The sequence below is a fragment of the Chanodichthys erythropterus genome, chromosome 16 (genome assembly GCF_024489055.1).
Source record: "Chanodichthys erythropterus isolate Z2021 chromosome 16, ASM2448905v1, whole genome shotgun sequence".
Classification (NCBI taxonomy): Eukaryota; Metazoa; Chordata; class Actinopteri; order Cypriniformes; family Xenocyprididae; genus Chanodichthys; species Chanodichthys erythropterus.
Window position 1 is genome coordinate 29486235 of NC_090236.1, and position 72089 is coordinate 29558323.

The 72089-nt window shown below is 36.9% G+C and overlaps 1 protein-coding gene across 3 annotated transcripts; it reads right to left on the reverse strand.

Moving 5' to 3' along the window:
* Positions 1-9611: 9611 nt before the first annotated feature.
* On the reverse strand, positions 9612-46542 carry cdh6 (cadherin 6). 3 transcript variants are annotated; one of them, XM_067362373.1, is made up of 12 exons: positions 46451-46542; positions 31836-32172; positions 28920-29214; positions 27630-27749; positions 25635-25808; positions 24767-24954; positions 24349-24596; positions 22132-22268; positions 21754-21884; positions 19740-19857; positions 18503-18754; positions 9612-11854 (listed from the first exon to the last, which is right to left on the reverse strand). In XM_067362373.1, exons 2-12 carry the CDS (start codon positions 32046-32048, stop codon positions 11349-11351), a joined length of 2382 nt encoding a protein of 793 aa, XP_067218474.1. In that variant the 5' UTR covers positions 32049-32172; positions 46451-46542; the 3' UTR covers positions 9612-11348. The 3 variants fall into 3 exon arrangements, with proteins under 3 accessions (XP_067218474.1, XP_067218475.1, XP_067218476.1); XM_067362374.1 differs by lacking the exon at positions 46451-46542 and adding an exon at positions 32618-32717; XM_067362375.1 differs by lacking the exons at positions 19740-19857; positions 21754-21884; positions 22132-22268; ... (5 more) ...; positions 31836-32172; positions 46451-46542 and adding an exon at positions 19104-19722.
* Positions 46543-72089: the final 25547 nt, after the last annotated feature.

Here is a 72089-nt window from a genome sequence, read left to right on the forward strand (position 1 = left end):
TAATGGTAACCTCAAAAAATCGACATAACATAAACTCTTTTAAATGTCAAATATAACTGAACTTCAAACTTTAAAAGGTATTTCCATTTACTAAAAAACACATTAAACAGCACTTAAGTTCAACATTTACTGTCCCAATCTTTCCCTACGCAAAGCATGCTGGGAACTAGAAATCCACTGCCCAGGTTCAATCAATGCAACATAAATGATTCATGTAGTCCCAACACAAATGGTTTAGGTTGACCTAACATTTTGCAAATTTAATTTCATTTAACATAATACAATTGAGTGCGAATGCCAATTAAGTAAAAAACTAAAGATTTGTGTTGGTTCAGCTTATTTTATTTAAATAAACTGAACAAGCAGCTAGAATCATTTTTTTGAGTGTATAGGAATATACTGTGAGTTAACAGCGCTCAAAGTCGACACTCAGAGGCTGTGTTCTAAATCACACCCTATACCCTCATTCACTATTCCCTACATTAGTTCACTAATATAGTCCACTTGACAGAATGAGTGAAAAGAAGTGAGTGAATTCAGACACTGATGAACACCTGATAAGCAGAATCACTGATGGACAGAGAAACAAGACCAGAAAAATAAGACGAGCAGAAACACAAGAACTACAACTGACTTCAGCCACACTGAGTGTCAAACCAGTTTACAAACCTGTTTAACATTATTTCTTTCATACATGTACAGAAGTTGTTGTTGAGAATTAACAGATATGGACGTTGATGTTTTATTGCAAATAAAAATGTATTGTTGTCACCATCATAGTGACCACTGTCTGCTTTAGTTGGGCTCTTGACTCTTTTACATTAGCTTTCTCTGGCTGCTGTAACTGAGTGCTTATAAAACACATTTGTTTTGGCAAGAAAAAGCCAACATAAAGTTGATCAGGTGTTTGGCAGTTGTGATGATCCTGTAATCATCTTATTTAATTCACTGATCTCTTTCTGTGTCTAGTCTTCGATTAAATGGATATTTTATCTTAATTGATTGTTCTATATCTGTGATTCAACAGTGTAAGAACCAGCAAAGTTTCAGTTATTTAGGAAAATATATAAGTCTTATAATACACAAAATATTTTGAGCTCCTGCATAACTTGGACAGCAGAAACGTCAAAAATCGGAATATGAATCTCAACAATGGTGACATCCAAAAGGTTAATGTTGCAATGCATACTGGAAGCCAGCGTAGTACAAAACTCCCAGCATGCACTGCAGCATGAATAAATTATGCAGCTTTATTGCCACCATTGTTGAGATTGATGTGCTGATTTTTGATATCTGTGTGTGTCTAAATATTACTGCAGCTGTTTTTTGTACATGGTTTTTAAAAATAACCTCTTTTTAGCTGATTGTTGGAACTCTCGCACAATGGCTATAATGAATTTTTTTAGTCTGTTATTAATGTGACAATGGATAAAACACAGTATGAATTCAGTTAATCGAGAGACTATGTGATGGTTAGGTCTTCACCAATACATAAAAATCAGCACTCCAACATTTTTTTTTTTCTCCACATATGTTTCTGCCATAAAAAACGTGGCTTGCGAAAATAGTTTAACCAGCGAGATAAAAAAAAAAAACAACAACAACGAAATACTGATATATAAAAAATCATGGGTAAAGAGCTCAACTAAAGCAAACGATGATCTCCTCAATGGTAACATCAAACCAAACATTTTAAACTAAACTTCTGTTAATTCTCAATGAGATCTTCTGTAGAAATAAAGTTAAACTGGTCAGTAATAAGTGTAATAATGTGTAACGGCTGGAAGACAGTTGTATTTTCTGCTCATATTTATTCCGTTCTTGTTCCTCTTTTCAGTGGTTCTGCTTGTTAACAGCAGGTGTTCATCATTAGTGCTCAATCATCACTTAAATATTAACTTAATTATCTCACTGCAACACAGCTTCAATGTTACTTTTACTCTGTAGTGTGGACACTTGATAATGTTCCCGTGGGGTTGAAAGGGTTAAAGGTGTAAGATAAAAAGAGCCACAAAATGTATTTTAACAGTTACAAACTCTAAGTTAAAAAACAGTTATATACTGGCAACACTGGTGCTACTATTGCCAGTAGTTTACTGTAAAATTGAATTTAGTGTGTCACCATTGTGCTGAAGAGTAGAGCCTGTGCTTAGTTTCAGGAGAAGATCAAAAGACATTAATGATATACTGCATGTTGTTTTATTTAACAGAATGTTGATTGTGTAGTTGTGAAAGTAGTGAAAATATTTTAATTTAAAATGTTTTTATTGAACTCTAAAGAAATATTTTAATCATAATGATATGCTCATATTATTAGCATACAATAAAAATTAGTTTGTAAATTTAAATGGCAGTCTGACAATTTGAGGCAGTTGGTTTCTGCAAATGTAACATGAGTTTTAATTTAGTGCGTAGTATCTTTACAGTAACATACTGTAGATTACAGTAAATAACTACAATTAATAGTAAATTACTGGCCAGTATTTTACTGTAAAAAAGCCAGGCAAGATCTAACAGTGTAGTATGGATGACTTTTATGGTGCCTTAAATGCAAATAAAATGTATAAAATCTTTTAAGATTATATATATATATATATATATATATATATATATATATATATATATATATATATATATATATATATATATATATATTATATACATTTTATATATATATATTGTTGTAATATCAAGAAAATGTAATTATCCTGCCTCCTTGTTTACATTTTGGATGTCTGTTGCTACACATTTGGCCAATGTATTAAATATTAGGCATTGCTTACAATATTATTGTTATTTAGTTTTGTTTGTTTCTAAGAAATGTATTATACTGTATGGACAGAGATGTACAGTTATTGTTGGATATGTGTGTGTACCTATCCATGAGAAGGCGGAACAAAACTGGACTGCCAGCACACAGAAGTATGTGCAGTTCTATGTGTGTGCTCAAGGACCTTATAAGGACATCAGCCATCTTGGTTAAGTTTACTGGAGTTCAAGGACATGAAAAGGCAGTCAGCTTGCACCTAGGAGGCCTTAAGACGAATCTGGGAAACTCTGGGAAAGTTACAACCCCGCTAGAAATTTTACGTTCCAAGAACATTCTCAGAACGTCCCCACTAATGTTCCGAGTATGTCACAGACGGTCACGATGTGGAGTTCTTTTAAGGTTTGGGGGACGTTATTTGGCAGACCTTCACAGAACATTCAAGATGTTTAGAGATCCATATTTTATTTGGAAATGTTCTCAGAACTTCCCTGCTGCCCTTGACAAAAAAATTGAATTGAAAATTAGACCTAAATTAACTAACAAAAGTGTCTGTTCAAACAAAAACAAAATTTTCTTAAATGTCTCTTCTGAATTATTATAAAACCTTTTCTTTAAAAAGCAAATCTCTTGCAGTAAGTCATTAGCTGCAGCACATGCATAAACTAATGTAACTGCTGTATCACTACATCAGTAACTACAGTCTTTAAATAAAGCAACATGCAGTAGAACATCAATGTTTTTGGATCATCACTGACTGAAGCACAGGTTCTACTCTCCAGCACAATGGTAACCTCACAAAACTCAGATAACAGAAACAGAACATTAAACACTAACAGATCTCTCTAGATCTCTGCATCTTCACTTATTAAAACCATTATGACTTTATTTCTTTCATACAAATCATCTTAATGAGGTGTTGATGTTTTATCAAAATTTATAAACGTCACCGTTATGGAGGTAAGCGCTTCCTTTAGTTGGACCCCTGACCTGTGACGTTTTGACTTTACTTTTTTTTTACTTACACATTTGTTGTTTAAAAAAAAAAAAAAAAAATTGGTGAGGAAAAAAAAAGTCTGATCAAATTGAATTAGTTGCACAATGTTAATGACTTTGTCACCAAATGGTCTTATTCAGTGATCTCTGAATGTTCTATTTCTTTCATGTTTGAAATAGACGCATACAATCCTATGGAAGCCCGTTTCCGCCACTAAAAAAAAAAAAAAAAAAGCCACTAAAAAAAAAAAGATTAATTGCGACTTTTTATCTCAGAATTGCGAGTTATAAAGTCAGAATTCTGAGATATAAAGTCGCAATTGCGTGATATAAAGTCAGAATTCTGAGATATAAAGTCGCAATTGCGAGTTATAAAGTCAGAATTCTGAGATATAAAGTCGCAATTGCGAGTTATAAAGTCAGAATTCTGAGATATAAAGTCGCAATTGCGAGTTATAAAGTCAGAATTCTGAGATATAAAGTCGCAATTGAGAGTTATAAAGTCAGAATTCTGAGATATAAAGTCGCAATTGCGAGTTATAAAGTCAGAATTCTGAGATATAAAGTCGCAATTGCGTGACAAAAAGTCAGAATTCTGAGATATAAAGTCGCAATTGCGAGTTATAAAGTCAGAATTCTGAGATATAAAGTCGCAATTGCGAGTTATAAAGTCAGAATTCTGAGATATAAAGTCGCAATTGAGAGTTATAAAGTCAGAATTCTGAGATATAAAGTCGCAATTGCGAGTTATAAAGTCAGAATTCTGAGATATAAAGTCGCAATTGCGAGTTATAAAGTCAGAATTCTGAGATATAAAGTCGCAATTGAGAGTTATAAAGTCAGAATTCTGAGATATAAAGTCGCAATTGCGAGTTATAAAGTCAGAATTCTGAGATATAAAGTCGCAATTGCGAGTTATAAAGTCAGAATTCTGAGATATAAAGTCGCAATTGAGAGTTATAAAGTCAGAATTCTGAGATATAAAGTCGCAATTGCGAGTTATAAAGTCAGAATTCTGAGATATAAAGTCGCAATTGCGAGTTATAAAGTCAGAATTCTGAGATATAAAGTCGCAATTGAGAGTTATAAAGTCAGAATTCTGAGATATAAAGTCGCAATTGAGAGTTATAAAGTCAGAATTCTGAGATATAAAGTCGCAATTGCGAGTTATAAAGTCAGAATTCTGAGATATAAAGTCGCAATTGCGTGACAAAAAGTCAGAATTCTGAGATATAAAGTCGCAATTGCGTGATAAAAAGTCAGAATTCTGAGATATAAAGTCGCAATTGCGAGTTATAAAGTCAGAATTCTGAGATATAAAGTCGCAATTGCGTGATATAAAGTCAGAATTCTGAGATATAAAGTCGCAATTGCGTGATAAAAAGTCAGAATTCTGACTTTTTTTCATAATTAACTGATGGTCAGTATCTCTGTCTATAACAGTGCATCAACGATAGCCGTGCTGCCGTGAAGTCTGAAGCTGTTGGATGTATTAAAATGTGCCACTTCATCTTTGTCTGATTTATTGCGCCTCCGCCACAGCTGATTCTTCTTCTTCTTATGATTATTATGATATTGTTATTATCGTGCAAAATTCATTAGTGTATCCATTCTGTTAAAAACAACTTTTATTGTCCAAATACCTCGACTGTAATTTGCAGAATTGCATGATTCTACCCTTGAATTGCAAAGTTAATGAAACATGATAGGTATTGGTTGTTTTAGTATTAAGCCCACTAGATGGCAGTAAAAGCTGTTTTTTCTCCTTGAAACGCTGTGTACAAGGTTACCGTGGAAACATTATATATGCATATATTCCTGCATAATGCATATGTCCGGAGACTAATCTTTATGTGTCTCCTCCAGTAAAATCAATATTTCTTTATTGGTAAATCGGCGCTAAAAATAATCATTTATGATGTCCTCTATTTTATGTATAAAAATAACAAAGCAGCAATCCTGATGGTCTATTTAATGTATAATAATAATAACAAAGCAGTAATCCTGATGGTCTATTTAATGTATAATAATAATAACAAAGCAGTAATCCTGATGGTCTATTTAATGTATAATAATAACAAAGCAGTAATCCTGATGGTCAGTCGCAATGAAAGGAAACGCAAGCAAAGTAAGAACTGTGAGAAATAACGTTTAACAGTAGTGAGAAAAAGTCAGAAATTCTGACTTTATATCACGCAATTGCGACTTTATATCTCAGAATTCTGACTTTATAACTCGCAATTGCGACTTTATATCTCAGAATTCTGACTTTATAACTCACAATTGCGACTTTATATCTCAGAATTCTGACTTTATAACTCGCAATTGCGACTTTATATCTCAGAATTCTGACTTTATAACTCGCAATTGCGACTTTATATCTCAGAATTCTGACTTTTTATCACGCAATTGCGACTTTATATCTCAGAATTCTGACTTTTTATCACGCAATTGCGACTTTTTATCTCAGAATTCTGACTTTATAACTCGCAATTGCGACTTTATATCTCAGAATTCTGACTTTATAACTCGCAATTGCGACTTTATATCTCAGAATTATGACTTTTTATCACGCAATTGCGACTTTATATCTCAGAATTCTGACTTTATAACTCGCAATTCTGAGATAAAAAGTCGCAATTAATCTTTTTTTTTTTTTTTTTTTTAGTGGCGGAAACGGGCTTCCATGTTCTGCTTTAATATTTTTTTTTTTTTTACATTGTGCAGACATCAAAATTCTGCATATGAACCTCAACAATGGTGACAAATTTTTCAGATAAACAGATCAACTCTGAGCATCACAAAACAAGCTACTAAAATCACAAAAAAGATTTTTGTCACCATTGTTGAGGTTCATATGCTGATTCTGAAAGACACCATTCAAAACTTTGTCAGCATAATAAAAAAGAAAAATAAAAAAAACCTAACCATTAGTTAATGCAAAACTAACATTTAACACAGAGTTCAGTCTCTGGAGAGAATGATTGAATCACCATCACTAAACGACCAAATTCATCTAGTCAGAATTTCTCTAGCAGTTTTTGTTATAACGATCATGCTTTGTAAACACAGCCAAAGCAAACCTAATGTTAAAACATCAAGAATCAAGAGCCTTCAAACTTTATTATATTCTATAAACCCACGTAGAAGGCGATGTTCTTGTGACCTTGTACAACGTTGCCTAAAAGTTCTCTAAAGGTGACGAAAATTCTGAACTGTTACAGAACATGTGGGACATTCCTAAAATGTCCTCTTTTGGTAGTGAAAGTGCTGCAATTTAAGGTTCCTTATATGACTTTAGGGGGACGTTCCAATTTGGTTAATTTTATGGTCACATAGGAATGTTACAAAGAGGATATTTGGGACATTAACTGAACATTCCCACATGGTCCTCTGTTGGTCATTTAATACCGTTCCCGATATGAGTTAATTTATGGTCGTGCGAGAACGTTACAAAGAGGAAGTTATCATCAAGTTATCAGAACGTCCTATAGTAATAGTCCCCTAAACATTCCCAGAACGTCCTGAATGTTCCCTGATGTTCCACCAAATAACGTTCCCCAAAACTTAAAAGAACTCCACGTCGTGACTGTCACTGAATGTTCTGGGAATGTTACTAGACAACGTCCTTAACACCAGTGGACGTTCTGAGAATGTTCTGGGAACGTAAAATTTCTAGCAGGGTAACCTGTCACCTAGTAACGTTCCCAGAACGTTCAGAGATGGTCACGATGTGGAGTTCTTTTAAGGGTTGGGGAACGTTATTTGGTGGGCCTTCAGGGAACATTCAGGACGTTCTGGGAATGTTGATGGGACCATTACAATTGGACGTTCTGTTAACTTCCCAAATATCCTCTTTGTAATGTTCTCGCGCAACCATAAAATAACCAAAATAGAACGTCCCCCTAAACTCAAATCGGGAACGTTATTAAATGACCAACAGAGGACCATGTGGGAACGTTCTGTTAATGTCCAAAATATCCTCTTTGTAACATACTTTTTTGACCATAAAATAACCAAATTGGAACCTCTCCCTAAAGTCATATAAGGAACCTTAAACTGCAGCACTTTCATTACCAAAAGAGGACGTTTTAGGAACGACGCCTAGAAGCCCAGAGCTGAGGACAAGAAATCCCAAGCTGAAGATGGGAAGCCCAGAGCTGACTACACCTTTGACTCAAAGCGTGATTATTTTATTTTATACTTTAATGATGAAGTTTTATTTGCCTTTACATTTTTGTTTATTATAAAAAGAAAAGTAACCAATTAAAATAAATTTACTTGATTACAAAAGCTGCCTACCTTGGCTTGATTTATAGTGTTTCAAGACTTTGATCAAGAACATACCACAGAGGAGTCTTCTGTCAGTAATTTAAAATGTTTATAATTTAGGCCAGACTCGACTTACTTCACCTAACCTGAAATTAATAAATAATAAGGATTACGATCAAAATACACACCGTAAAACTCTCTCTCTCTCTCTCTCTCTCTCTCTCTCTCTCTCTCTCTATATATATATATATATATATATATATATAATTATTATTAAATTATTTTATATATTTTTTATTTTATTTTAAAAAACAGCATATGGGAGGGACATTGAAATGTGAATCATTTTAATTTGGGGCTGAACTATTCCTTTAAACTAGGAATCATTTATATAGTTTTCAGACTTATCTGTGCTTCTGCTTTTTCAGTATAATAGCTAGAATTCTAGTTCTGCTAGAATACAATTTTTCCATTCTTTCCAAGACATGTACTGACCCTTCTAAATGAGGTTAGCACACCTGAATCCTGGAGTGATGCTTAAGCCCTTAATGGCCCTGTATAGACACACAGAGAGACCAGATGAGACTAGTGTCTACATACATATTTGCAGAGAGCGCTGGAAGGCAGAGTGATTGAGTTAACATCGGCATTGTTTGAAATGTCACCATCTGCCTCACAACTGCTGAGCCCCAATCAATTTAAAATGAATACTGTTTCCTCTCCCTCCAAATCCAGTAGCAAGCTTTGAGATCTTCATTATAGATTGGCCTAATGAGCTGACGATCTGGGACAGACACTAGAAATTTTCTGATAACGATCATGACATTTGGCCTCTAAGAATAATTTTAAAGCCATGCCCATATATTAAGCATCAAAGATATACAATAAAATACATCCTATCGTATAATATATCTAAATATATATATAGTAAAAATAAATACAAATATACATATTTATTTACACACACCCATTTTATTAATAATAATAATAATAATAACAATATATATATATATATATATATATATATATAAAATAAAAAATACATTTATTTTAGGTTCTATGATTAATAATAACAATATATATATATATATATATATATATATATATATATATATATAAAATAAAAAATACATTTATTTTAGGTTCTATGATTAATAATAACAATATATATATATATATATATATATATATATATATATATATATATATATATATATATATATATAAAATAAAAAATACATTTATTTTAGGTTCTATGATTAATAATAACAATATATATATATATATATATATATATATATATATATATATATATATATATATAAAATAAAAAATACATTTATTTTAGGTTCTATGATTAATAATAACAATATATATATATATATATATATATATATATATAAAAAATAAAAAATACATTTATTTTAGGTTCTATGATTGAACTTAGCTCACAAAATTGGAAGCAGCTCAACAGTAATTTGCAAAATAAATAAATATATACAAATTGCTTGTGATAAGTCAAAAGCTTAACGCAATGCATTTGTAAGTGTTTTCTGGGTGTGCAAAGAATTGCAAAGGTTTTCTGTAAAAGAGAACATTTATTTTAATGAAAGTCTGATTCCATTTGCACGTCATCAAATGAACTGCAACCAGCTCACATTTACAGTTGAACACGTTCAAAACACAGAAACAATAATATTGAATGTACATATTTCAAGAATATTTAGTCATCATTGTGGTATATAAATATTTGGTACAAAATTTCACAAGATATAAAGCAAAGTAGTACATGGACATAATCTACTCTCCCAAGCCACTGGTACAAAGCACTGTTCATTAAACCAAGTTTTTACAGCATGAGTAACCATCTTTTTTTCTTTTTACAGCATATCATTGACAAAGAATGGAAATTCTGCTTCTAAAACACAAATATTTACCTGCTCGAACACTGTTCAGAGCTGACTCACCCCCTCCTAACCGTAGAGGTGAAGGCAATCTCAGGCTCATTTTGTGGTTTGAAGAGAGGGCGCAATCATCACGGAGTGATTTACTTTGAGATTTGACTCACACCTCAATACAACACTGTTGTGGTTAACATTCAGCTTAGGAATAAATCAGCTTTTATTACTTCCCTGGTTATTCGACGCCCGCTATTAAAAGCAGAAGGTTGTCAGAGGAAAACTGAGAATTCAGTGACAATTTTGCTTTTGACCCCTTGATACCATAGACCGTAATTCTATGTAGGCCTATAGATATTAATGTTTCATTCTCTTTTGCCTGGTTTGACTCTTTTCATCTGTAGGTCTCATCTGGATAAATCGTGAGAAAGGAAAAAAAAAAAAACATCCTACAGTGTTTAAAGGTAATAGTATGGAATGTCAAGTTTGCAGCATGTCATTAAGGGACCGTGTTGAAGTGTGTCTCTCACAAGAAGAAAGTCATATTAAGCAGTTCTGAGTTCAACCAAACGTTTGTCAGACTACTAAAGGAAGCAAAACACATTTAGGTCCAATGACATAGCAGATAATTGTAAGCTTCTGGCATTTTTTTTTTTTTTTTTCACGTGGATGATGAAAACCAGTGCCAACCATGAAACATCTTCTGACCTATTTTCTAGATGGGTTTCACACAATCAGTCTTGATTCCAGTTACAGGACAACACGTCTTTTCTTGAGTGCGTAAGTAGATTAGTAAAATTATGCAAATTGTTAATAGTAAGGGTTTGAAAAATCCTCCCAGTTATTAGACAACTCCTATGATGTTGAACTGTTTGATTCTGAGCTGCCCGCTACACATTGAGGTCTGATGGTGAATTCACAGGCTTGATTTTGGCGGTGGTTTCATTACTTTCATAAAGTACTCTGCTTTCGCCTTTTAGTCAATGACCTGCTCAAGTTCACTTAAAGTGTTTCACAGGCTCACAGTCAACTGATAAACTGTTCTTTGCAGCAGTATTTAAACAGCGCTTCCACATCAGATGCTTGGCTTTTCAAAAAAACATTTTCAGTGAAGGTTACAGATATGACAAACTGTAGACATCTCCAGAACAATCTGGGATTATGCAGAAAGATGTCACCACAGATGATCTTTCTGAGGAGAAGTCCGCAGACAGATACGTCCTCCTCAGAGCGTGAAGTTCGTCTCCTCTTTTGAGAAAACAGCCAATCACGACAGAGAAACCGGCTGCCTGATTGTAGGACAAAGAGAAGGATAAAAGGGCACTTTGTAAAAGAAATTAGGCTGCCTCATTCTGCCACTCCAGTGTTCAGGTAGAGGCAGATCAGCAAATGAGTCTTGTTCTGCAGTCTGTCCATTAGGAGTCCCAGTCGCTGTCGTCCCCGCCGTACATGTCTGCTAACTTCCTGAAGCGTGGCCCCCACTCGCTGAGGTAGTTATAGTCCTGCTCCCCCTCCGAGGACACAGACCCCAGTGAGCTGAGCGACTCGGCCACCGATCCGTTACCTTCATATGCGTAGGTGGCCAGCGAGTCATAAGGAGGAGCCGTGGGGTTGCCATCATTTTCCTGCACACGCTGGTTGATAAATTCCCGCACGTCTGCGTTCTCTCTGGACGGCACAATGGTCCTGCGGAGTGGCGGAGGGGGGTAGAGCGACTCGGAAGGCAGGATGTCCCGACGCAGTTTGCTGTCCTCCATCGCTTCTGGATGGCGAAGCGCTCCGATGTCAAAGGCTTGCGTGTCCTCCTCGCCGCCACCCTCATCATTGTAGCTGACGACATTGTCCCTCACGTCCTCTTTGGAGATGATCAGTGGCTCTTTTTTCTTCTGACGTTTCAGGGCAGCAAACAGCACTACGATCACTACAGAACAAGAGAAGGAAAATTTGAAATATTAGTGATGCACCAGAATGAAAAAGCTTGACAACTATTATGAATACTGGTATATGTATCAAAGGTTTGGGGTCAGTAAGATTTTTTTTAAAGAAATTTTGCTGGTCATATAATTAGAATATCATCAAAAAGTTGATTTATTTCACTAATTCCATTCAAAAAGTGAAACTTGTACATTATATTCATTCATTACACACGAACTGATATATTTCAAATGTTTATTTCTTTTCATTTTGAAGATTATAACTGACAACTAAGGAAAATCCCAAAATTCAGTATCTCAGAAATTAGAATATTAATTAAGACCAATACAAAGAAAGGATTTTTAGAAATCTTGGCCAACTGAAAAGTATGAACACGAAAAGTATGAGTATGTACAGCACTCAATACTTAGTTGGAGCTCCTTTTGCCTGAATTACTGCAGCAATGCGGCGTGGCATGGAGTCGATCAGTCTGTGGCACTGATCAGGTGTTATGAGAGCCCAGGTTGCTCTGATAGTGGCCTTCAGCTCTACTGCATTGTTGGGTCTGGCATATCGCGTCTTCCTCTTCACATTACCCCATAGATTTTCTATGGGTTTAAGGTCAGGCGAGTTTGCTGGCCAATTAAGAACAGGGCTACCATGGTCATTAAACCAGGTACTGGTAGCTTTGGCACTGTGTGCAGGTGCCAAGTCCTGTTGGAAAATGAAATCTGCATCTCCATAAAGTTGGTCAGCAGCAGGAAGCATGAAGTGGTCTAAAACTTCCTGGTATACGGCTGCGTTGACCTTGGACCTCAGAAAACACAGTGGACCAACACCAGCAGATGACATGGCACTCCAAACCATCACTGACTGTGGAAACTTTACACTGGACCTCAAGCAACGTGGATTGTGTGCCTCTCCTCTCTTCCTCCAGACTCTGGGACCCTGATTTCCAAAGGAAATGCAAAATTTACTTTCATCAGAGAAAATAACTTTGGACCATTCAGCAGCAGTCCAGTCCTTTTTGTCTTTAGCCCAGGCGAGACGCTTCTGACGCTGTCTGTTGTTCAAGAGTGGCTTGACACAAGGAATGCGACAGCTGAAACCCATGTCTTGCATACGTCTGTGCGTAGTGGTTCTTGAAGCACTGACTCCAGCTGCAGTCCACTCTTTGTGAATCTCCCCCACATTTTTGAATGGGTTTTGTTTCAAAATCCTCTCCAGGGTGCGGTTATCCCTTTTGCTTGTACACTTTTTTTCTACCACATCTTTTCCTTCCCTTCGCCTCTCTATTAATTTGCTTGGACACAGAGCTCTGTGAACAGCCAGCCTCTTTTGCAATGACCTTTTGTGTCTTGCCCTCCTTGTGCAAGGTGTCAATGGTCGTCTTTTGGACAACTGTCAAGTCAGCAGTCTTCCCCATGACTGTGTAGCCTACAGAACTAGACTGAGAGACCATTTAAATGTTAATTAGTTAATTAGCTGATTAGAGTGTGGGACCAGGTGATATTCAATATTGAACCTTTTCACAATATTCTAATTTTCTGAGATACTGAATTTGGGATTTTTCTTAGTTGTCAGTTATAATCATCAAAATTAAAAGAAATAAACATTTGAAATATATCAGTCTGTGTGTAATGAATGAATATAATATACAAGTTTCACTTTTTGAATGGAATTAGTGAAATAAATCAACTTTTTGATGATATTCTAATTATATGACCAGCACCTGTATACTTTTATTTAGCAAGGATACACTAAAATGATCAAAAGTGACTTTTACTTTGTTACAAAAAATCTATTTAAAAAAAAATGCTGTTCTTTCGAGCTTCATATTAATCAAAGAATCTTGTAAAAATGTTTCATGGTTTCCACAAAAATATTAAGCAGCATAATTGTTTTCAATGTTCGTAATAATAAGAAATGTTCCATGAGCAACAATTCAGCATATTAGAATGATTTCTGAAGAATCATGTGACACTGAAGACTGGAGTAATGGCTGCTGAAAATTCAGCTTTGCAGTTCAGTTTCCTGTGGTTGTTCAGTTCACTGACTGTTCTTGTCAATACTCAATATTATGTTTGCTGTTCTGTGTATTTTTTGTCCAGTATTCTGAGAAGTGTTATTTTGAGTTTGTTTTCAAAAAACATTCATTGCTTGCGATTAAATCCAGACTTTTTTTTCATTAAGTATGCAGCCAGCGCTGACCAGCAAAATGGATTCAGCAGCAGTGAAAATTCTCCTCCTCTTGCAGGGCAAACAGTTCTTCGAGAGACACACACAAGATTTATACCATCCAAAACCTTCCTGGATTTTTCCACCTTCATCCATCTTGTCCACTATGACAATGACAGTCTGTGTGTGTCTCAATGTGGAGACAAGAGCGCACCTGGCCAGAGACGGACTTCAAGGGACGTTCAAGTAGTATGTAGACTGGGTTCTGCTATATAATGGGTTCTCCTCCATCTGTGAGAGTGGGGAGCAGTTTATTGCACCATCCTCAGCCATCGTCCTAATGGACGCTAAGCCCAAGCACACCACAGACAATGAGCCAGAGCCTGCCGCAATATGAGAGACAGAGCCAACACCTGAATCACACCATGTCTGACCAGGTGTGTGAGCCAGCAACATTTTCCGTCATTGAGGGAACACTAGTGGAATACGAGGTGATTAAATGGAGCCTATTCCCTTCAGCTAAGGTGGATGTAAATGCACTAAACTCTGAGCTTTTGATTGATTTGGAAAATGACTTCATCCTGCCTGTTTCCATACCCTGTACAGAGTCTCTTTCGTCACTCAGCACAGAGTTGTTGATGGCTCTGTTCTTGCGCTGCCTCCCACTCCCACCTCCTCTGCCTATTCCGAGTTGGCCAAGAGAGCCATTCCTAAAATGTCTGCGTCAACCAAGAGGGTCTTTCCTGAGATCTGTCCTGTATTGACCAAGGAGTCCTGAGAAGTTTGTCTGTTCCAAGTTGGCCACAGAGGCCATTCCTAAGAAGTCTATCCTTGGTATGATATTCTAATTATATGACCAGCACCTGTATACTTTTATTTAGCAAGGATACACTAAAATGATCAAAAGTGACTTTTACTTTGTTACAAAAAATCTATTTAAAAAAAAATGCTGTTCTTTCGAGCTTCATATTAATCAAAGAATCTTGTAAAAATGTTTCATGGTTTCCACAAAAATATTAAGCAGCATAATTGTTTTCAATGTTCGTAATAATAAGAAATGTTCCATGAGCAACAATTCAGCATATTAGAATGATTTCTGAAGAATCATGTGACACTGAAGACTGGAGTAATGGCTGCTGAAAATTCAGCTTTGCAGTTCAGTTTCCTGTGGTTGTTCAGTTCACTGACTGTTCTTGTCAATACTCAATATTATGTTTGCTGTTCTGTGTATTTTTTGTCCAGTATTCTGAGAAGTGTTATTTTGAGTTTGTTTTCAAAAAACATTCATTGCTTGCGATTAAATCCAGACTTTTTTTTCATTAAGTATGCAGCCAGCGCTGACCAGCAAAATGGATTCAGCAGCAGTGAAAATTCTCCTCCTCTTGCAGGGCAAACAGTTCTTCGAGAGACACACACAAGATTTATACCATCCAAAACCTTCCTGGATTTTTCCACCTTCATCCATCTTGTCCACTATGACAATGACAGTCTGTGTGTGTCTCAATGTGGAGACAAGAGCGCACCTGGCCAGAGACGGACTTCAAGGGACGTTCAAGTAGTATGTAGACTGGGTTCTGCTATATAATGGGTTCTCCTCCATCTGTGAGAGTGGGGAGCAGTTTATTGCACCATCCTCAGCCATCGTCCTAATGGACGCTAAGCCCAAGCACACCACAGACAATGAGCCAGAGCCTGCCGCAATATGAAAGACAGAGCCAACACCTGAATCACACCATGTCTGACCAGGTGTGTGAGCCAGCAACATTTTCCGTCATTGAGGGAACACTAGTGGAATACGAGGTGATTAAATGGAGCCTATTCCCTTCAGCTAAGGTGGATGTAAATGCACTAAACTCTGAGCTTTTGATTGATTTGGAAAATGACTTCATCCTGCCTGTTTCCATACCCTGTACAGAGTCTCTTTCGTCACTCAGCACAGAGTTGTTGATGGCTCTGTTCTTGCGCTGCCTCCCACTCCCACCTCCTCTGCCTATTCCGAGTTGGCCAAGAGAGCCATTCCTAAAATGTCTGCCTGTTCTGCGTCAACCAAGAGGGTCTTTCCTGAGATCTGTCCTGTATTGACCAAGGAGTCCTGAGAAGTTTGTCTGTTCCAAGTTGGCCACAGAGGCCATTCCTAAGAAGTCTATCTGTTCTGTATGGGCCAGGAAAGCCATTTTGTGAACTACTGCCTGTACTGCCCAGTTCTTTAGCCCTGTGAGCACCTTCATCTCCTGCTCAGTGCTTTGTTAATTCGCCTCAAGCTAATATGTTTGCTTGTTCTTCCATGCCAATCACTCCACCTGGGACCGTCGTCCATAAGGCTCCACCAGGCTTCCACGTCCTTCCAGCTCCGACTTGGTCAGTCATAGCTCTGCCTGTGCCATGCACTTGCGGGTCTCAGTCTGTGACTTGTCCCTCCACCCCTTTGGCTTTGTTGGGCTCTGCCTTCCCTCCAGCTTTACCTTAGTACTTAGTCCTGGCTCTGCCTTAGCACTCCAGCACCCTGGCTTTACCTCGTCTCCGCAGCTCCTCCTTGGTCTCCAGGACCCTCTGTGTGACCCGGTCTCGATGGCTCTTTGGCTTCGCCTGGGTCTCCACCTCCATCAGCTTTGTCTCGGTTGGTAGTTCACCTGATTCTGTCTGTCAAGACTACACCATGGCTCCTCCCTCACTCAACTTCGCCATGGGCTTTCGTCCTGGGGTTTCTGCTGGGGATTTGACCCTGGCTCCTCTCACCATTATCTCTGCACTGGGTCCTACCGCCTTAAGTTTGTCCCATGTGCCTGCCCTGCAAACACCTCCCGCACTCCTCTGTTTGACTTTGCTTATGGATGTTAATAAGGTACGAGGACGCAACTTCTTGATGGTGGATATGTTATGGGTATTCTGGGTTTAATGTCTGTTTTGAGTAGGTTTTGCACTTGTTTTAATTCAGTTTTCTATGGTTGAGTTTGGTTTCCTAGGTTTTTCATTGATTGATTATGATCTGCACCTGTTCTCTATTTCAATGATTAGTTTGACTTGTATTATTTAAACCCTTGAGATTTTTTTTGTTTATTGTCCGTTCTTATCAATATTATGTTGGTTGTTATATTCTATGTGTTTTTGTAGCATTATTTTGAGTTTGCTTAGCCTACATTAAACAATAAACATTCACTGCTTGTGATTAAATCCAGCCTTTTATTTCATTGTGTTTGCAACCAGCGCTGACAACTTTTTAAAGATTTATATTAGAAAACAGTTATTTTAAAATGTAATAATATTTCACAATACTACTGTTTTTACTGTATTTTGATCAAATAAATGATGCCTTGGTGAGTGTAAGGTATATACGATTACTCCAACTTCCTTTTGGTATGGCTTTAAAATAAGATATGCTGTCTTCAAAAAATTTTCAAAATATTTTTAAAACAAATTGAAATTATGATCTAGTAGAAATGTGGTCATATATTAAAATTAGGCTTATTATATATTGTGCCCTGTTCACAAAACTCTAATTGGTGCTAATTTGTGCAAGCTTACATCTGAAAGCAGATGGTAAACGAAATGTCATTGAAAAATCTGTGTACATTGTGTAAATTTTCTATTGATCTTAGCAGCAGATATTCATCAAATGTAGAAGAGCTTTATAAACAGCCATACATCCAGATGTGCGGTGTAGTAATATATGCATTGGTATTTTGAAGCAGTGATTCAGATGGTGTGTGGAAACAAACCACACTATCAGAGGGTGCAATTCATTTTTAGAAAATACCCCCTTAGTATAATTTAGTTGCTTTTATCAGTGATCTTTCACTGAAATGGAGTAGGAAGAGTTTCATACATGATGCATTACCCTGTGGGTGACACCCACTGTAGGTGTCAGGTTAAGCTCTACTGCACGCATTTCACAGGTGAGAACTATGATGTCAACAGATAGCAACTCAAATAAGCAAGCTTTTCTATAGCAATTCAAATGGAAAAAAAAATCACAGTAAAATGATCAATTACACATGCATATTAGTTATAACAAGACAAGTGTTTCAATTAAAATTAACTCAAATATGATATTCCATTTTTGTTGAATTAAATCAAGACGGGATTCATTTGAGTGTAATTGAAATGTAGCATTTGTTACTCAGTTTCCTGATTAAATAACCAACAAGTTTTATCAGTTCAGCCATCTGAGCATGTCAGAAATTGTTTTTCTTTATTTTCTTTTTTCCCCTAATTGCAAATTATTTTACATGCAGATCATGCGTACACACTTCAGACCACTGGAATTGTAATTAATCAAATGGCAGCGCAGACAAAAGCGCTAACTGACAGGAAGACAGGTGGGAAAATGAACTGAAAAGTCTCACTAACAAAGGGCTTGAAAGATGAACAGTCAGATTCACAGCAGACAGACAGATGGAGGAAGTAGGCATCAGACAGATGGATGTAGAAGAAGTGATCTGATTGTTAAAGTCAAAAGAGAGAAGCGAAGGCTACTTACAGAGCAGGATGAGGATGCAGAGCAGAATGGCCACCAGCGCCCCTGTACTAAGCCCCGCAGAGCTGACCAGAGCCTCAGCGTTGCACATCTCCATGTTGCCGTCTCGGTCGCACGTGCACACCCGAATTGTGAGTGTGCCCGTGCTGCTCTGCATGGGAATGGCTCCATCTTTGATCACCACAGCCACTAGATGGGTGCTCTTGTGCATTCGGCCAAATCCGGAGCGTCGTGTAAAGATTCCAGCTGTGTTATCTGTGGATAGTTGAGTGCTTAGTTTATTAACCCTTAAACACATACCTCTGGTCTGTATCGACTCAGGACGTCATTCACTACCCTTCCCCTCCTTCTTTTTTTTTAAAGTGGTTTTTTTTCCTTAATTTTTTTTTTAAGTTAGACATCAGTCTTCTTAGTGTTCATCAATCAATTAATTATAAACAATGCAACAAGAAAAAAAAAAAAAAATGATAAAAGAATGTCTGTTTTCTGATTTTGTAAAAAGTGTACAGGGTCGCTAGCGACCCTAGGTATGCAATAGTGTAAGTATATTTTTTTTCTGCGCATCAATAATTGAATCTCTAAAGACTCTATAAGTGCGATTCACCTTTATTCCTCAAGGTGGCAATGTCTGATACACAGTGATGACGTGATGTTTCACTCATAATTACCGCAGACATAAAACAAAAGAATACACAAGTATAATCAGCAAAACTTAAAATGGATCAACGACTTATTTCAGAGTAAGTACTGTACGCAAACAAAGATTAGCGTCATTGTCACTTGATTGTGGATCTGGTGAGGAAACGTTCAGCGATCAAAATATTGATTTTGAAGACATTGAAAATGATAATTTTGAGAATATGGTTGAAATCGCAAATATGACAATGACAGTAATTGTTTTTAAAATATCCAGAGAGTTTTTATACTATTGCAGCTGTTAGAGATCCATCCGTGTTAGTTGTAGATCAGACTTGCTAAAGACACGAATATGTATTAATAATTGACAAAACATTCACGCATTTAAGGGTTAAGGAATGAAGCAACTGTCCTTTCTGCAGACCACAATAGGCCTAGACTGACCTAAAGTTATGGCTACTGCAGAACGAGCTGGCTCAGTTTAAACAGCTAGATGTGAAGAGGCCATGTGTCCTAAAGATTTCTCCTGATTGATTGGTCTGTGTTGTCATGAGGAGAGACAGTAAGCTAGTTAGAGGGCCAGACAATGTGAGAGGGCACCCACCTCCATTATCTCGGAGTGAGAAGTTTGCTCGCACTAAGCTCTCTGGTGCTAAAGAGAACAAGAAGCGATGTCCACCGACCGGGTCATCTGGATCCACTGCGCTTATTGTCTGGATTTTCTGTGGTAAAGAAGCAAATGATGACAATCACATATTTACCAAAATGCATAGGACACGTAATTACAAATGCATGGCACTTGGCTCGTTTTTGATAATGTCTCCATCATAAATGTCTTACTTAAATTTCAAATCAAAATCATATTAGTTTCTATCATCACTGTTATCAATTTAACTAATTTGGTTTAAGACGATGTTGCCATTTTTTTAACTTCTAATATAAAAAAAAATGGCATTTTCTAAAGATGCATTCGTGGTTTTTCTTTATCCTTCATTTCAGTTGTTCTTTGCTCACACTCAAATAATAATATGCATAGAGCAAACAAAAAAGCTATTTTTTCTATCGTTTTTCAAATGCATGAAACAAAAATGAATGAATACAAATAGTAAACTACATGATTAGTTTAGTTACATGATGATATATGTTTATTTTAAATGAAGCAAAAGAAATTGCAGTGATATGAACTACACATGAAAATGAAACGTGCATTTTAGTAATATTGTTTTAATTAGTGATATATAAAACAATATTAAAACAATTTGATCCTGTTTTTTTTTTTTTGTAGTCTGCCTTTTGTTCACCATCTTGTTAGGCCTCCTGTTAATTATCTTGAAATTATTCAATTGTATGAAGTTATAATTAGTAACAATTAAATGCATGAGCTTGACTGGCACATATTCTTGTAAGTCTGCTATACCCTATTACTTAAAGCATATTGATTCATTTGAATGTTTTTTAAGTAACAGAGCTGGAAAGGTACTGCATAACAGGAATGACCTATTCACAATGTCATCTTTCAGACTTTACAAGCATTTACATGTAAACACTATAAGCATGTTTAGAGCGAGGAAAGATGTTGGCTCAGTGATAGAGGCTCATGGTTATCTTTAGTTGTCACCAAGGGCAATTTTAGTTTAAATGCATCTCTCAAGGGTGCACTGGCAACATGCTGTGACAAAAATGTAATCGTCCATTGTGTGCTTCATGATTTTTTTCTTTACCAGGCTTACGCACTGGCCAGATTTCTTGCTTGCGTGTTGCTGGCTGGCTTCCCTTTCCTCTGGGCTTTACTTCAGTCTGTTAGAATATAACTGCTGAACAGAACCAAAATACCAGCCTTATCTCACACTGCCGTCACTGAAATACAGCTAATAAACACAATAATTAATAATTGTTTAGTTTCTTCATGCAAGTAACAGAATTGCCACACAAGTCTTTTACCTAAATACAACAAAATTTTTATAACATTTTATAGATGTAGCTGGTAGCATATGAACTTTTTGTAAAATAATAGCTGCTTTAAATTGTTTTGAGTATAAACCTCACTAAATTGTGTTGTATTAATGCTTAAAATGGGGGGGGGGGGTCACAAGATGTCTACTATTTTATGTAATTTTGTAAAATACTGATACTATAGCATGTATGTTCTTAATACAAAGCCTTGGATTTTTTTGTAGCCAATAAATACACCGTGGCAAACACCAGGTTGAACAATTCTGCCAGCCGCTGAGGTGGGCGGGTCAGTGAGGTGGGTGATGACGGACAACGAGGGATACAAGATGAGTCAGGAAATGGAGGAGAGGTGGACAGTTATTATGAAGTGCCTGTGATATGTGACAGCCCCTGTCATCCACCATGACACATAATCTCATCAAGCCTGACAGAAAAAGACTCTGCCGTCTAATCCATGAAGGAGAAATACTCATCACTGATCTCTATCTCGCTCTGGAGGTGTGAGTTCTGTAGAGGTCACACACTGTTTAACAAACGCCCCTGCTTTAAATCGACACATCCATCCGCCGGCCGAACACGAGAAGTGGACTTATTCCCCCTTATCTTACATCGAAATTGACAATGTGGCAGATAAAATTGGAAACGTATACTAAAATGCTCTTTACCTGACCGACTTTGGCATTTTCACAGACGAAGGTCTCGTAGAAGGATGCCAGCGTGGGGGGGTTATCGTTGACATCCAGTACGCGGATGTACACAGGCACTCGGCTGGTCTGCTCGGGGTTGTCTAAGTGTCCTTAAAAAGATGTGGCAGATGATGGTTGACTACTTGAGATGATAGAAGCTCACATTATTGGAGTCACAGGAGGAAACTGGATTTCTAATTTAAAAAAGTAAACTAATATATTTAGTCAATATAAGCTGTCATGGTAAATGAAAACGCAGAAATCTTATTGGAGAAATTTAATGCGGGATGACTTGAGCTTAGCAACCTAAATTCATTCCAAATGAACTGCGGCTGTGAGCCGTGTGGAGTTACTTACTAAACTCGGTTGCGATCACTGATATGTTGTGCCAAGCGAATTCCTCTCGGTCCAGAGGCTTCTGCAGGAATATAGATCCATTCCCAGCATAGACACCAAAAACTCGGTCCACATCTGTGTGTCGATCAATGGAATACCTGCAATTCAAACCATTCAGCTCAACTGTCAACAGTTCCAATGTGTTTGCAACAGTGTTCTTGTGTAGAATAATATTAAACTGTGATGTGACCTGTGACAAACCCATTTGGCTCAATTATGCTCAGAGAAAATGGAGTGTGAAAATCATTAAAAATTCAGTCTGTTTTGTCAGTGTTGTCATAATCATTGTTTTGAATTGAATAATAATCAGATCCCCACTCTTCCTATCCCTTTAATTCTCATATGTAGCAATGGAAAGCCTAATTCATTCCAGTGAATCAGTAAATTAAATGATTCCATCAAAGTGATGAAATCGCTGATTTGAGTCAAAGTAAATTAATCAAAATTAGTTCACTTTAAAATGAAAATTACCCCAAGCTTTACTCACCCTGAAGCCATCCTAGGTGTATATGACTTTCTTCTTTCTGATGAACACAACCGAGTTATATTAATAAATATCCTTCCTGACGCATCTGAGCTTTATAATGGCAGCGAAAGGGACCAATGAGTTTGAAGCTCAAGAAAGTGCATCCGTCCATCATAAACGTACTAAACACAGGGTTAATGAAGGCCTTCTGAAGCGAAGCGATGCATTTGTGTAAGAAAAATATGAATATTTAACAAATAATAAAGTGAAATATCTAGCTTCCGCCAGACTGCCTTCTGTATTCATCTTACGAAGAAAGTGTAACGCCTCTCACAGTTCACAACGCTTACACTATGTCAGTTACACTTTTTTTGTAAGTTGAATAAGGCAGTCCGGTAGAAGCTAGACATTTTACTTTAATAACTTGTTAAATATGAAGATTTTTCTTACACAAATGCATCACTTTGCTTCAGAAGGCTTTTATTAACCCCCCGGAGCCATGTGGAGTACATTTATAATGGATGGATGCACTTTCTTGAGCTTTAAACTCGTTGGTCCCTTTCACTGCCATTATAAAGCTTGGATGCGTCAGAATATTTATTAATATAACTCTGATTGTTCATCCAAAAGAAGAAAGTCACATACACCTAGGATGGCTTGAGGGTGAGTAAATCTTGGGGTAATTTTCATTTTAAATTGAACTAATCCTTTAATCTACATGAAAAGGTTTGTAAACACTGCAGTTTATTTAAAAAAAAACCCTCACTGTTTTTGTGCCAGAAAAAAGAAATGATATCATCAGATAGTTACTGTATATACTTCAAAAAATAAGAAGCTTTTACTGTAGTGAGGCCTTTTTGTAAGTCGGTTGTAAAGTAAACTACATTTTCAAAAGGGTGCATTGACTAGTTTGACAACTTTAAATTCTAATTAGCCCGTTACTTGGCAAAACAGCTTCCTCAACACTGGTTTGCAAAACTGGCAACTGATCCTTTAGAGCAGGAGACACTTGAGGACGCTTGATGCACACCACAGCTATAACTGCATGAAATCCCAGTGCCCTTAGCCCACACGTGCCCAGTTCCCATTTATTCTTCTTTCACCAGAAGATCACAATATTGCTCTTTCAAATGCAATCAATCAGTGGGATTGTTCAATTTCCTAATTAGCCTCCTGATGTTCAGAGCGACAGTGTTGCCCGTGCTTCTGATGTCCCTGATAATTACCAGCCCTGAAGTCCTGTTCTCTGCTGCAGAGGGCTTTTTAATTGCGCTTCCATTCTGCGTTCTTATTTACTGTGGTCTCCGGAGGGGAAAACATCCATTTATTGTCCTCCTGAGCCTTCCGCATCAGCTTTATCATTAGGGCGCTTTGGACAGTGATAATATCCTCATTTATTCTCATAATTGTAGTTTATTACAATTATCTCATAAAGATGCTGCGATTGAAGGACCTCTTGAATTAAATGTGAATTTAATAAACACGCTCTGAGGAAGCAGTGCATCTAAGCTCATATTGCCATAGCTTCAGACAGATTAATCAGGGTTTCGCAGATATCAAAAGGTCATCGGAAGAAACGGGCAGATGTTTAAGAGGCTTGCAAGCTACCGTCAAGCTATTGTGTGTTGGGTAACATGGATTTAAAGAGATTTACGGTGATCTATAGATGATAAAAACAATGTGATGGGAAGATATTAACGCAAAGCCCTTACTTGACCGGTCTGTGGCGTATGTCAGGATCCACGGCACTGACCGATCCTATCACTGTGCCCACAGCCGCGTCCTCTTTCACCTCCAAAATATATCTGATTTTCTCAAATTGAGGAGGTTCATCCACATCCTCAACGTTGACACTGACAGTTGCAATGTCAGCGTCTGGGATCCGAAAGTGTGGGTCTGGATGTGTGTTTTGGACCTTGATCTGAAGAAGGTATGATTTTTTCTTCTCATAGTCCAGAGGCTGCAACGGAAACACATTCACAGGAATAAACGACCCCACCTGAGCCCATGCCTTTTATTCACGAGCCATCAAGTGTGACTATTTTAATTTTAAAAAACAAGCTTCTCAAACTTGCATGAGGGAAAATTCCATTTTCGAAACTCAAAGCACGAAAGAAAGATTTTCTGTACCTTCTTAACGCTAAGTATGCCTTCTTGGGTGTTCCTGTCAGTGCTGATGTCGAACACATCCAAACCTTCTCCGCCAACAATGATGTAGTCCATCTCTGCATTTCTGCCGATGTCGGCATCCACAGCCTCAATCCTGCCAACTGATGATCCTACCGTTGTGAGCTCTGGAACGCTGAACTGATATATACCTGAGGAACATAATGTTAATGTCAGGGTTTGTGTTTGAAACTGTGAATTCTCTTGAGAGAGGATCTGCACTATATAGTGCAACAGGAGATCAAGAGAACCTAAAAGAAGAGTTTGCAGGAACAAATCTCACCTGACAATTTGCATTCATAAATCTGATACCTGCATCTAAAACTGTGGCCAATTAAAGTGCTTTTTAAAGCTTTTTCACTTATTTTTGGTGTTCTCTTTATTGTAATAAATGGTGAACGTGACAGATATTGTGCTGCCTGCTATAAATCCGCTTTGTGCCAGTAGCTTGCATTCCTCTGATTAACATGACAGAAATTCCAAGCATTTTCTATTTGCATGCAGGCTAAAAGAATAGATTATATTAAGAGAAACACAAAAGAGTAAGTGAGCTGAGCCCACTCTGTCCATTTAATCAGGATTAACACACAGACCTCACGCAGTTTCTAAAGCTTTGCCACTAACCATTTTTCTTCACACAATGATAGAAAATGTATCTGTCTTTTTTTTTTTTTTTTTATGTATTGTATTTGTTGTGTAGTTCAACTATAAGACTCTATGCAAATGACAAGAATCAGTGGAATTATGGAACAAATGTCTTGTGCAAATATCAGTTTGTTCACATCTACAAATTTACATATATTTATCTATTGAACGCATGCTTATTGCTTACTCTGCGTGAAATGAGGGGGGTTGTCGTTGACATCGGTGAGGCTAATGTTTACTGTGGTGGTGCCTGTTAAGCCCCCCTTCTGGCCGGCCATGTCCTTGGCTTCGATCACCACCTGGTAGTGCTCCCTCTGCTCTCTGTCCATATCGGAAGGTCCCAAAGCTGTCCGGATTATACCTGAGGGAACAAGAGTTTAATTCGTTAACATCCAATCCAGCACAGTTCCTCACTCTAGGAGATGGATGACACTAGACCGCAGTTGCAGCTGAGTCTTTGTTGTGTTTGAACAGTGCAGAACTAATTGCGTACATGCATTGAGACTGACATTTTGCCGCAGAGATTATTACAGGCGGCAGCTGTTGATTGAGAGATCGCTGCAGGTTCTGAAGAAACAAGACCTTGGATTATTAAAACCGGTGTTTTACAAGCTAAACCAATTTGATCTCAAGTAATTTCCGACATTGTTGGACTTGCTTGACAGTTTTGGACCAGTAGTTTTATGCAAAAAGATTTCTCTTTTCTTTTTTTTCACAGCAAGAAATCTTATATAATACAGGTAGGCAAAAATATATGTTTGAAAATAGGCGGCCAAAAATGTGTCCATCCATCATAAATATATAATATAGGCCTTCTGAAGCAAATCAATAGGTTTTTGTAAGAAAACTCTACATATTTAAAACTTTATAAACTAAAATATCTAGCTTCTGCCAGATCACCGTACGCAAATTGCGCAAGTCGACTTGCGCTAAATGAGTAACCCTTAAAACGATTTATGACGCAGGATGTAGGAATAGCGTACGCTTAGGCGCCTCTCGTGGTTCAAACAAATAGGGCTGTGCAACAAACTGAAGCTCCTCTTCTCTTATATCAAAATCCTCTGACATTTCTCAGTTTCTTGTTTTAGACTTCTAATTCGTGACAGGTATTTTGTTTTGCTCTTTCCTCTGCGTTTCTGCGTTCGTCATTGCGTCATGTGTCGGGTCTGGGGTTATTCTTCCACCGCAAATCGATTTGTGTACAGCCGTCTGCTAGAAGCTAGTTATTATAATTAATAAAGTTTTAAATATGGATAATTGTCTTACATAAACCCATTGTTTTGCTTCAGAAGGCCTTTATTAACCCTCTGGAGCTGTATGGATTATATTTATGATGGATGATGCATTTTTGGGGGCTTCAAAACAGGCCCCTTTGTTCACTACCATTATAAAGCTTGGGAGAGCCAGGATATTTTTAAATGTATATCTGATTTTGTTTGTCTGAAAGAAGATAGTCATATATACCTAGGATAGATTGAGGGAGAGTAAATCATGGGATATTTTCATTTTTGGGTGAACTATCCCTTTAATGGGATTGTTTAGCAACCTCACTTTCTGATATGTAATGCCCATTTTTCATGACCCAATTAATTTGTGTTGGATAAAATCAAGTCCCATCCTACAGTACATTCTGTCTTACTTAACATCCTGTTACGTCACATTACAGAAGTAAAATGGCTTGCAAACAGAGGTTTACGTTTTGAGATTTGACGTCTCGGTTAGTCCCAAAAAAGGCAAAAGACAAATCCAGTAATTCATGTAAAGAAGAATCCAGGCCCTGCTGCTTCTTTAAATGGCACAAATGTTCTCAGATTAACCTCCACCTCTAATGAATACCCTTTTTTTCGGTCTTTCATGTGGATTTCATGTGCTCATGGACATCATCGTTCGTGTCCCATCTGGGCTAAAGCATATCAGTGTTAAGCTGGACACTAATCTGCCATGGGAGCTTTTGTGTTTCTATTTCCCTTTTGTTTAAACAAAGACCTCTGCGGGAAATGTTCCAGGGCACACATTAGCAATGATTAAACTTGCTGGGTGAATTTACTCGGCTAAAATGCTTGAACGACAGAGCTGCAGAGCAACCCTTGCCCCATAACAAATTATACAGATACACATTCTCTCTGCATCTCTCTCTGTCTATTTCCCCATTTCTGTTTATGACAGTTCAACATGGACTGACCTGTATGTGGCTCTACTGAGAAGTATGGATGACCCTGGCTGATGCTGTAGGAAAGCTTGGCACTGTAGCCAAACATTTCATCATCTGCATCCTGGGCGGTCACTTGAGTGACATAAGTGCCTGAAAAATAAGAAATTTGTTCAAGAAATTAGTTCACCTACAGTATAAAATTGAAAAATCTGTCATTATGCACTTGCTCTAATGACGTTTGTTATGACTTTCGTTCTTCAGTGGAAAGCAAAAAGGTGGAAATAGGAAGAATGTGCTTGAAATTTTCTTCTATGACAAAGTAACTGAGTGTCTGAATGATTCTTTCATGAATCAGACTGTTCTGGTTCTCAGGTTCAACTTACTGATTCAGTTTCAGCAGTTAATAGTTCTCCAGGGGAAGATTACCAGTGAATAACGACTAAAACAACTAAATTTGCATCCTAATTAAAGCTTGAAAGATCCAGTCACCATTTAACATACCGTTTCCAGTCACACTGCATGGAAAAAAGTGACACGCACATTCTTGAAAATATCTAGGCCCTGTTTCCACCTGGTATCAGGTTTTGGTCGGTCAGATCACAAGTGGAGGGAAGGGTCTATGGGCGGGTAAATGTATGTTTTTTTTTTGTTTTTTTTGTTTTTTTAGATCTTTTGATCTAATAGACAAAATAAGCTTGTGCAATTTACATATGCATGTGGAAAAATGGAAAAACATACGGAGAGCAGCAGCTTTCGTTTCTGCTTTGACAGCCGCAAGACCAGGCCGCACGAGGTGAGTGTGTGTTAGAAATCAGTAATGGTGAGAGAACATTGGTACGTTTTTTGTTTTCAAACCAAACTTGGGTCTTCAGCTTACAAAGTTTAAATCTCATCTGACTAGTGCGCTTCCCATAATGTTTATGCATCGCAGTCTTTCGTGGCTGTTCGAACACATGAGCGTTTCCACTACGAAAGCAATCCGGTCAGATGAGTTTTGGACTACCTCTGGAAGTGGTCAAAAGCGGACAAGCTCAAAACGTTTTACACCTCTTTTAGCATCGTCTACTTGTGATCCGATCGACCAAAATGCATCTTAATACCAAGTGGAAACAGGGCCATACAGGTTTGGAACTAGATGTGGGACAGTAAATAATAAGACTCTTAAAGTGATGATATGTAATGAAATATGACAAGTTACAATACTGTTTAATATTACTATACTAAGCAATAGATTGTTTTGTAATATTTCCACAACACTGATATAATTAATGTGCTCTCACAAGTCTTTCAGTGCTTGTTTTTGAAACTTCCGAATCTTACCAGTGTGTGACCTCTCAGGTACGGACGCTGTATAAACCTCCTTGTCAAACTTGGGTTCATTGTCATTGATGTCGTGCAGTTTCACAATAAACTCGGTCTCTGGCTCCAGTGGGACGCCGGTCTTCTTGTTGACAGCCTGAGCTCGGAGCGTGTAGAAAGGTTTCTCCTCTCTGTCCAGACTCCTGGTAGCATGCAGATCTCCTGAGTTGGCATCTATCACAAAGATCGTCCCCGCACCTTCACCTGTGAGAACGTACATCACTGTGCCGTCTCCTTTATCCATATCTGAGTGAAGCTGTTGAGAGGAAGCAATTCAAGCATTTCATCAGCACCTCCGCTCATTCTGCTGTTGATAGGGCTCATGAATATGTATTGCATTCGATATTCTGAATGTATTCAATATCCGTTGATTTTGAAGGAATAAAACAGTGAAGAAATACTACAGCGGGAATATGGCAATAGACAGGTACTCCATGGTAAATATGTGAAAATGAGTCCTTGTGGAATTGAATTCTGATGGCATATCTGATGAAAATACAACATGCTGAATGTGCAATCAAGGTGAATGCCTGTCTATTATGAACAGTGACGCTGCCGCATGGTATTTCTTGGTACAACCACTTTTGTCAGATATTTATGAGGTAAATCAAACTTTTTTACTTCTCGTCTCTATATGACGTGTGTATGAAGCAGTTTTAAATTTGTGCTATTCACTATTGTTACACAAAATGATTAAACTGATTGATGGGAACTTCACATTTTAGAGCTGAAGGTGTGATATGATTAGCTTTGACAATGACATCTGATAGAGGAGTGAGAGAATGATTTGACACTTCTTTCCACTTGAATAAGCCGCTTTGTTACAGTAAAATAGGGTAGTAAAATACAAAAGACCATTCAAACACAATGGCTCTTTTGCTCTTCATGATTTTCCCTCTGAACATTATAGAAATGGCTGCTTCTACTGCACACTGACTGCTACATGATCCAGAAACATAATGTCCATAACAATGAGAGCTTTGTGAATTCTGCACTTGCAACATCTCACATGAATAATCCACTGGTTGGCGATCCTCTGCAAGGCTTTCGAGTCTCTGAACCAGTGGCTCTCAGACTTTTCAGGCCAAGTACCATCTTTGATCAAATCAGAACATCCAAATGCCACCTAGTTAATTCACCTCTCTTGAGTGCAAATTTAAGGGCTGTGTAAAAAAGATGGTGCTATATTTAGATTCATATCACTATTCCTGTAAAGACCATTATCAGTTCCTTGACTGGTATCATGCAGAACAGGCTCTACAAACACATAGCACTACATAACATGTTATCGCACTTGTTAATACAAATTAAAATATTTTTGATGAAATCCGATGGCTCAGTGAGGCCTATATTGCCAGCAAGTTAATTTACACTTTCAGTGCGCAGACATATTTAAAACAGTGAGTACAGTGGTTCTACTTTAATATTATAAAGCAACAAGAATACTTTTTGTGTGCCAAAAAAAAAAAAACAACAACAACAACAACAAAAAAAAAAAACGACTTTATTCAACAATATCTAGTGATGGCCAATTTCAAAACACTGCTTTAGTACTGAAGATGAACGAAGGTCTTACGGGTGTAGAAGAAGTAATAAATGGCATTATTGTCATTTTTGGGTGAACTAACCCTTTAATGTTGAAAACAGTTATGCTGCCTTATATTTTTGTGAAAATGTGATACCATTTGTTTTCAAGATTTTTTGATAAATAGAAAAAACTGCATTTCTTTGAAATAGATAAATCTTTCTTTACTGTCACTTTTGACTAATTTAATGTGTCCTTTCTGAGCAAAGGTATTAAATAAAAATCTTACTAACCCCAAATCTTGGAACGACAGTGTATATTTATGGATGTATTGGTACTACTGTATATCGTGTTTTTTTTGCCATTATTTTTATGTAATTGTATATGTTAATTTCCCCTAAATTTTATATTTAGATTACATTTAAATGATCTAATCTTTAATAAAAATAATAATTTAATAACACTGTTAAATGTAATCTTATTAATATATATTTTTTATATTGTACATTATAACGTACTGGTTTTCAGCCATAAGATGAGGCAACACTTATCAGTATCATCAGATTTGTAATACTGGTGTGATATTTAATATAAATTTGAAACACAGCCTCACTAATATGATGCATCTTGAGCCCCCATGTTCTGTTTGCAATTGAATTATGTTTTCAAAAGAACTTTTGGTAACACTTTAGTTAAGGGTCCAATAATTTTGCCCCAATAAACACCTTATTACTGCTTAATAATAGTTAGGAGGATAGTTGTTAAGTTTAGGTACTAGGTAGGATTTAGGGACATAGAATATGGTCATGCATAATAAGGAATTAACATGTGCTTTATAAGTACTAATAAACAGCTAATATCCTAGTACTATGCATGCTAATAAGCAAATAGTTCATAGGAAGAATTGGACCCTTAACTAAAGTGTTACCAAACTTTTTAATGGATTAACAGGTTAAACTAACAACTTTATTTTTAGTACTGTAAATTCTGAGGTGTGTCGCCAACCACCTGAGGGCCATAGTTTGAGATCTTCTACTACAAGCAACAGTAGCAAGCTGTTATACTTTATTTTAATCTTTGATCCTCCACAGCTCTGAGCTTCAGATGAAGTGTGAGGTACCAAGGAGGTCAGATTTCACCCTGCTCCTTATCTCAAATCCAGCAGGCTCTGTGCTGGAGATCCCTACATAAATCTTAGCCAGAGTTTGGATCATTCTCTGTTTATTAACCTCAGAAGACAGAATTAGAAGGAGTGATGAAACCAAATCTATCTCTGCAATCGACTCCATCAACATTACTCCAGCATTGCTCAGACCACCTTTATACCCTGAAACAGAAGCATGATCCCTTACCTTGCCAATATATTGGTGTTCTGTTCCGGTGTATTCCTCTTGCAGAAAAAACTGTTTCCACATCCATCCTCTCTTTGAACGTTTGAGCAACTCTTTGTCTTGCTGTCCTTCAATTTCTTTGGTTTTCCTTCGAACCAGCCCTCTTGAAAGGGCAACTGCATTCACAGTTTGGTGTGCACATGCCCACAGAAGAAGTACAATCCAAGTCCTCATCTTTCCCGCTCTTAGGGTGTCTTACAGGGGGATAATGATCCTATCTGCCAAAGTTACAGAGCTCTGCAGTGCAGGTGGCAGCCACCCTCATAGTCCTTCCTGCTGCCAACGAGCCACACAGTACCTGTAATAAGAGAGAGAAAGGAATTGAAAAACAATCAGTTATTGGGCAAAGTCTCAGAGTGTTATCCTAGGGCTGCTGGGAATGCTTCCCTTCCTAATTAAAGGCAACTTCAGCTCCTGTATCATACGACAGCCATCCCCTTATTAAAGATATCTTTGAAACATTCTCCATAAGATACCAATTCCACTGCAAGTCTTGTGGCCGAGGCTCTGATATCTATATAATTGGTGTCCCACATCCATGAAGAATAAAACCAGAGGCCATTCAAAGTGCTGCAGTCGTCATGATAAAAGGCAGAAAGGCTTTTTTCCCCCCACCTAGCCATTAACCTCCGACTCCTAAAATACTGCAAAGCAGGCCAATGGGCGAGCACTCACAAATCTGTAATCAATTAATCAATACGCATGCTCTCTAAATGCCCTACTTTAAAGATCTAAACACTCACAGCGCTATTGAATTCAGTGTTTCTTCGAAAAAAAGGAAAAGAAAAAAACCCTACAACCAATGTGTGTTGGGTTTTATCAGCATGCATGGTCACAATAGCCTGCTGGCTCTGAACTGACCTGCTAGAATGACAGTCTGAAAGACAAAAGCTTCCTGCCACCACATAATAATCAGCAATCAGCACGTTTCCTGTTTCCACATCAATCTGTGGCTTTGTCTGCGACTGAACGCCTGCCCTCGCTCCCTCTCGCACTTTATCAAACAGATTGCAAATGTGATTGCGCAAAGTGGTGAAGGGGAGACGCGGGCCTCTCAATGAAACGCATTTAAGTACCTCTGGTTTTTTGATTTACAATATTGCTTGCGACATTGGCGCACCTCTCTCCGTCAGTGTAAAATGCATCAGGTCAACATCGCCCTTCATCCGGGAAGAGGGGCGGTTGAGGGCCAGCGATTCAGATGGAAATGCACAATTGCGACGCCGAATTGACTTTCGTAGTTCCGTGCATGACTTAAATGGTGCAGCTATTCCCCTAATAGTGCTTTCCATTAGCTCCATTATGTTCTGCTTTATGAATTGGCCTAATTGAATTAGGTAACAATAGATAGCACAGGATATTGATTTACTGTCAAAGTCAATGAGCTAGAAATTATCATGGGGGCTCTATGTATGTATAAACATAAGTGTGTGTATGATTCTATGTGGGCATTTCAGTACAAACAGGAAAGCAAAATGGGAGATGTTGGAGCCCTCTTATGTCCAACAATTGTAGTTTACGGATGCTGCTCTTTAATGAATTTCAGCCACCCAAAACTCCTGGGCAAAGAGAGCGGGCTCCTGGAGCACATTAGTCAAACTCAGGCAGCCATTTTGCTCAGCTCTGTGACCTGGCAAATCCCTTGACACAGTCCTGCCGGGGGAACTCAGCTGGATCTAAAGCGGTTTTGTTACATGGTGTGTCAGAGTGAAAAGACAGTTTCCAGCACAAAATGTCTGCTCGTTCATTTACAAGTCCATCCTGCTGGGAGGGAGATGGATAGTGAAGGATGAAAATTCCCCTGCTGTCTTTAAATATAAGCACAAACCTAAAAGAACACAATGGGACATTATGGTTTCACATAGTGTTTCACATAGCACTTCATTTTACAGGCTCACCGTTGTGTCATTTGATACATGATGATCCATAACACTATAATCTTTAAATCAGACTTATATTGTGATTGAGTACCTTAAAAGAATAATACACACAAAAATGAAAAATCTGTGACCATTTACAGTATTTACCCAAACGTTGTTCCAAATCAAGGTTTTTATCGTAAACTAAAAAAAAAAAAAAAAAAAAAAAAAAACTACTTTTAAAAAAACTGAACAAATAAAAAAGAATAACATTGGGGAAACTTAAAGTAGAATAAAAACTTAAATACAAATTCATTTTTTGGTTGATCATGTCCTTAAGTGCCTATTAAACTCATCCTGTATGACTTTCTTTCTTCTGTAAAAAGCAAAAGATATTTTGAAAATATATATTAAAAAATAATGTATTTAAATATAATAATTTAAATATAAAACTTTACTTAATTTGTTTGCATTGGAGTGACTTCCAAATTACCAGCATGTTCTGCATGGCACAGCATGGTGAGAATAAATGTTGAAATTAAGACTTATTTTTAGGTACATTTTAAAATGAAAAAGGGAGAAATGTTTTATGTTCTGCTATGCTGGGATTTAGAAAACTTTATGTTGGTTGCCCCTGATTATTTTATTAATATTATTATCATTATTATATGACTATCATAATATAAATAGAATTTTGGCAACTTCACAATTAACTTTACAAGATGTAATATAAGTCTCTGGTGTCCCCAGAATGTGTCTGTGAAGTTTCAGCTCAAAATACCCCACATATCATTTATCATAGCTTGTCAAATTTGCCCCTATTTGGGTGTGAGCAAAAACACGCCATTTTTGTGTGTGTCCCTTTAAATGCAAATTAACTGGTGCTCCCCGCCCACTTTCCAGAAGAGTGTGGAGCTTTAACTTTTACTCAACAACAACAAAACTGTAGATTCTCACGCAGCCAAATTGACGATTGTCAGTAATGGTGTTCAGCCTTACATTGTTCAAACCGGAGTCGACACTGATGGAGAGACTCAGGAAGAAGTTACAACTTTTAGTATGCAACTGGATGTTTCTGAATGGTTAGTGGATAAATTTATGTAGTTGCTGTGAAGTTGATTCAACTCATCGACTAGCATGTGCCATCATGTTAATGTTTTGTGCATATCCAGCGTTGAATTGACCCAATCTGGCATAAAATGATGGCTTGGCAACAACACTCTACTACAACAACTCTTCCCAACATGGCCTCGCCCCCTTTGTTGTGTGTTCTCGGGGGCAGGGTTTCTGTAAATTTTAGGAAGAAGCTTGTTGTAGTCCCTACCAGCTGTTGGTTGTAGTCCTTAAACAGTGAATTTAAAACAGTGAACATTAAACTTTGAGAGTCATAACTTTGCAGATGCTCTAACAGCAACATTACACACTAACTAAAGTTAAAAAAGTGAAATCATAATCAAACACCCCTTTAAAGCTGCAGTGTGTAATTTTTGTGTCACTAGCATCACTAAATCGAATGCAAAAATAATGACAATTTTTCCAAACGCTCCCCGTCAGTGAATAGTTGCAACCCAAATAGTCCCGCGCCAAACTCACGCCATTGGTTGAGTCAATGTTGCTGCATCAAACTAGTGTGAAAGCTCCAACAACCAGATGCTATTTCACACTTTTCTGAGGATTCAACCCACATGGAATAAATTACACACATCACCTTTAAACTGACTCTGTTACACTAGCATGTTTACATTTTTCATGTTTCAATTAATGCAACGATAAAGTAATTAACTCTCCGGGTGCCTGCCATAAAACTGCGCCACAGTTGTCTGCTATCCAAAACACAGACAAAACAAATTAACCTCAATGGCACCTCACTCGCGTCTGCCTGAACGTTATCTGCTGTTATTTTCAGATCAGGCAATTTACCATGCAGTCTGACCTTGAGACATCAGATGTCCTATTTTTTTATGGTTTTGTTTTTTATTTTTCTTTCAAAGACACAGTCCCCTCTGAGGCCCTTCGGGAACGCGAGTGAGTTGGGGGCTGACAGGTGAGGGAGGAAGAGGAAGACCGGCGACACCTGTGGAGGACGCGGGGAGTCGGTCAGACGGCAGGAAGTGCCACAGAGAAAGAGAGAGAGGCGGGGCCCCAAGCGCGGCCCTCGCTGAAAGCTCTGCCACACTGCAGACAGCCACAGCAGCACTGATAAGTCCCACAGGGGCAATTAGGAGTGAGAGAAGGAGAATGTCAGCCACGGGCAGCAAGGAGGGAGGCGACAGGTAACAAGTCTTGCTGCAGGAACACAGACCAGCAGAGCAGAGAGAAACAGAGCTAGCTAATGCCACACACTGTCTCCGGGCTCTCTATTAAAATGAATAAGGCACCGGACCACCAGCCATTAACTAGAAAGACTAGACGCCACGGTTTTTAAATAGGTCATTCTTGTTTGCATAGCCAAGGTACATGATATAGCATCTCATGATAGCGATAGCATAAATGTTTGATTTCTCTGAGCTGTGAGAATCTGTTTTTATTTATTTATTTTTTGCCTCTGCTAAGAAAAATTCTCATGTAGCTTCTGGCTACATCACATCTTAGTGAAAACACTAAGAGAAAACTCTCCAGCTAGTACTCATTTCGCTCAAGCAAATGGTAGGAGACATGTGCCATGTTTGATTGCGGTTCTCTTCCTACCGCTGAGCAACAGTGCATGAGAGGCAAAGTCGAGATCAGGTGAACACAAATTCAGTCAGGGTGGCACACTTAAACAGATTCGAGCTCCTCTTCGGTCTGTTCGGTGCACTTGCCTGCCAAACAGCGTATCCGTGTCATTCCCCAGGGCATAGCGGGTAATCAATATATATTGATTTGTCTGTTTGGGGGGAAAAGGGCTGTCTAGACAGCTGGGTTTTCGAATGCTAAGGTATCACTTATCCTGCAACACTCTAGCTCGGCTGTAAGCGATGATTGATTTATTCATTTTAGACATACGTTTTTTCTCATATCTGACCTAGCCTACATTTGCCAGGGCTATTTATACACATCACTTGAAGTTTAAATGCAATAACACGTTTAACTGATGGCAAAAAGGCTAAGATGTGAAATAAATCAGTAATGGTAAGCAGGTAAATACTGTGCTGTTTTTGCAGCTGATACAACCAAAAGGACTGGAGTGTCATATGACAGCACACGATCGATTGATATGCTGTTTTTATGATCGATACTGATGGATTATTTTAATGTTAAAGTCCCCCTGTAGTCAATAATTTTATCCCTTAAAACATCCTTGATCACCAAAATGACATATTTGAATGTTTTTTGTTTTTTCTACTGTGAAAAAAACTGCCTTAAAATAGCTTAAATGTATCTCTACACCCTAGCTTCATTTAGTATGCACAAATCTATGAATATGCTAATTAGCACTGTCTCCACTCATTCGCACGACCTTGGAAATCCACGCGGTCAACTTACTAATGTAAATGCTGCACAATGGTATCGCTCTTTACAACGTCGGACACATAACGGTAATTTATATGATTAGAATTTTGCTTGACTACGTTGTCAAACAGATAATAATGTATTGCTAATGTTATAAAAATCATGTTCCTGTTTGCGAGTCTGACAGCAGTCTTCTAAAAATTGGTTGGTATCCTTAGAAACACTTTGAAGGCATATTCATCATAAAATCGTAATATGCATCATACACCCGCCATATTGCTAAATCTACAAAATGTTTCATATTAACAGAAAAATATACCAGGATAACCTTCTCTTCAGACTCCCCTGCTTCAGAGCGGTCATAGTTAATGATATGCTAAAGCCCGCCGGCACATTGACGTGATTGGTTGCAAGGTAGTTTGTGATGTAAGAAACACCAGTGTTTTTCAAACTGAACTTTTTGAACTGTCTTTAGATCACTGCATTTTAAAGAGAAAATACTCAGCAATGGTGCTGACTTATGAATTTGCACATGGTTTGTTTTAAAGCATATTAAAAACACCATATAGACATATAAACAAGATTAAAAATTTGATTTTCACCACAGGGGGACTTTAAGAATTAAGTATCCGATGACTGATATTCCAAACTAAATTTGAAATGACATTTTATTTCTGCTATTTGACACAAATGATCTAAGTCTACAACATATGCATTATTATTTTTATTATAATTATTATTATGATAAAATATAATTAATATGAGTGTGCTGTTAATTATAACAAAAACATTAAATCACTTTTTATTATTATTTGTATCTTTTATTTTAATTTGCAATACGAATAATTATTATTATAAAATATACTGCACATTATTTAGCTAACAATAACAACAGTAATTATGATAATAATAATAATAACAATAATAATTATTATTATCATCCAAATATTACATTAAAATTACATTACCTATTATTGGGTGCTATTCTTTAGAGACTTGCCAAACAGACCCAATGTTAAAGAACCCCCTAACTGATTAAGTCAAAAAGTATGAAAAGTATGAATATCGGTACAAACCGATTATCCCTACACACACGCATAAAAGGAGTCTCTTGTTATAACACAGCACATTGTAACATACTCCCGGCATGTGACTAGATTGCTGGAAGTGCTTAACCAACACCATAGACTTAATCCTCAAGTCTCGACCCTACAAGACACAGGCGTCCCCCAACCCTCCACCATAATCTCCCTGGAAACATGTGCGCCTTAATCTGAACAGTAGGAGATAATGGATTCAAATGTTGGAGGTCTTTTTTTGCTCAATGGGATGGCCATGTGCACACCAACACAATTAGTGTCAGGGAGCGCTGCCCGTACCAGATGGGTCCTCTTAATTACGTAACGAGAGAGGCCATAATGTGATCTGGAAGCAATGTTGTACCACTGACTTAGAATCTGCTTTTCCTGGTCGGCCATAAAGACGGTGAAAGCGTGTGTTTTTGCCGCACAAATTGCCTAGAGCAGACCGTACTGTGTGGTGAATTAAAGCAATTTAGCCAAACCTGCTAAAATCAAATGTGCCTCAAATCCCCATTTAGCAGCATACCATTCATTTGCTCATGAGAGCATCGCGTGATAGACTGCAGCTTGTCCTTCCTTTGTCAACTGGTGCAGACTGTTCAAATAGATAGCACAAAACACCTGTTAACCTTTGTGTCAGTGTGGCCCTGGCGTTTACAGTGGAGCTGGAAAGGTTCCCCCGTAATCCCATAACAGCATTGTGAGGTGTTTGTTTAGGGTTCCCCTCACGAGGCAGAAGAGAAGCCGTGGGAACCGCAGTTTTACGGCCTGTGTAAAGAGCTCCACGGGAGCCTACGAGACAGCAGCCTCCCTTCAGCATTGTGATTCAGCCCTGGAATGCAGCTCCCATTGCAATGCAAATGTCTCTGCGTCTGGTTGTTTTGTGCATGCACGTTTACATGCGTGCTTGTTTACTTGTCACTTCCACAACTGACAAATACGCAAATCACAAACATGTTGTTAATAGAGTTTGCAGAGGCTGTCAAAGTCAAACAGACTCTTTCTCGTATCGTAGTTGATATTTATTGTGTGTTCTACCCCTAAGGCCCTTTTACAACTTGACAATGCCATTAACTCATCCTCAGACTCAAAACATCTTGTAAGTGTGGCACCTTTACCTTGGTAAACACAAGAGACCTGTGTTTCAGAGAGACTGCGACGTGGTTGTTTAACCCCCAGACTACGTTTCAATTTACGGCTGTGATTTACATGAAGGTATCTAAATGGAACCGTTCTTGACTAGGTCGTAATTCATTGTGTTGTTTTATGCCTCTAACCCTTGCTTTGAGGAAGACAGGATTTTTACAATCAAGGTAACAATGCTTCCATTTCAAAAGGTCACACAAAGTCATCTTGATTGCAATCACAACATACTTTGACATTTGATTCTGCATCTTTGTTGATATAGTTCAGGCCCCACATGACAAGGAATGAAATATATATATATATATATATATATATATATATATATATATATCAACAGAAATAATCAATAATGACATTTATTGACATTAACAAGCACAACAATACAATTGAAAATCCCAATGTTCTGTGACCACAAATAAATAAACCCTGTGAGTCGCAACTGGAAAATTCTTTGAATTAAAAGCCGACGTATATGCTGAAGGCAAGCAGAGAGCAAAGGTTAAAGGCTGTTGATTAAAACTGACTTATTTTCTTTCTTTCTTTCTTTCTTTTTTTTTTTTTTTGCTTTCTTTCTTTGCCCAAAGAAAAAAAGCAACGGTGGAAAAGCTGAACTTTGCCGGCCCTGGATTTGTCAATACTGATACAGTACGATAAGCCATATACGATAAGATTTTTTTTTTTAAATGTTATGGACTATAAACAGTAAATGCATGATATTAAAATGCAATAATAGTTTATCTAGATAAGTTAAAAAAAATAAAAGCTACAACTGAATATATTAATATTGTATATTATAATGAATATGAAAACTGAAAAACATTTAACACTAATTTAAAAGGTTAATTTTAAGTGAGTATTAAATTATGGCAGAGTTAATCTAAATGAAGAAATATGAGAAATTAGTATGCACAATCAAATATTTAATATCAACCAATTAAAAACATAATCGATAAGCTGATTATTTTTTATGTTATGGAGTTGACGATAAACAATAAATGTCTGATATTAATTCTACTATAGTTTGTCTAAATTAATTAAAATAATAAAAAATAAAAACATATCAATCATTTTAAGTGAATTCATTCATATTGTGTATTACAATTAATATTAAAAATGGATAGCCTATAAAATATATTTACAGATTTATTGAAGATTAGCTTAAAGTGAATAAAAAAATAAATAAAAAATAGGAGATGCACAATTAAATATCCAATTTCAAAAGATAATTAGTTAAAAAATAACTGATAAGCTCATAATTAAAAATGTAATTGAATAAAAATAAGCCGATAACTGATTAAGTACCAAGATATTGTGCATACCTACTTCTTTTACAAAATAAATTTGTTTATTCTTTCCATAACAGACTGTACCTTATTTGCCATTAAATACATCAGCCATACAGTAATCTGTATGTGGCTTGTATTTCTTGCACTTTGCTCTTGGGGCTTGTGCCCTTTATGTGACCACATTCTGACTGTGTCGTCTTCCAGGTAATAACTATTTGCTTTTGGGCCATGCTGCTTGTATGATAGTTTGTTTTTCCAAGGGTAAACATATCAGTAATCGCAGTTTCGTGTGAGATGTCACCGGCAGAAAATATCCAGGCTAGATTGTCTGACCAATCTAGGTTTGAGACAACTGCGATTCCTCAACAGAATGGACATTTTCGGTGATGGTGTAATTCATATCACACACGTCCAGGGCAGGTTTGAAAATTGGAGAGCTGTAATACATTCTTCCTCATTTTGGACTGACTCGCACGTAATAAGAGAAAGCAATCAATTGAAAGAACCATGACAACTGAGAGGAACATTAATGACATTAGGCCTATTATTGTGCCTGAAAGTGGACTACATGATTGGATGCTGCCTGCGCAGATAGCCAATTTTTGACAACTCAGCTCTGGTGAGTAATTAGGTGCCGCCACATATTGTGGACACAGTTTCAACTTCCAAAGGGAGGGAGCTTCTCAGTTATGCAAATCTAGGCTGTATTACAAGAGGCTACGCTGAAGGAGATACATCGCTACACAAAGAGCGCTATGGAGTTCAGTGGGCTGTATTTCAAACACCAGCCACCAGATGATTAGACACACGCAAATTTCCATGCACATGGGACTTGTTCCCTCCTAGTGTAACATGGTGGACATCTGGAGACAGTAAGAGATGTCTTTTATATGACTATAAAAAATTGATGTAGCAGATTCATGTATCTCTGCGTACTTGGGTGGAGAACTCCGCTTCGACATGTACCAGCCAGAGCAGATCACATCAGCAGAGACAGCCGAGCTGAGCAAACCACTACAAACATGAATAAAAAGTCACTTCAAACACAAATAATAAAAAAAAACTAATGATTAAAGGATCTCCAGACTCGTGAAAACAAATTTGAGCTGCATTTCTGTGCTAATAATGATGCTTTATCAAAGCAATCATCTAAAAAATCTTAACATTAATAACTGAAGGATCCTTAGTTTAAAGGAATAGTTCACCCAAAAGTGCCCCTCAAGCCATCCTAGGTGTATATGACTTTCTTCTTTCTGATGAGTACAATCTGAGTTATATTAAATAATGTCCTGGTTTTTCCAACACAGTAAAATCCCCAGAGTTAAATCAACTCTGCTCAGAGTACATATGGTCCCTCTCTATATAGTGTTAAAGTAACACTGAAGCAGAGTTAAAGTTAATGAGATAATTAAGCAATTAATTAAGCAACTGACTGAAGTCAGTTGTAGTTCTTGTGTTTCTCTTCATTGATTCTGCTTGTTAACAGCAGGTGTTCATCACTAATGCACAATCATCACTTAATTAAACACTTAATTATCTCATTAACTATAACTCTGCTTCACTGTTATTTTAACACTATTTAGAGAGGGACCATATGTACTCTGAGCAGAGTTGATTTAACTCTGGAGATTTTGCTGTGAAGCTTTATAATGGCAGTGAATTGAGGATGAGATTTTGAAGCCTAAAAAAGTGCAACAACCCATCATAAAAGAAATCCACATGGCTCCAGGGGGTTTACAAAGGCCTTCTGAAGAGAAGAGATGCATTTGTGTAAGAAAAATATCTATATTTAAAACTTTAAAAAGTAAAATAACTAGCTTCTGGCAGACGGTCATATGCACGTCGACTTGCGCCAAAAGCGTTACCCCAGACGCGATGATTCAAACAAATAGGGCTGGGCAGCAAACTCAAGCTCCTCTTTATTATATCGAAATCCTCCAATATTTCTCTTTTTAGACTTCTAATTCGTGAGCTGTGTTTTGTTTTGCTTGGTTTGCTCGCTTCCACATTCGTCAATGCATCGGGTCCGAGTTCACTCTTTCGCCATTAAATCGATGCGTATGGTCATTTTAGAAGCTAGTTATTTTCATTTTAAAAATTTTAAATATGGATATTTTTCTTACACAAGTGCATTGCTTTGCTTCAGAAGGCATTTATTAACCCCCTTGAGCCGTGTGGATATCTTTAATGATGGATTGTTGCACATTTTTGGGCTTCAAAATCTCATTCTCTATTGACTGCCAGTATAAAACTTGGAAGAGCCAGGACATTATTTAATATAACTCCAATTGTATTCGTCTGAAAGACGAAAGTCATATACGCCTAGGATGGCTTGAGGGTGAGTAAATCATGGGGTAATTTACATTTTTGGGTGAACTATCCCTTTAATTCAAAAAGTGCCCCACCCTTTTGATTAACCGTACACACACTCAGAAGATTCAGAGTTGAACTGAAGTTTACCTAATTCACCAGGGTCACTGTGATTAAGATGGAGAGAGTCACAGGTCACATTCAGAGCAGTCATGTGCTGACTGAATAAATCATCTTACATAAACACAGCCATGGCAAGACCGCCAGCATGGTGTCTCTGTCATCAGCATCCCTATTTCACACTGCACTCAGCACAAAGAAAGCAAGCAATCCTTATTTATTCTGAAGCACCCGCCTGAATGGCAGAAATATTCATTGTGCATAGCGAATTCCGTTTCAAGTTTGCTTTTCATCATTATCAATGCTATTTTTCCCCCCCAAATTCCCTCCAACTCGCACTCTCTGTGATCTGCCCTGTCATCTTACACACTGACTGATGTGTGGAGTATCTATGGAGGACGTCCAGAGCTTTCATACACCAAGGCTATTTCCAATAGGGACATGTGGATGAAAGAAAATAACAACACCCTGCTGGAAGATGTAAACTTATTATCATAGACAGAAATGGAGAACAACATTTTTTTCCTTTGTGAGCCCATTTAAAAATTCACTTGAGACATTGTTTCATTCGTCCACCCTCCCCTCCATTACCATCCATACGAATTAGCAAACAACAAGAATGAAACACGAACAAGCCAGGAAACTGAAAACAGATAGCGGACGATGAATTGGTAAAGAAAATCAATCGCCTCGTATTGGACTAAAGCGGGTGTAGATAAACACTGTTCTATTGATTTTAGAAGTGTTCTACACATCAGAACAGCAAATTACCCATATATACGAAAAATAGGCTCAAACTCCAGTCCAGAGCTTTTTTGAGGTTTTTTTTTTTTTTTTTTTGATCTGAAAGTACTTAATTTTTGGCGATATTTATGTGGTATTCTATTATTGAGGTAAAAGCATGATGGAGGTACATAAATCACTCTTGGGTGAAATTAATCATGTGCATGTGCTAATCAATGTTATCCTGCTTCATCTCCTGCGAGCAAACACAGCTTTTACTGGGCCATTGTCATGTCAGGTGACAGATAGCTCTGATCTAATTATCATACAGAGCCTACTGAAACATTTGCATACAGGCTTTCTCACAATCTGAGAACTCAAAACTCTCAAACTATTAAGACTGTCAAAGTGTAAAACACTTTTGATCAAAGAAGAATTCTATCGTTTGTTAGAACATTATATTTTAAAATCTGTTTGTTTGAATGTAACATGACAACTACGACAATTGACATTAAAATGCTTTTATTGTTTTGTGTTTTTAAATAAATAATAAACCTCTCAGACAGCCTCTCAGGTTTAATTAAAATGGCCATGACAAAAAACAACTTAAATGTGCTTTATTCTCCATCCAATTGCAATGTGGCTTGTTGTCAAAGAAGTCAAAGGTCATATGGCCTTACTATCTCTATCAATGTACAATTTGGCAATCTATATCTGAACCCGAACAGAACTGCAAGCATTTTCTAATGCTTTGATTATTAGGTGACATATTTCTCAATATGCTAACATTTGAATGATAAGTTTGTATTTTAAAAAGCTGTTGTAGGCAACTATATTACTTCCCATTATCTCTTAAAAGACCCATGTTTAACATTAAAAAAAGGAGAACAGAACTGAAACTTGCATATCTTTGCTTTCATTTTATGTTATATACAAACATCAACTTGAATAAACCCATCTACCAGATTCCTCATTACTTCTCAAAAATATTCTTCACATTAGAACTATCAAAAATGACCTTATCTTTGAGGTGTACTGTTTGTTACATACAGTATATGGCCTAAAAGTATGAGTAGAACAAATTAGAAACAACCTGATATCTGAAGACCTCAGTTGTTCAACCAGTATTTGCCAGACAAAGATATATTACAGTGTGACAAATCCAGTAATTTAGTGGATTAAAAACTGCATTGCCGCAAAAACTGGAAAGTACAAATATTAATATCGTATTATACTTGTACCAAAAAAAAAAATCAAAAAAAAAAAAAAAATCTCAGATTTTAGAAAGGTTTGCAACTACTGGTTCTTCACCTGAATAAAATCTGAAGGAGAAGTCCTGGAATTTATGAATAATTTACATAATAAAAGGACAACTTTAATTAATCCACACAGAAATCTACAGGTGCCCGACATAAAAAGGCCTCAAACAGAGCTACAGTCTGAACATGTTCCCACACCTTTTGATCACTGAATTTCCATGACTACTCCATTACTTTTTCAGTCATCCATTATTACTGGACAAGGATATATATATATATTTTTAATCATTATTATTATTTTTTTTAGAGAGATTGTACTATATAGAGATTTTTTAGTTTTGCTTAACTGATACATATATATATATATATATATATATATATATATATATATATATATATATATATATATATATAAATAATCACAATTTAAAAATTAACTATTACATTTTTAATATTTAACAACTTTTAACTGAGGGGTCAAGAAACAGCACAGTCACAGACAGACTCTGTCATGAAATGTAACCTGTAATATAACAAGTACTGATAAAAAATAAATAGACGTTGTACATACTTGCAAAAAAATACAATCAATGTTTGGTGTTATCACCTCTGTATTAAAGACCTTGAAATTAAAATAACTAAGGACATTACTTTCTGCCACTCCACACAAGAGATGGACAGTGAATAGACTACACAGCACAAAATGTCAACCCACTAAAACTGAAAAATTAAGTTTAATAGCTAGTTGAGTAAAACCGTCATGTCACAACCTTCACTGCACCTTTCACCACTTTGAATGTAATTACTGGTGAAGAAAATCAAGTTGAAACCATAATTATATTATGAAAAAGTTATTACTTTGACAATTTAAATGGGCGGATGGAAAGATGATAACAATTTTTACAGTACTGTAGCTCGGTTGGAGCTCATAGAAAATCTACAGGAGCCCGAACTTTCCTCAAGAAATCATATTAACATTTTGCATTAGACTAGCCTGTTAAAAACAATAGTAAATAACATTATCGAGTGCAATATAGGCCTATTATAAGGAGGCGTATAAAACTCACGCGCTCTGAAAAATAACTGACAAAATAATCCATAAACTATAAAAACGTAGAAATAATATGGTACAAATGTTTTGCTACTATCATGATACATATCACTTATATGTAGCCTAGCTTACTAGTTTGCAAAAAAGTATCCCGGTCAATTTTGACAGCCATGATCCACGCGCATCCACGAAAGTCAGTCTACAGCAAAAGCAAAACTGTTGGGGTCAGATGGCGCGTGAATATTCAATGCAGAGCCGTTACATTAAACGCAAAAATGAGATAAGTAGAGTTAATTTCCTTCACTCACCTCAGTGCTGAGGAGTCGAGAGTAGTCCTGGTTTCGATGTGTATCCTCTGAGCGCTGTGAAGACACTGTACTGTGTGGACTGCCTGTGTCTATCTCTCCCCTCCCCTCCCTGTGCGGAGCATCACCGCTTGCGCTCTCCTTCTCTCTCTCTCCTTCTCTCTCTCTCTCTCTCTGAAATCTCGTGCGGTCTAAGCGACAGAGCCGCTGATTGGCTGTCACTCTAGCGCGGTGACTGAGAGGGATCATGTACATTAAGGGATGGGAAAGTATTTTGGAAAATTAAGCCTGTGTTATTTGATATCGTCGCGTCTGTTCGGAGATTTGGGTCACTACTAATAACTCTACTTTGATTCAGTTTATCATGAATCTATTTTTGGCAGTAAAGGAAAAAGGCAGAGGCAATTTAAAGTAAATAAATACATTTAAATGAAAACTAAGAAATTTCACTTGCGTTTACCAAAATGTACTCAACACATTCATGTTATTTTAAACTTTCTTTTCTTCGGAGCTCAAAAAAGAGTTGTTAGTCAGAATATTAGGGACTGACAGCCTTAGTCATCATTCACTTTCATCTTTTTTTCTATACAATGAAAGTGAATGATGACTGACGCTGTCATTTTACATCTCCTTTTGTGTTCCACTGAACAAAGACAGTCATATTGGAACAACATGAGGGTGAGTACAGTTTTTTGAGTGAACTATCCCTTTAAGTCTTCAGAAACCTGAACCTGTTATGTGAGATGGAGAACAAGCTTTTTGGTTCATTTTTCAAAGACTCTGACTTGGTGTCATAAATCTATTGACCCCGTGAAGCTGTTGTGGGCATGAAGTCTACCATTTTACATTGAAGTTTTACCATCCATATATTTTTTCTGCTGAGAATCAAAACCCCCTCAAGACCCCATCTGACTTCTTTTGCACTATGATACTTTAGCACTTTTCTGACTAGTGATAGAAGAATTATTGATGTACAGGCTTGGGAGGGTTACTTTAAAAATGTATTCCTTTACAGTTACAAAATACTTCATAAAAAAAGCATTCAGTAACGTAATCCAAGTACCACAATATGAAAGTAATGTAATATTTGGGGGGATCAACTTTACTATAAATAAAATGCATTTTTAAATTTAAATGTAATTATTTCTTCTCAATTTCTGCAAGTTTTTAAATGTTACACATTCCATACTTTTGAATGGGTCTCAACAATAAAAAATATTTTACAAATATGATAAATTATCTATTGCAATATAATTATCGTTGTTGTTTAGAGCTTAAAAATATAAAAGTCACATCAGATCATAAACAAACTGAACAAGCTTGGATCAAACATTTCTGTTAATGTTTGTTCTGCTTTAATTTTAATGTTTAGCATTTTGGTTACTTTTAAAACCTATAAATACACAGCCCTGAATATATATTCAGAGCTGTGTATTCCCAAGTTGTGGAAATGAGACATGATTGCTTAGTTTTAATATATATATATATATATATATATATATATATATATATATATATATATATATATATATATATATATATATATATATATATATATATATATATTCTTGAACTTGATTTAAACTAAGACATGATTGCTTAGTTTAAATCATGTCTCATTTCCACAACTTGGGAATACACAGCCCTGAATATATATAATGTTACATATATATATATATATATATATATATATATATATATATATATATATATATATATATATATATATACACTATATAATCAAGCAGCTTAATATGTGTTATTATGGCAAAATAATGATTTATTTAGTTTTAAATGAAACAATTGTAATCCTGATAGTATCCCCCTTTTTTCAAAATGTAATCTGATTACTATGTTTTTTGACATAACGCCGTTACATGTATTCCGTTACCCCCCAACCCTGTTGATGTATGAACTCTAGAAGCAGCTGTTCTCCACAATAAAGGAAATGCATCAGAAGATTTCTTTTGTTTACATCTATTTTAACTATTATGTTATGTTCTTGGCCTAGCATTTAATGGAGCTCTAAATGAAAGTTTGTGAGAAGCATGTTTATCTAGTCCTGTCAATCATAAGTATATATAAGCAGCTGCTCAGCTCACTCCACTGACAATTATTCTCCGGCATACTTTATTTTGCAGTATTTCTACTGAATATTAAATTATGTAGTCCACGGGGGAAACTTAGAGCTTTAGCCCTCTATTATGGACAGCAAGCCAAATCAGTTTACTCATACACTACCATAATGAAGTATTAGATCAGCGGTTACAAACTCCAAAGACCTGGGGGCAATAGCTGAACAGTTGAAAGCAAATACAAATGTTTTACAACCATAACTTTTATCTAAGTTATGGGCACATTTATATAGTAGCTTACAAACTAGCATGTGTGTGGAAACTTGTTTCTTGCTGTCAACAAGACTTTTTCAAACTTGGGTCCAGGGGCCAAAATGTATTTTTAGGGCTGTCGAAGTCACACATTTTCTACTCTGATATTCACTTTCAGAAATCATGAGATTAATCACAACTATTTCATTCTATTAACATTAAAACTTAAAGGAATAAAAAAATAAATAAATAAATATATATATATATATATATATATATATATATATATATATATTAGTACGTAAGTACGTACATCCAACGTAACTCTAACTAAAAATCAACGTAGGCCCTGTTTACACCTGGTATTAAGATGCGTTTTGATAGATCGGATCACAAGTGGATGACACTAAATACAGGTGTAAACAGGGTCTAAAACATTTTTTTTTTTTCCACTTTCAACCACTTCCAGAGGTAGTCGAAAACACATTCGACCAGATTGCTTTCATAGTGGAAATGCTCATGTGATTGAATGTGTTCGAATAACGCTTGACTTGAAGGTGCTTTATGTAAGAATGACAGCTAGTGGTTGAAATGGGTACTGCAGTCCAAATTCAAAATATTTTTTGCCCCGCCCCCTCTTCCTCAGACTCGAACGCTCTCATGGGTTGCCAGTTTGAAGATATGCAACAGGAGCGAGCTCAACTGACATTGGAAGGCGAGAAGACTTACACACTGTAAGATAATTAGTTGATTTATTGATTTATGATGATTTATGTTGAGATCACATTTTAATATGCTCCCATTCATAAAGATTTTTAGATGGATGCTGAGGCTTTTTAGGTTGGGTAGAATCTGCGATCTCTGACCCAGTTTGTTCACTGGCTTCCATGGCTGCAATTCACTGTATGTGTTTTCTGCCAACTGGTAACCCAGGGAGGCAAAATACTATTGGGTAAATTGGCAACATGCGGTCTTGCACAGACCAAAACAAAAACAGAAATTTCAACACAGAACGCAAATTTCAAATTAAAGGTGCCATCGAATGAAAAATTAGTTGTATAAAAGTTGATATCATGCTACTTTTAGTGATATTTGTAAATTGTCTTTCTAAAGGTTTCATTAGCATGTTGCTAATGTACTGTTACATGTGGTTAAAGTTACCATTGTTTATTACTGTATTCACAGAGACAAGAGCCGTTGCTATTTTCATTTTTAAACACTTACAGTCTGTATAATTCATAAACACATCTTCATTCTTTATAAGTCTCTCCAACAGTGTGTAATTTTGGCTTTAGCCACTGAGCATAGCCTCAAACTCATTTAGAGTCAAATGTAAACATCCAAATAAATACTGTACTCACTGGAATCGATGCATGCATGCAGTATGCATGATGAACACTTTGTAAAGATCCATTTTGAGGGTTATATTAGCTGTGTGAACTTTGTTTAAATGCTGTATAAGGCAATCTAGAGCTTGTGGGCGGGGGGAGCGCCAGAATTAAAGGGGCCGCGCACTAAATCGGTGCATATGTAATTATGGCTGAAAATAGGCAGTTGAAAAATTTATAAAAAAAATCTGTGGGGGATTTTGAGCTGAAACTTCACAGACACATTCAGGGGACACCTTAGACTTATATTACATTTTGTTAAAACTAGTTCTAGGGCACCTTTAAAATAACTGGCTGTAGCAATGGTTTTCAGAGAAACGAGTATGTGAACTCAGCATGTTTAATAAATATCTGCAAACATATTTATTTTTTATGCTTTAGTACAGTCAAAAACCTACACAGAGCACCTTTAATGTGTAAACATTATGGAAAGTGTGCTGGCCAGATGGGATTTAGACTTCGTCAGCTGAAGACCCAAGTTTGGTTTGAAGACAAAAAATGTACCTAGCACAATGTTCTCTCACCATTCCTGATTTCTAACACACACCACATTCAGCTGACAAAACTGCTGCTGTCCGTGAGTTTTTTTTCTGTCATCATAGGTGCATTCATATATAAACTGCGCAAGCTTATTTTGTCCATTAGATCTAACGATCTGAAAAAACCCATATTTACCTGCCCATAGACCCTCCCCTCAAAGAAAACAGGACAGAAGTGATTGAAAGTGGACAAAAGTGAAAAATTCAAATACCAGGTGTAAATGGGTATGTGAAAAAAAAGTGTTCAATGCCTACAAATCATGTTGTAAAATTCATACATACAACATAAAAAAATACATATTTTTTTCATACAAAAAAAAAAAGTCGTAAATAAAACAAAGATTATTGGAGCATGTTTGCATCTTTGTACTTAAGTTACTTACTGTTTCTTTGCAATTATTCATGAAACTGATACATTTCTGAGTGATTTTTTTTTTTTTTTTTTTTTTTTTTTAGTGAAGTTAATACTACTTTTTTTTTCCAGTGTACCACTAATCAGATATAGGCTACAGCTTAACAATCCTGATAGAAAACTAGAGATAACATTAAATGCCAAACCTAAATGCAGAAAGTAAAAACTGAATTATTTGCTATGTGTTTAAAGATAAACTAATGCTTGAAGGCACATACAAAAATGTCAATTCAGCCCAATGGATTGGTAGTTTGAAACCTTTGGATTAGATAGAACTTGTGAATTGACTTGTTTTGATAACATAAATAGCTAGCTATGCATTAAAAGTCAAGCCCTAAAGTCAAAAGCCACATACCACGTTCAGTCATCTGTCAGACACCCCATGAAACCTGGTCACACTTTAACAAAGCAAGGCTCCTTCCTGTTGACTCCAACAACTCCTAAACACAATGAGAATTCCTCTAGGGCTGATGATGCCTCATTAGTGGGTCTGTTAGTGGGGGCACAGAATAAAGTTATTGTTTAAATAGATTTATGACTCAGCACTTAGAAACAGACTTCAATGATGTGTAATATTTATTGCTTTGCTCACAAGACTCTGAGACATTTCACAACATCAGAAGACATTCTAAAAATTGACTTGAAAATTTGAAAAAAGAATGACCAAAACCACACCAAAAATTTGAGTTACCAGGAATGTGACAAGTGCGCTTACAGGCATGATGCTTGACTCTGAAAATGGCATGTGTTTACACACACCAGCTGAATTCTAACTGATGAAATCCTGACATGACCTAAATGTATTCTTTGACATGGCTGATGCACATTCCACTTGACTGCTGACAAAGCAGAAAGTCTTGCTCAAGTCAGCGTGAATAAATCTATAAATGCTTGTATGTGTGTATAAAAATGGAAAAAATGGGGAAAAGTGCATATATTCAGTCATACACTGATAAAGCTGTATACCTTCATGTGAATTAAAGAAAATATATATACTAAAGTATATACTATATACTAAAGAAAATATATATTCTGTCATATATATACTGTTTATAGACTACTGATAATAACACAAATGGTTTTGAATCCAATAAACCGACACTAAAAAAAAAGAAAAACATTCTTGCTGTCTCCAGTCTCATGCTAACGGAGATTACGGCTGTAATGTGAAGATGAGTATAAATGTGGTGAAAGAGGACGGATGGATAGCACACATGCTCTAAGTTAACAGCCAATCACTCAGCAGATGTTTATGTTTATGTTGCATTAAGTGCTATCTAATCTAGCATACTACGACACACACTCCATCACTCATTAACTATGAAAATATCATGGAGATTGTAAAGAAGCTGAGTTTCATCCAAGCAAGTTTGTTCGGATGAGCTTTGCAGATTGAAATATATATATATACAGTATATAACCAATCTACATGGTTAAAAAAAAAAACCTCTGTTGTTTCGTTTTCTAATCCAGGTCTGCCAATATGAATATTTTAAAGGATTTCACTGAGGCTTAGGACAGCAAACGATAATCCGCTTTAAATCAGTAACAGCATATTGGCTCAGGCTTATACCTTATACCACCCAAGACAGAGTCAAGGAGCAATGGGCGCAATGTAAAATAATAAGCAGCCCAGATATGTCATGCAATTCCTTCAACATTTCAAAGTTGGGGGGTTGGGGGGGGGGGGGGTGCAAGCAAACAGCGTTTTGTATAACATACATAATTATGGTGATGACTTCTTGTCACATCCGAGTCTTCGTATCTCCATGTTTCCGGATGCAAATGTCTGAATTTCTTTTAATGAATGTGGAAACTTCAAGGGCATCTTATTTGCATGTCCTGTAAGGCTGGTGTGTTAAAGAGAGGAACTGTAAAGTATCTATCCCCTTAGGATCCAAATGTGAGTCATTTGAGGCCTAAGAGAGTAGTCCCGAGCGCTCTTGCTGAGCATGGCAAATCGCAGGGGTTGACCCGTCTCCACCACTGGAATGTGATTTCCACCCTCAGCAAGAGAGCAGATCCCAAGGACCCAGGGCAACATCACTACAGCAGGGGGAAAAATGTATTAGACGTGCTTCTCAATAGACTTTGTCATGTTGCATTTATAGGGCTACTGTAATGGGGAAACAAGAGCGAAAGAGACAAACACTGGCCTAAACAGTTGAAGAAGGACATACAAGTACATGTGTGTGTGTGTTTTCAAATAAAAACTTAAAAAAAAACAGGGTAACCTTGCCATACTGCAATTAGCAATGTTTCATGTATAATAAATAGGGCTGTAACGATATGCGATATGAAACCGAAATCACGATACGCAGGTCCACGAACCTGTATCGCGATGTGAGAAGGCAGAATCGCAACACACCCTTTCCAACTCCCAGAGTTATCCTTCCTGTCCAGATCCAATGCTACCACATTTCTAAATTACTATAAGTATTAGGGGTGTAACGACTTATCGTAGATGGTGTTTCTCAATCAGCTCTCTAGTTCAGTAAGTGTTTCGGGCACACATTGAATCTTGCAAGCAGGTTTAAACGTTTCTCATGTAAGTCTCTTGCATGGTCGCGTGAGAAAAGTCGTGGCTTTCTTTCACTGCAGTGCACAGCAACAGCTGTGCTCACAGAAAAGAAAAAGACGCTTGCGATGCTTTGCTTTAAGAAGTTCTGTGGGGCCGTTCACATATTGCGTCTTTTCCGTGTGCAAGTCAGTTATTATTTTCAAATGTAGCCGCGCGGCAGGCGCGCTCATAATGGGATCAACGCGGTCGCGGCGCGCATGCAATTCTCAACTTCTCAGAATGCCGCAAGCACACTGCAGGTCGTGTGACAAGAATCAACCGATCAGCTATGGCATTTCCGTAACAAAACATCAAAAGCTCAGTCGAACACCTGATCATAGATGAAACTAACAATGAACAATGTTGTTATAGCACTATAAATACAAAGTTCTGGCATGAAACTCTAGATGGCGCAGGCTAATAGGTCCTTTAACACACCTGCTAATTATCACATCAATATCTATAGGTCACAGATGATTGGTTCCTGCTGTATTAGTAGCCAATGAGCTGCGTGCTTAATCTTTAAATACATGAGTTAGCATTGCTTAGTAGCGCAGCATGCTTCAGAAACCCTCCACCTTCCCCAGGTCCACCTGTATAGATCTGCTACGGTTATTCATGTACGCTATATTGTACAGCAGCAGCTGCTCACAGCTTATTTGCTTATTTGCTCACAGCAGCGGGTCGTGTATGTATTGTCAAAATCAATTGTCAATTGTCAAATCCATTACCATACCAAACACTTCATATTCTACATACATTTTTTTATATTTTAAGATATATAAAATAACATGAATGTTTTATAAACAAACATGAAGAAACAAAATAAATATATAAATGATATGAAATATCATACAAAAACAATTTTAAATGTACGATAATTTAATGATTTAAATAATAAAAAATTCATTAAATATTACCCATGATTAATAAGTGCTGTAACAAATTGTTGTTCATTGATTGCTCATATACCTATTACCTAGTTCAGTCACAGGCTAATAGGTCTTTAACTCATTTGGTAGCGAACGTATTATTATCTACATAGCACAACTAATTGGTTGCTGATGCATCAGAGCTGCAGCTCAACATTCAAACAAATACCGGTAGTGTTGCTGTTAGCAGTATGCAGCGCGCTTTCAGAAACCCTCCACCTTCCCCAGCTCCACCTGGATAGATCTGCTACAGTGGTTAAATCATGCATGTTACATGTGCAGCAACAGCTTATGCTCACAGCAATAGGCTTGTTCGAGATGCATCTGAGCAGACCGATTGGCGTATGACATCAAATTACCACGAGAGCGATTATAAATCGTGGTACTTTGATGTCTGCACAGCGCCGATACCTCTCGAACAAGCCTATTGAATATATTGCCAGTTGCAAGTCTCTGTACTTGCTCTGCAGCAGCAGCAGCATAGCAGATCTTTTCCGCCAAGACCAAATACATTAACATTGCCATATCCATTATCATGCCAATCTCTATTACCATACCAATCTCCCGAGAGATGTCATGACAGAAACGCATTAACTAATATTAATGAATTGAACCTTATTGCAATGTGTAATACTTAAAAGAATAAGAAGAACAAAGTTCACACAAAACCCATCTACATTGTATATTTTTTACAAATTAATATATAATCAGTTCTAATCACGATTAACAACCAAGTCAGTGTTGATGACAGTCAAAATGATTCTCATTGTTTATTTAACAATATATTTGATTTCATATTTAACATTAGCATCAATTACCTCTCGATTGTCTTACACTGATAAAGATGCTGACAGGTGATAAAAGCTGTTGAAAAGCAAATTAACAGTCGATTACGTTAGTATTTTGAATGCGATTTTCTGCTGAGGTGTTGAGCTAATCTAATCTTGTTTATATTCTGAAAAGGCATCTCATGTGGGTTGAGGAAATTACCATTTGAAGGGCGGAAGGCAATCAAATCAATCATATTTCGAGCCGTAAGCTGTTTTGTGCGAAATAGAAACAGTTCTCTCTGCTTTCATTGTATTTAGACAGGTCCTTTTTCAACTGTCCATTCTTAATATCCCTCATACTGCACAGAGCTTCGGATTAATCAGCCCCCCCTCGCTGGCCCAGATGGACAGAGCCTGTTCATTGTTATTAAAACCCTAAGTGTTTTGTGCTTTAATAATCAACACATTTCACAGCCTCTGTCTTCATCAGATCACATTTATACATTCTGTATATTTCAAATGAACAAACAGAGAGCGACGTATATACTGTGAGCTAGACGGTCCAGCGATCTCTTTGTGGGTCCTCTGACGATCGCTCAGAAATCTGGGGTTGGCCCACTAATCTAGCTGCATTACTCTTTGCCAAGGGATTACGGAGTGACAATTTCAAGAGGAAGGAAAGATGTAATGCCGCGCTTAAGCCTCTGGTCCTATTAAAAGCCAAATTGTGCTGTGACATCAACACAAGCGCTGCTTCACAGTTGCTAAACATTTCATAAAGTTGATGCATTCTCTAAATGCAAATAAGGATATTTCCGTTCCGTCCCTCAGGAAAATCACTTTTCACACTTGTGCGGTTCCGGCTGTCTGAAGACTACCCTTAAGCACTTGGCATTTTTAAAGCTTTAGAGACTGTTCAGTCGATTAATCCAAGAGGTATGTTTAAATCCATCTTCAAATTAACAAGGCAAAAATGAGAAAATCTTTAGCCAGAGTCTGTCCCATTTAAAGGCCTTTTCAGGTGTTGGTGGTTTACAAAGCCAATGGACGTAATCCTCCTTTTTTTTTTTTTTTAAAGTGCCCCAGTATCTGCTTTTTCGAACTGCTAAGGACCAGGTCTGAGGTTTAAAAAGAGCCAAAGGGCGATGACCTACAGAGCCTTTGTCTTGACAAAAGAGAAAATAATGAGGATTAGTCTAAAAAATACTGTTCACAAATAAAAAACGAAAGGGCTGCAATAAGCAGGAGGAGTAGGAACTGCTGAAAACCTATGGTAACATTCCCTGGACTTTGTTCCTTTTAATACAAGGTACAGGGCTCCAGGAAATAGCATGAATTCGCAAGTTGCTGCTTTATTTTTGCACTGAGGAAATCCCACAGGGAACACAAAATAACTTCAGTCTACGGTAATTAACTTTGGTGCAGCCTTTGGTTGGAGAGTGCACTCGACCCTGCAATTCTTTTGCCACAGCACTTCAACAGCTGCCTCTGACTACTAGACCTTCAGCAGTAGGCTAATGCTTAATACAAACTAACCACACTACTTCATGCAATTTGTAACACACTTCTCATATCTAAAACACATTAAAGTTGTACAAAGACGAGCATTAATAAAATGTTCGATGAAATCTCTTAAAAGGAGAGTAGTTTTAGCTAATTCATTTAGTTTCCATTTCTTGAACTGTATTTGGCACAGATTGCTCTATTGAAGGAAGATTTTGTCAAAGAGTGATTTGCTCTCCGAGCTAAGTGATTTAGTCTTCTGTGCCAATATTTTGTTTTCACAAAGTTCTCCTTTATTTCCTATCATAACCCGTACAGCAAAAATATAATCATATTTTTCAAATATATGCTAAACGTATGTTGTAAACAGCACAGTTTGAGGGAATTAGTTTTTCAGTTTATAATATTTATATATTATGGACAAAATTAATATATTTAGACTGAATATATGTCAAAATTTCACCAAAAATATGTTAGGAAATAGTAAAATAGAAAAAGAACAGCATTTATTTGAAATAGAAATCTTTTATAACATTATAAATGCCTTTATTGTCACTTTTGATCAATTTAATGCATCCTTGCTGAATGAAAGGATAACTTTATTTTAGAAAAATATATTATTGTTAATATATTATGCATATTATTGTAGCGTATATACACTATATTGCCAAAAGTATTGGGACACCCCTCCAAAGCATTGAATTCAGGTGTTCCAATCACTTCCATGGCCACAGGTGTATAAAATCAAGCACCTAGGCATGCAGACTGCTTCTACAAACATTTGTGAAAGAATGGGTTGCTCTCAGGAGCTCAGTGAATTCAAGCATGGCACCGTGATAGGTTGCCACCTGTGCAATAAGTCCATTCGTGAAATTTCCTCACTACTAAATATTCCACGGTCAACTGTTAGTGGTATCGTAACAAAGTGGAAGCAATTGGGAACAACAGCAACTCAGACACGAAGTGGTAGGCTACGTAAAATCACAGAGCAGGGTCAGTGCATGCTGAGGCGCACAGTGCACAGAAGTCGCCAACTTTCTGCAGAGTCAATAGCTACAGACCTTCAAACTACATGTGGCCTTCAGATTAGCTCAAGAATGGTGTGTTGAGAGCTTCATGGAATGGGTTTCCATGGCCGAGCAGCTGCATCCAAGCCTTACATCACCAAGTGCAATGCAACCCTTAGTTCCAGTAAAAGGAACACTTAATGCTTCAGCATACTAAGACATTTTGGACAATTTCATGCCCCCAACTTTGTGGGAACAGTTTGACTTGACTGGCCTTCACAGAGTCCTGACCTCAACCCAATAGAACACCTTTAGGATGAAATAGAGCGGAGACTGCGAGCCAGGCCTTCTCGCCAAAATCACTGCCTGACCTCACAATTGACCCTTCGCAAAGACCCGCCCCCCTTAGTTACTGTTGCTTTGTCCGACAAGCCTTGGCGCTGTCACGCCACACGCAGTGAAAAATACATCGCAGAGCAAAGAGGACACTGACAACATGTCGACAGAAAAGACAAACCAGGTTACTTATGATATTAAACAAAGTCACAGCTTTCAAACTGTGTCGTTTTTAAGGAATTCAAACAATAAACATTTTGTAGCTCTTTAATGTGTCGTGACCATGGTTGTGACAGATTGCTGTAGTGCCTCAGCTCAAGAAAACTCGTAAACCGATCATCTCTTCCTACTAATCCATTTATAGCATCAAATAAACATGAATGAACATGAGAATGAATGTTGTTTCAAATGCAGAAAGATGTCAATATACACAATTTTTCATACACAAAGTTTAATTCCACTGAGGCTAATCTTCTAACTCCTGACTGCTTTGTCGGACAAAATGGCGTATTCGGTGTTCTGATTGGTTAGATTGCTTGTAAATCAAACTCTTGGCAAAGGGTCAATTGCACTTCTAAAAGAATGGTCAAAAATTCCCATAAACACACACTTAAACCTTGTGGAAAGCCTTCCCAGAAGAGTTGAGGCTGTTATAGCTGCAAAGGGTGAGTTCCATATTAAACCTATAAGAATGATTAAGAATGGGATGTCATTAAAGGCAGGTGTCCCAAAACTTTTGGCAATATAGTGTGTCAGTTTGAATTGAATGTGTCTTATGTGATTATATCAGTTACACAACATGCACCTCATACATTTCAGTGTGTTCACTGTTGTGCTATACAAATACCTTTGCTAATAAATTAGAATGGAAGTTTATTTTCTGCTGATTAATATAATGTGATATACATACCAGAATACTCCAGGTAGTACACGGCACGCAGAACCTGATTTTGCTGAGTTCAACATGTTCCTGGGTCAACATTTTTGTTGATCCTGGAACAACATTCAAATCAAATAATCAGATTTGAGGGACAAGTTTTCAGATTATGTCAAGTTTAGGCTTAAAATCATGAATTGGTGCTTCCACATCAGTGTTATTCATCTATCATTTCCCTCTAATTTTTGGGATAACTTATGGGTAGTGTTAGGAATAGGGTTAAGACTAAATTTTCAGACTGGAATGTTGTTCCAGGATCAACAAAATATGCTGACCCAGGAAGCATCTAACTCAGCAAAATCAGGACGTGTGGTAATACACAGCAAGTTTTTTTTTTTTTTTTTACATTTTTGATTTAGGCCTATATATAAAAAAGTGTCGCAATATACTGTGATATATCATATTGTGACCCATGTGTTGTGATATGTATCATATCGTGAAGACCTTGCCAATACACAGCCTTAATACTTACTATGATTATGGTGATAGCATCGCCAATTATCTGGTAAAATGACACCTGTGGATTGGATTAGATGTTAATCCTCACAACATCATTAAATAAAACACCAACAACTCCAGTTCACCAGCGAGCTCAATTTAAGAAACTCTGCACTGAAATTAAAATAATTTTAAATGTCATCTTATGGCCTGATTTTACTTTATCCAGAGGTTGGATTCTGTTTGAAGGATTTCTCCTTTGATTGGTACCTCATTAGCAGGCCTGCAGGAATCTGAGCATGCAGAACTTACACAAAAATCTCTTTAAATATGGAACTCCAACATTTAAAAAAAATTTCTACACATCCCTCTTTGTTTATGAAATATTTTGGCTAATTTGATTATGCTTTCAGCTAGCAAAAAACATCTAATACTCTCAACTGTTTAACAGATACCATATTTAAATACTGCCTGTAGATTTTCCCCCAAAATCAGCACAGAAAATACAAAGAAAGTCCACCGTTTATGTGCAACTCTGCTCATTAGTGTGTGTGATCAGCAATGCTGAGCCAACCATCTTACAAATGAGCACTAGTTTAGGACCAGTTACCACAGTGCAGACAATCACTCTCATGTGCCTTTCTGTTGAATAGGCTGTAAGGTCTGAAATAAGGCAACAGGGGGTTGTGATTGCATGTATTTCACTACATGCAAAAGATAGCAGAAGGAGGAAAAAGACATGTAAGCATTAAAAATTGAAGACATCAAAGGTTTGATTTTTTTCATATCACTTTGCAATATCTAACATTAATTCATGGCATGTAACATTAATTCTTAGTACTCCATGTTAACCCGGGTGGAATAAAAGTACATTTCTATAATATACTATAATAAAGTGCACTATTTTTGTGCACTAATTTTGTACTTAATATACTAAAAATTCTTCTTTAGTGCTTCTTAAGATAATCTTAAGAACGTCTAAGAGTACTCAACTGTGCTATTTTGAGACAGCATGAAATATGAACTAAAATGTGCTTTTAATATACTATCTCTGTATTTAAAAAAAATATTTAGATATCACTTATATTACATTTGAACCCATAGTGTACTACAATTGGTAGCTAAATATGTTTTGATTACACTTAGATGTTCTTAAGGTTATCTTAAGAAGCACTAAAGAAGACTTTTTAGTATATTAAGTACAAATTAGTGTGCGAAAATAGAGCACTTTAAATACATTATAGAAGTGTACTTTTTTTTCACCTGGGAAATACGGTATGGTAACATTTTACGATACATGTAGATTAACTGCTCAAAAGTTCAAAGGTTTTCTCATTTCTACTGAATGTGCTTTACATAATCTAAATGCAATGGACTTTCCCTGTTGAGACAGCAGTTTGTACTCTCTTTTTGTTGATGTTACCTCGAAACCGGAACTTTTTTCTGTTTACTAGGATGAGACAGGCTGATTAATCTGCTGTTATGTGTTTTAGGAAAAGCCAGAGAAAGATCCTCTTGTTTCCTTCCTCCTGCACACGTGTAGATATGGAGGCTGGGTGAGGACACTCTGTGTCTGATGTCCACCATTATCAGAAGTGGCATTCTGATGTCTGTGTACTTTTGTTCTCTGACAGGTGATTAGCATTGTTTCACTTATCTTCACTTGATGGCTGAACAATGGGGCCCTAAAATGGGAAAGATGAAACAGTTAGGGCTACAGGGGGTTCTCCTCTATCTAAATGAATCCTAAGCTAAATTTAACTGTTGTTTGGTTTGGTTTAAAGAGTAACTCTCCTAACTATTAGCCAACTTGGCCCAAAAAGAAGCTATTTTAGCATAATCTACCAGCAAATCAACCAAATCATCCACCAATGTTAAACGTAATTCATGTTTTTAGCTCTGATTTATAATTATACACTTGTACCAAATGAACCTTTAACTCAGATAAACCCTTAACTGATGAATGCAAATACCCAGCAGTAGATTTTTGAAGCAATGTGTCTGATTTGTTCTGTCAAAGTATTCAGTGCAGCAAGTTTGATTTAGCTGATCTTGATAGATCTAAGCTGGGTTCGTTGGCCAATCACCAACAGCATTGGAAATGGAGTCGGCGCTTTCAAGGAACTTCAAAAAGAAGGTTCAATGAGAGTGCGCTTTAATCAAGCACATCTCTTAGGAAGCTGTTTGTCAGGAGAGAAACTTTACTGATGGTAATTTTATGGTCAATATTTTACAGTTGCCCAGTAAAAAATAACAAGATTTATATCTTGTTTTGTGAAAAAGAGGTAAATCTAAATGTTTTATTCTATTAGTAGCATAGCATTAAAGAGTTAGTTCACCCAAAAATGAAAATTAATTACTCACCCTCATGTCGTTTCACGCCTGTAAGACCTTTCATCTTCAGAACACAAATTAAGGTATTTTTGATGAAATTTGAGAAGTTTATGACTCATTCATAGACAACAATATCATCAACACTCTCAAGGTCTGGAGAGGTACTAAAGACATTGTTAAAACAGTCAGCGTGACTATAGCGGTTCAACTTTAATTTTAGAAAGAGATGAAAATGGTTTCGTGTGCAAAAACAAAAATAATGACTTTATTCAACAATATCTTCTCTTCTGTATCGTCCCACATAGAAGGCAACGTTCCCTAAAAGTTCTCAAAAGGTGATTAAAATTCTGAACCTTTACAGAACATTCGGGACGTTCCTTAAACGTCTTCTTTTGGTAATGAAAGCGCTGCAGTTTAAGTTTCCTTATATGACTTTAGGGGGACGTTCTCTTTTGGTTATTCTATGGTCAAAAAAAGAACTTTACAAAGAGGACATTTGGGACATTAACAGAACGTTCCCACATGGTCCTCTGTTGGTCATTTAATAACGTTCCCGGTATGACTTCAGGGGGACGTTCTATTTTGGTTATTTTATGTTCATGCAAGAATGTTACAAAGAGGACATTTAGGAAGTTATCAGAACATCCTATTGTAATGGTCCCATCAACATTCCCAGAACCTTAAAAGAACTCTACATCGTGACCGTCTCTGAACGTTCTGGGAACGTTACAAGGTGACAGGTTGTCCCGCTAAAAATTTTACGTTCCCAGAACATTCTTGGAACGTCCACTGGTATTAAGGACATTGTCCAGTAACGTTCCCAGAACGTTTAGAGACGGTCACGATGTGGAGTTCTTTTAAGGGTTGGGGGACGTTATCAGAGGTGGGAAGTCCAGGGGTCAGAGAGTAAAAGTCCTGCCATATTTTTATTCCACCCACTGAAGCATTAATGAGATAAATAAGTGTTTAACTGAGTGATGATTGACCATTATTGAAGACACCTGATGCTGTGTTTTCACATAATCATTGTTTCATCTGAGCTCATTTAGAGCCCAATCTTAGATAAATTTATGTTATTGACTCAACTTTTACAATATAAATATATATATATATATATATATTTAAATTCTGTTTAAAAAAAAAAAAAAAAACACACATATGATTTAAACACACAGACATCAAGAGTCAGTCTGTGAATCTCAACAATGGTGAGAAAAATAAAGCATGTTGCAATGCATTCTGGGTGCCACCAATCAAAATTCATCCATGCCTCCCATCATGCATTGCTGCATGAATAAATTATGAGCTGAATTGTCTTAGTAATTTTCTTTATTCTCACTATATAATTTTTGCTGTTTTTCTGTGACTTTTTGGTAGCTTGTTTTCTAATGTTCAGAGTTGATCTGTTGATCAGAATATGTTGCTTGTCACCGCTGTTGAGATTCATACGCTGATTCTTGATGTCTGTGTGTGCCTGAACTAAGTCTTCCTTTTTTTGGTGATAAGGAAAACTTTCAAAAAAAATAAATAAATAAACAAATAAAGTTGTATTGATAAAATCACAGAGCTGCTGTAATCAATAATGTAAATCTAACTAAAATCAAGCTCTAAATAAGTTTAATGATTTAGATTAAATAATGATTACGTGAAAACATAACCAACACCACTGATCATCTTTTAACTTTGCTTGTCTGGTTGGTTTTAATGCAGTTAAAACTGCTCAAATTAAATCTAACATTAAAAAGTCAAGGATCAAGAGCTCAACTAAAACAAACCCTGACCTTGATGATGGTAACTTTAAAAATTGTGATTTTCTCCATTGGTGATTCTGCTTGTTATCATCAGGTGTCTTCAATAATGGTCAATCATCACTCAATTAAACATTTATTTATCTCATTAATGCTTCAGTGGGTGGAATAAAAATATGGCAGGACTTATACTCTCTGACCCCTGGACCTCCCACCTCTGGACGTTATTTGGTGGACCTTCAGGGAACATTCAGGCGACCATAAAATAACCAAAATAAAACGTTCCCCTAAACTCATATCGGGAACGTTATTAAATGACCAACAGAAGACCATGTAGCAACGTTCAGTTAATGTCCTGAATATCCTCATTATAATGTTCTTGTGTGAGCATAAAATTAACCAAAATAGAATGTCCCCTTAAAATCATATAAGGAACCTTGAACTGCAGCACTTTCATTACCAAAGAGGACGTTTTATGTCCCATATGTTCATAAGTTTTAAAATTTTTGTCACTTTTAGAGAACTTTTAGACAAATTTGCATAAGGTCACCAGAACGTCGCCGCCTGTGTGGGTGTTTTATACAAAATAATAAAGTTTGAAGTCACCGTTATAGAGGAAAGCATTTGTTTTAGATGGGCTCTTGATTCTTGCCATTTTAACACTTGCTTTTCTCTGGCTGCTTTAATTGTGTTTTCAAAATGCATTAGTTATAGGTATATGAAATTGGTTGTTTTGTGCTGATGATTCAGTTCTCATGTAGTGTCTTAATTCATTGGCCATCACCAAAATCTAAACTGAGTATTAAATGTTAGTTTTATATTAATAGAAAAATTTTTTTTGCTCCTTTTTTTATTTATTTATTTTTTTTAAACATTATGTTTAGTTTTATGAGTTTGGAGCGGTGTCTTTTAGACTCACACAGACATCATGGATCAGCATATGATCCTCAACACTAAAAAAAATATTTTTTTGTGACTTTAGTAGCTTGTTTTGTGATGTTCAGAGTTTATCTGAAAATTTTGTCACCATTGTTGAGGTTCATACGCAGAATCTTGATGTCTGTGTGAATCTACATAATGCTGTCTGAATAATTTATGTATAAGGATAAAAACTTTAATAATATCAAAGTAGGACAGGTTCTCATGCATTATGATGTCTACATGAATAAAAATACAATATTCAAAGATCTGTGAATAAGACCACAGTATGATTTTAAAATCACATCAATGATCAAGCATCCAATCCCATTTGATCAGATTTTAATTTTCTCACAATTTTTTATTGCACTAAACGTGAAATCATAGTTATAACAATTGGAGAAAAAATAAAGTCAAAAAGTCAAGGGCTAGGAGCCCAACTAAAGCAAGCGCTTACCTCTGTAATGGTGACATTTATAAATTTTGATAAAACATCAACACCTCATTAAGAAGATATGTATGAAAGAAAGTCAGAGTGGTTTGTAATAAGTGAAGATGCAGAGATCTAGAGAGATCTGTTAGTGTTTAATGTTGTTTCTCTTATCTGAGATTTGTGTGTCACCATTGTGCTGGAGAGTAGAGCCTGTGCTTCAGTCAGTGATGATCCAGAAACACTGATGTTCTGCTGCATGTTGCTTTATTTAAAGACAGTAACTGTGTAGTTACTGATGCAGTAATACAGCAGTTATATTATCTCATGCATGTGCTGCAGCTAATGACTTACTGCAAGAGATTGTGTTTTAAAGAAAAGGTTTCATAATATTAATCCAGGAATTACCTGTAAAGGTAGTTTTGTAAGACCTTTAAGAAAGAATAGTTTTAGTTTGAACAGCCACTTTTATTAGTCAATTTAGCTCTAACTTTCAATTCAATTTTTTGACAAGGGATGTTCTGAGAACATTTCCAGATAAAGTATGGTTCCCTAAATGTTCATAGAACGTCTTGAATGTTCCTTGAAAGTCCACCCAAACCTTTAAAGAACTCCACATCTTGACCGTCTGTGAACATACTGGGAACGTTACTCAACACCAGTGGGGACGTTCTGAGAATGTTCTGGGAACGTAAAATTTCTAGCGGGGATTCTGATACATCATTTACGTCCAGCGCTTCCAGGTTCTACGTCAGAACTCGACTCATTATTGGCCGGCTCCTGCGTCAGAATCACACACATGCATTGTGCTGCTCACATGATCAGCTTTGGCCAATACTGAGCCGGCATTCTGACGTAAACACAGAAGCCTTCACTGTGCTTACTGTGTCACCTGCATAAGGATAATGACAGGGAAGAAAAGAGATGGATGAATAAAGCTATTTTCGTTTTGTTTTTGCGCACAAAAAGTATTCTTGGCACTTTATAAAATTAAGGTTGAACCAATGCAGTCACGTCGATTGTTTTAACAATGGCTCTACAACCTTTCTGAGCCTTGAAAGTGTTGATTATATTTCTGTCTATGGATGAGTCAGATACATCTTGGATTTCATCAGAAATATCTTAATTTGTGTTCAGAAGATGAACGAAGGTCTTACTGGTGTGGAACGACATGAGGGTAAACATTTTTGGGTAAGCTAACCCTTTAAATATTTGCATTAAAATAAAATAATTTCGGGAAGAAATAAGTTCATGGAAATATAAACTGTGTATGGCCATTTATAAAATTCACTAAGCCTCGGATGAAATGTTAATAGGCTACATCATAAAACGGTTTTTTTCCCCCTCACAAAATTTTTGCACACTAGTTTTTTCTTATAGGGTTAAAAGCTAGAGAATTATACTAGTAGTATTATTGAATAAAATAATCACAAATTCTTATTAATTATTGCTTAAATATTGTGTTTAATTTATATATTACATTATTAACTTGCCCTGAAGATGCATTTTATACATTTTTTTTTTTTCTTCAAACACACACACAAACACACACAAACACACACACACACACACACACACACACACACACACACACACACACACACACACACACACACACACACACACACACACACACACACACACACACACACACACACACACACACACACACACAAAATTAACCCTGCCATAGAGGATTTCTGAAGGGAGCCCTTCATCACAGGACGTTGTCCATTTGTACTATGCCATTTCTGTAAAATAAAACGTAAAATCAAATGTGTGTTGGCTTCAAAATGTATGAGGACTTTATTCTAGTAATTCTAGATAGACTGCATTCTAGTAATAAGGCATTTGAAGAACCTTGTTTAAATGTGTATTACTTTTTTTTGCACCTAGTCAAAAGATATCGACACATATAGCATATTAGCTTGTGCCTTGTTAATAAAGCATACAGAACCAACCCCCTCTACCTCACCTACTCCAGAGGTGTACAGTCAAAGCATACACCGTAAATAAAGCATAGAGTCTCTATTTTTGGAATAGATTCTTCAAAGCCTTGTGGATAATATTGTGTTCCAGATCAATTTAGAGAGAAAAATGAACAGCATCACAGAACTGAAGCAAAACAATGCTAGTTCTCTGAGTGACTCCAACCACTCTGCAGCCCAATAATGAAGTGTGAAATTGAACTGTCAGTACACTGTGATTGTGTGTCTTCTCTTGCCAGAGGGATCACATTGTGGCTGATAAAGCTGCACACAATGCAGGTTCTGACACATGGTCGCAGAGAACATGTCCTCCCAACCTCCACTTATCTGCGCGTCATTTGTGGAGCTATACAATGACACCCACAACACAAATCTGCTGTCATATCAGAAGTGGTAAAAGGCCGATAATTCAGATGAAACAATGATAAACCTCTGAAGAGCTAAGTGCTAAATGGTGTGTTGATTGGATTTTTTCTTCTCTCACATTTCTTTGTGTCTCTTCTTGGATTACAGTCACCATAGTGGCTTAATTGCTGAAACTAGCTCTTGCCACTGTTGCATGGATAACAGCTGCCTGAGTTGTAGCACGCTGTAATTACCTACAAGAAAAGATGACATATTTATGTAGTTACTTAATGAGGTGAACCTTGGGAACCTTGATTTGAGATCAATTATTTTGTTGTGCAAATAATATGAAATAATTTGAAAGCATCTTTCCATGTTTTTCTAGAATATATACACCGATCAGGCATAACATTATGACAACCTTCCTACTATTGTGTTGTTCCCCCTTTTTACAGCCCTAAACCATTGAGGCATTGACTCCACTAGACCCCTGAATGTGCTATGGTATCTGGCACCAAGATGTTAGCAGCAGATCCTTTAAGTCCTGTAAGTTGCGAGGTGGGGCCTCCATGGATCAGACTTGTTTGTTCAGCACATCCCACAGATGCTCGATTGAATTGAGATCTGGGGAATTTGGAGGCCAAATCAACACCTCAAACTCGTTGTTGTGCTCCTCAAATCATTCCCGAACTATTTTTGCTTTGTTGAAGGGCACATTATCCTGCTGAAAGAGACCACAGCCACCAGGGAATACCGTTTCCATGAAACAATGCAATGATGCTTATGTAGGTGGTGCATGTCAAAGTAACATCCACATGGATGGCAGGACCCAAGGTTTCCCAGCAGAACATTACTCAAAGCATCATACTGTTTCCGCTGGCTTGCCTTCTTCCCATAGTGCATCCCGGTGCAATGTGTTCCCCAAGTAAGCGAGGCACAGGCACCAGGCCATCCACGTGATGTAATTAACTTCTTGAGCAATTTGAGCTACAGTAGCTCGTCTGTTGGATCGGACCACACGGGCCAGCTTTCGCTCCCCACATGCATCAGTGAGCCTTGGCCGCCCATGACCCTGTCGCCGGTTCACCACTGTTCCTTTCATGGACCACTTTTGATAAATACTGACCACTGCAGACCGGGAACATCCCACAAGAGCTGCAGTTGGAGATGGAGATGCACAGTCTGACACAGTCATCTAGCCATCACAATTTGTCCCCTGTCAAACTCGCTTAAATCCTTACGCTTGTCCATTTTTCAAGATTGGGGTCAGTTTTTTTAAGTAGGCTACTTAATACTTTTATTGACCAACACTCTTAAAAATAAAGGTTCTTTAATGGCATATGGTTCCACGAAGAACCTTAAATACCCATGGAACCTTTTCATTCCGCTGCAGAAAATGTTTCTTCACTGAAAGTTTCTTTGGGGAACCAAAAATGGTTCTTTTATGACTTCACTTTGAAAACATCCTTTTGAAACCTTTATTTTTAACAGTGTAGGATGCATTATATTAATCAAAAGTGACAGTAAAGTTATTTACAATAATGTTACTATATTTCTAATGCAAATAAACAGCCATTTGCAGTGACAAAGTGACCTGAACTCATCAGCTATCAATGACAGTTGGCAGGATTCGGTGACATGAGCAAAAGCAAGCCTTGGCAACAAGATGTGGGCATATCCAGCGACAAAACACATTTCCATTTATGGCAGAGTTGATGCAATGACTATCAACAGGATTGAAGACAATGAAGCTCACATGATCCTGTCAGCTAATTCAATATGAAACAAAAAAGATACATGAAAAAATGTGCTTGAGATCCTGTATTGCATTCATGTCAAATTATTATGTTTGACATTCATAACTGTTTCTAGGACAACCAGTACTAAGAATGCCTACAAGTGACCAACCAGTACATCGACTAGTGACATGCAGCAACAAAGACACTGGCGCTGTGAATGGGGCTTTATTGAAGGACGCAGCACCCCATGCTGCTATAGACTACAGAACTGTGTCTTACTAGGCAATTATGCTGTCTCTGTCAGAGTTACTGATTAGAGGGAAAAATAATGTTTACTGTAATAAACTGTAAAGAGGTTCTGACTGAGATATACAAACAAAAATAAAATGAATATACTGGAAGCAAAACACACAAGCATACAGGAAATGGAATGGATTGACAAACATATCGAATCGAAGGTGCTGGCACACTATTCTGGATTGCTATGGCCCAATTTAAGCCATAATCCATTACACAGGACATAACAAATTCCATGAAGATGAGACACTGACCTACATGCAAAGGAAAGGTGTGTGTGTGTGTGTGTGTGTGAGAGAGAGAGAGGACTCGTCATAACTGGAGACAGAGTGAAAGTGAGCAAGAGAGAGAATTATCACACCTCCTTCTGTTGGCTCATGGTCTCACCTGTCTGATCCCATTGTTACAGTCATGCACATTGTGCCATTATCCACAGTATGCACCGGCAGTCCACAACCACAGGTGAGGTTTCTCCACCCAAGAAAACACAACAAAAGTCAATTTCCTCACACAGCCTCAAATACAGTTAGGCCTGGTAACAATTTTGAAGGAAAGTATAAGCAGAATTGATCAGTGCTGCTTGTGGGTGGGGAGTTTCGTTAGGGCGGATGAGGCGGTGTTGAGAACCTGTCTCAGCCCGAGTCATTACTGTCTGTACACGAGCGGTGTACCGAGATACATTCCATCGAGCACGTCAGCTGTCTCTTGTCGTTTAGTAGAGACAGATATGTGTGCAAACACGGGGGTTTGGCTCAGGGGTCTCGGTGAGGCATAGGGATGAAATGAATTCTGCCTCTCACTCCTGCTTTAAATTGACTGTGACATTTAAAACGCTGCGTGAGACAAGATGTTTGCATTAATAAGTTGCCCGAGCTCCCGATTGGAGGGTTCCCTCTGGAACAGCGCTCATTTACACCCCTTTTCTTCAGCTCTAGGGAACCTATGAGGCCTCCCTGCTTTATTGACAGATGTTGTTGTTATTGTTGTTCTCATGTCAGCTTTACTTCTAATTTAACATTCTCTCCTATGATTAGAACAGGTTTGAGAGCAAGCAATTTCTGATGGTGAAATAGGCTTGGCAATATTCATAGAAATGAAGAGATCTTATTATTATGCGGTAAATTTTTTTCCCAACACAAACACATTTACAGGACTCCCCTAATTTAAAACCTCATGTTTGATTTTTCTATTCTTAAGTTCTTCTTTTGAACAATAAAATTAAATCCTAACATTGATTATTTTTACTTTGTCATGTTTTATGAAGTTAAAGCCACACTGCAAAAGAAATTATATTTTGAAGTTTGCACTCTGAGTTCAATGGTAAATTAGAAGCTCATTACATGAGTGTGTTTTTGATTCAATAAAAAGAACCAGTTCAAAGGAGTCATTTGTTCATGAACAATAAACAATATTTGTCATAAACAGTGTATGATGAACTGGCTCTTTTTAGTGAATCAGAAAAACAGCATAATGAGTGTATTCTGATTCATGAATAATATGTCTTGTGAACGGCCCTTTTTAATGAATCAGAAACACAACTTAATGAGTCTGATTCATGATCAATATCTCTTATGAACCTGTTATTTTTAGTGCATCAGAAACACAACGTAATGAGTCTGATTCAGGAACAATATCTCTTATGAACCGGTTCTTTTTAGTGCATCAAACACACAGCATAATGAGTGTATTCTGATTCATGAACAATATCTCTTATGAACCGGTTCTTTTTAGTGAATCAGAAACACAACGTAATGACTCTGATTCATGAACAATATCTCTTATGAATCTGCTATTTTTAGTGAATCAGAAACACAGCGTAATGAGTGTATTCTGATTCATGAACAATATCTCTTATGAACCGGTTCTTTTTAGTGAATCAGAAACACAACGTAATGAGTCTGATTCATGAACAATATCTCTTATGAATCTGCTATTTTTAGTGAATCAGAAACACAGCGTAATGCGTGCATTCTGATTCATGAACAATGTCTCTTATGAACCGGATCTTTTTAGTGAATCAGAAACACAATGTAATGAGTCTGATTTATGAACAATATCTGTTATGAATCTGCTATTTTTAGTGAATCAGAAACACAGCATAATGAGTGTATTCTGATTCATGAACAATATCTCTTATAAACCGGTTCTTTTTAGTGAATCAGAAACACAACATAATGAGTCTGATTCATGAACAATATCTCTTATGAATCTGCTATTTTTAGTGAATCAAACACAGCGTAATGAGTGTATTCTGATTCATGAACAATATCTCTTATGAACCGGTTCTTTTTAGTGAATCAGAAACACAACGTAATGAGTCTGATTCATGAACAATATCTCTTATGAATCTGCTATTTTTAGTGAATCAGAAACACAGCGTAATGCGTGCATTCTGATTCATGAACAATGTCTCTTATGAACCGGTTCTTTTTAGTGAATCAGAAACACAATGTAATGAGTCTGATTTATGAACAATATCTGTTATGAATCTGCTATTTTTAGTGAATCAGAAACACAGCGTAATGAGTGTATTCTGATTCATGAACAATATCTCTTATGAACCGGTTCTTTTTAGTGAATCAGAAACACAATGTAATGAGTCTGATTTATGAACAATATCTGTTATGAATCTGCAATTTTTAGTGAATCAGAAACATAAAATGCGTGCATCCTGATTTATGAAAAATATCTCTT

Coding starts and splice junctions, on each gene's coding strand:
- cdh6 (XM_067362373.1), bottom strand. CDS start 32,048: ATGAGGACTTGGATTGTACTTCTTCTGTGGGCATGTGCACACCAAACT. Junction 29,215..31,835: donor AACACCAATATATTGGCAAG/GTAAGGGATCAT, acceptor TCCTCTCAACAG/CTTCACTCAGATATGGATAA. Junction 19,858..21,753: donor AAAATGCCAAAGTCGGTCAG/GTAAAGAGCATT, acceptor TCTTTACCACAG/AAAATCCAGACAATAAGCGC.